Raw genomic sequence first — 72089 nt, 5'->3', positions numbered from 1 at the left:
TACGTGACAGATTTAATATATGAAAAACAATACATGTACACTTTATTGGTATGTAACGCTTATATCTTTTAATCTTGGCCATTTATATCTAAATTTGACGGTTAAGATAATTTAATCTGTGTGGACGAACGTAATGGCATGTTTGACTTCTGTTTTAATTATGTAATAGATGTTTTGTGGACTCTCGTACAAAAAACAATGCCCTTTTGTTGCGCGCCGGTCCTCGGATCTTGGCTAATCTCCATCCAAGCTTGGCAAATCAACTTGTCCTCATCTTGTGTATATGAACCCGTGCGAATGCTCTTCCTCTTCTTTTGTGCCTCCGCTCTTTGGGTGAGCTCGTCAATGAACAATGGCGCACCACTAATATCAACGTCATTGCTTTCTTCTTCTTCATCATCACCTTCGACATAGATGTCATCGTCTTCATGCCATGAGTCACCATGATCGTAGTCAGCACGGTCGTCGGCCTCTTCATCGGGGACGTACTCGGCGTGGCCATCCTGACTTTGGGTCTCCTCAGGGTCGTAGGTACGGCCATGCCCACCGTCAAAGATCACGTCCTCCATGTACCGGTTGTAGAAGGGGTCGTCGACCGCTGGCGTTGGGGTTGGCGTTCCGTCAAACAAGACGCGGGGGGGGGGGGGGGGGCGGCATGGTGCCCGTGAACGGTGGCCGTGCCTGCTTTCTTAGCATCTCGACGGACGGCCGCCCGCCGCTGCTGGACCCGGGCGTGAAGTTGAGGTCGATGACGGCCGCGGGGCGCGGCGTGGACGGCGCGAACAAGCCCACCTCCGGCGACCCCGAGAAATGGGTCTGGCTGTCGTACCTTGGCGGAGGGAAGCCGGGCGACATGGGCGTGGTGCGCGACGTCGGCGACTGGCAGTGCGTAGGCCGGGCGACCGACGAGCCGGTGCTCGCCGGGCCGACGGCCGCTGCAGGGAACCCGACAGGATGGCCCATGCCAAGCATGAGGATGGCGTGCGCTTTGTTGACGAGGTCCTCCTTCTCGTCGGCAGCGGCCTCCAGCTCCTCGCGCTGGGCGGCTCTCTTGGCCGCGGCGGCATTGACCTTGACGACCGCTCTACGTTCCCTCCTCTTCGCCGATTCCGCGTCCAACTTAGCGATCTCCTCCGGCGTGCACTCCGACCGCGGCTTCCTTGGCGCCTTCTTCTTCACCTTTGCGGGCGGGTCGACGGCAAGGCTGCCGGAACTCGGCGGGGCGTCGGCCATGGACGGGGGAGAGAGGGGGCGGCGGGAGGGACGTGGGAGGGTTTGGGGCAAATGGCGCCAAATGGGCGTGGGGGGGGGGGGTTGGTTTCTCCCACCGACAGGCGGGCCAGGGGAGGACAAGCGCGCGCATCCCGCCCGTTGGCGCGCTGTCCGTTTTACCCCAAAACCGGCGCAAGTTTGGGCCGGGGATGGGTCGAAAGCGGACACAAAGCGGACAAAAATCCATTTGCGCCCGCGTGTTGGGCCGTCTCGTTTGTTCCTTTTACCCCAAACGGACGAGGGCGGACAGGATAGGGTCGCGCGGTGGACTTGGCCTTATGAGAGGGAGAAGGAGTAAGTTGATGGACTGGTTGTGGTGGCTGCGAGGGGCATGATGTATTTATAGGGGAGCCCGAGCAGACTGCATGCGCATGCGGGGAAAAGAGGAGTACGTCTCTGTATGTTCCCGGATTCGGCGGTCCCACAGGTGATGGCGTCATGCATGTTTTTTTTTTGAGCATCAGTACAGACACAAGCGCTCATATACACGCGCATACACTCATCCCTATGAACGCACACACGCACACTCTACCCCTATGAGCACCTCCGAGAGACTGAGCCGGCATATCATCTTGAGATTTACGAAGCCACCATAGGCGCCTCGTCGTCGACGGGAACGTCTCCTCCCACTGAAAGCGCATCGCCGGAAATCCTGAAATAAATCCAGGAATAATGCGAGCACCAGGATTTGAACCCTGGTGGGTTGGGGACCCCACTGTCCACCTAACCAACTCAACCACAGGTTGATTCGTGATGATGGCGTCATGCATGTAGTCAAAGACTCAAAGGATGGGCCGAGGTTGGGATGTCGGCCGGTGTCGTAATATGGGACTGGGAGGCAGGGCATGGATCGGCAGCGGGTGATGTAGCCCGTGGGAAATTGGGGAGTGGGTGCACGTCGTCAAGTTGGTTTGTGCATGCGGGCGTAGCGGGCATGGCTGGCATGGAGATGTGGCCCCCGGATGCAGGGACATCATCACCCTGTGTCGGGTCTGCGGGAGGAAAGGTTAGTGGGCAGGTGGGATGTAGTGCATGGGAGCGGGGCGTCACGGGGCAAAATTTCGTGTTTTGACCTTTTTGTGAAACAAAATCGAGATCTGACCTCAGTCTAAAAATGTTTTGAAATCTGACCCTTTTGCTACCGCCAGAATCTCAGGCGGTAGCGTTGCACAGCCTACTGCCGCAGGTTCCGGCGGTAGGTGTGCCTGACGGCCGTCAATCCGTTAACGGCTGCTGACGTACCTACCGTCCAAGACCACGGCGGTAGCCCGCACAAACCTACCGCCGAGTTTCCTGGCGGTAGGTTGGTACTAAACTTAACTACTTTGTTTTTGTCTTCAAAATTTTTTCGCCATAAGACATAACAGAAGAAACATAACATAGACAAAAGAAACATAACATAAGCACAATTTTATAGACATAACATAGTTTGATCACATCCACAAAATTTTTCCATTACGCACTAAGAAACAAGTACCAAATAACATAGTTTGATCACATAACATAGCACGAAGGCAACATAAGAAGTTTAACGAGTTCAACGGTCATCGACCACATAAAAGGTTTCATCCATTGAACATATAAACCCTTCTAGACTCGTAGTCACGACCGCGCCCTCCACGTCGCCCCATATAATCGCTATGCCACCGCTTGTAAATTCTGCATCCCACCAAGGGCATTTTAGTCTTTTCAATGGGCCAAGGGCATTTTACTCTTTTCAGCGGGCCAAAAAGGCAGGCAGCGCGGGCAGGAGCGAGACCGCGCAGACTGCGTCTTCCCCATGAACCCTAGCCGCGTCCTTGCCTCCTCCTCCATCCGTGCCGCCTCCTCCATCCGCGCGCCGCGTCCTCTTCTCCTCCTCCATCCGCGCGCCTTGGCGGCGACGCCATGGAGGGCGGCCGGGTCGGAGCGGTCCCCCGCGTCCCTCCTTCCCCGCTCGGCGCTCTCTACTCCCAGCGCAGCTGTCGCCTCCCTCCACTCTTCCCATCTCGCCAGAGCCGCCGCACCCGGAGGCGACCGGTGTTGCTCCATCTCCAGCTGCCCGTTCCCTTCTCTACCTGCAACGGGCGGAGAAGATGGAGAGGAGCTCGTCCGCCCACCTTCCACCATGGTTTGCAGCGACCGGAGAAGATGGAGAGGCCGAGCTGCGGCTGCCTCGTGTGCGCTCTCCTGCATCTCGCGCGGGAGCGACTGGTGGTGACTAGCATAGAAGGCGGAGGAGGTCATTGGGGCCGGCTTCCCTTCCGTTTTGGCTGCCAAGCTCCGCGCGTTGGTGAGTGCCTCTCTCTATCCCTCTACATCTCTCCCTCTCTCTGTCAGAGGGCAGCTGCCGACCCCGAGGTGCAGGCGGCCATGGAAAAGTAGAAGATGCCACACCTGGCTTTTCCCCTTGCCTCCTGCCCTTTCTCTTCAGCTCATTTATTTACATGTGCAAATTCTTTTTTATCTATGCCTGCAAGGTGTTTGATGAAAGTTCAGTAAGGCTGTGAGGGAATACCAAACAAGAGAGGATCCAGTATCTATAGCTATTGATTCAGGTATTGTATCCTCTTTTTGTACTGCAATAGGAATCTAGATTTCTATAAACTGATGTTTGATTTAGTCATTTTTGTATTAACAACTAAACAAATGATTGGCTTTTCATACTTGCATCTCATAGGGTGGAGCTAATGTGAGGGGTGCTGGTCCTTGTTATAATCCGTTGGTAACGGCTGCAGAAGGGCTTAACTGAAGCTATCAAGTGCTTGTTGGAAGCTGGTGCAAATCCAAATGTTCTTGACAAGGTCAGAATGCTCATTTTGTCACATATTCTTGTGTCTTGCTTGGCTTTGTAGTGATGTGCAACAACTATACGAGTTATGTAAGTACACCTACATGATGCTATGTATGCATGGAAGTTTTACTCATGGAGAACACACGCAGCCGCACCGTTTTGCTACCAGTAGGTGCGACGCACCTACTCTGCTTGCGGCGGCGGCGGACTATCTCTCATGTTATTGTCACTTTAAACATAAGAAATGCCATATTTCAGCTTAGATTTGGATTTCCGCACTAAGAAGATGTTCATCATTTCCGCATTTCATTTGTATCCGCAGTCTACAGTTATCGAACACTCGATTAGTCATTGAAATATTTTGGTTGAATTTGTCTTATTGATACAGTTTTGTAGGGATGGGCGTATGGATTGAATGGTACTGTCCTGAACTGAAACGAAGAACTTCAATGGAAATGTATATCCCAACTCTTTATTTTGGCATCCGATGTATACTAAATGCATATTTTTGTTGTGTTGATGGGAAAAACAGGATGAACCTCTTGATTTATTCTATCATTGTTTGGATTTATTTTTGTGTATGGCAATGTTTTTATTTTGCATATATATTAAGTGACCTCTGTTCTATACTGGATGTATATTTTTGCAGTGCTTGTTTGTAATTCATATAGTGCATCAATGATCTGCCTAGCTTGTTTTCATTTCCAGGTAATACTCCAATCAAGCAATGTGACATTAGTCAGTAATTTTGTTCTTTTTCCTAGGACGTAATTCCTTGTGCTAAGACGAATTAATGCCTTATTTTTAATTATCTGGTAGTTGTGTGCAGGTTTTCCCAACAAGTTTGTTGTAATGCCTTATTTAAGGTGAGGATTTTTCTGAATGCCTTATATTGTATTTAGTATAATTCAACACTGAAAAAATAGTAGCAAATTTTGTGTCTGTGACAAGTTACATTATTAGCATTGTCTAAAGATTTATGTATTCTCATTTCTGATTTTTTTATAAATTGGACGGCCAAGCCATTTTTAGTTCAGTACTAAACAAATTGGCCCGGGGAGACGATCATTGTGTCCTGGAAGAAGCTGGTCAAGGAGGCAGACCCGGGAACCGCCCTCTTTGCACGCCCCGGTGATACAGCCCATCGCCGCCCCCCTCGCGGGGCCCTCTGGTGTTGCGGTAGGTCTTACCAAGTAGTAGTACTAGATTTGTGCGCAAGTCTTAATTCAACCCGTGGTTGATGTAGATTTTATTTGCTTTCCCCTGTAGATGCAGGAAAAACTGCTCACCAGGAGCTTGATGGTTTGAATTTCATGGAGGATACTACTGTAGCTCTTACTAATTTGCTGGCATCTGCACTAGCAGAAATCAAGTGTGTGGCCAGCATAGTTTTTTCATCATTCAATCCTCCACCGAGTTATAGGAGGTAACTCTTATGATTGTGATTTACATCCTTGTCTCATTATTTTGGGATACCTTCAGAAGAACCATTGTTCCAAACATCAGCCCTCTGGATTCTCATATGATAGGCTGGTTAAGATACATTGCTCTTGAAGCTGGGGTGATTGATCAAGTAGGTTTGTATGTTAGAACTATGGGAATGGTCCACTTGAATTTATCATTCAAAATTTAGCATGACCACTATGGGCGCCGATCAAGCATGCAAACCAAGGGATTTCAAGTGGGAGGGATGGAGAAATTGGGATTCTATTATGTGCATAATATGTTGGGGACTAGCTAGATACAACTGTTAGTGCATTTGTGGGCTGATCAATCCTGTTGTAGCCACGTGAGGAGTAATGTTAGTCTATGTAGAGCGAGCGTAAAAGTAGTTTGCAACAGAGAAATTTAGTACAGACAACAAAAGTTAAGAGATGTAAAATAGAGATAATAAGGCATACATCAGGTGTTGTCGTGGACAGTGGAACCCTTTGCAATGAGATAGGATTATGTCTGCTTAGCTTCTTCACCAGGGCCTCAAAGCATATACACGCTTCCACCAAAAGTGCAGCAAAAACCTAAGGAAAATTCAAGAAAACTGTTCAGGGTAACTGATGAGGTGGCTACTGTAAAATGAAATTACATACTTTGCACTATACAAGACACGAGCCGTTTTCTAATTAAAATTCCCTGTTGGTAGTTCACAGTATATGTAAAATATTAATGTATTATCTATCATCCTTGATGTTCACATTGCCAGCTACTGCACTTACCCGTTCTTTGGATTAATCAGTCTATCTTGTGTTTGTTTTCACATGTGATAGATAGATTAATTAGTTTTTTGTTGTTGCAGAACAGTTGGATTATTGTTATATTTGATATTGATGTTGTCTCATCTTTTTGGAGTCAGGTACATCCAACAGAAAATGACCCAAATGATCCATCACAGTCAAATCGGTTCAATGTGGTTATTGAGATAATCGAGCGCCTTTACATGGTAATGCACATGTTGTTATCTCAAGATGCACTTTTAACATTATACACCATGTGCATAACGTCTTTGCCCCATGTCCTCATACTGCACTTTGATAGGGCAGGCATAGTAGTCACGAAGAAGATCTGGGTGATGTGCCTGATGATAATCAGTATGCCACTGAAGATTCTTTCATTGATGATGCTGAATTGGTTAGTTTTTTCATTGCTTCAGAGCACTTTCTTACCTGGATGCTAGCAATTTACTTGGATGATGCTGAATTGGTTATTAAACATAAATACTATATAGAACGCGAGGATAAGCCCGGGCATTCGGTCTTTACGGTTTTTTTGGTCCAGTCTCTTCAGTTTGGGAAGTTTTCGTTTCCTTGAGAGTGTACATTGTGTTAGTCCCACAGTTCAACAAAGAAGTTCAGGAGATGGACATATTTTTGGGTTACCGTCTATTGTAATTCTGTTAGTTGGAGGTACTGACACTAAAAATAACAGAGGACTTCTACTGGAGCATTTCTTTTACTGGTACATTCTTTTACTTTTACGAGGGCATATTTTTTCTTGGGCCTTGATGTTCTTTTTCATATATTTCAGATATCAGTGGTCCATGTCGCAATAAACAAGTGATTGAACATATAAACCCTTCTAGACTCGTAGTCACGACCGCGCCCTCCACGTCGCCCCATATAATCGCTATGCCACTGCTTGTAAATTCTGCATCCATCAAGGGCATTTTAGTCTTTTCAACGGGCCAATGGCATTTTACTCTTTTCAGCGGGCCAAAAAGGCAGGCAGCGCGGGCAGGAGCGAGACCGCGCAGACTGCGTCTTCCTCATGAACCCTAGCCGCGTCCTCGCCTCCTCCTCCATCCGCGCCACCTCCTCCATCCGCGCGCCGCGTCCTCTTCTCCTCCTCCATCCGCGCGCCTCGGCGGCGACGCCATGGAGGGCGTCCGGGTCGGAGCGGTCCCCCGCGTCCCTCCTTCCCCGCTCGGCGCTCTCTACTCCCAGCGCAGCTGCCGCCTCCCTCCACTCTTCCCATCTCGCCAGAGCCGCCGCACCCGGAGGCGACCGGTGTTGCTCCATCTCCAGCTGCCCGTTCCCTTCTCTCCCTGCAGCGGGCGGAGAAGATGGAGAGGAGCTCGTCCGCCCACCTTCCACCATGGTTTGCAGCGACCGGAGAAGATGGAGAGGCCGAGCTGCGGCTGCCTCGTGTGCGCTCTCCTGCATCTCGCGCGGGAGCGACTGGTGGTGACTAGCATAGAAGGCGGAGGAGGTCATTGGGGCCGGCTTCCCTTCCGTTTTGGCTGCCAAGCTCCGCGCGTTGGTGAGTGCCTCTCTCTATCCCTCTACATCTCTCCCTCTCTCTGTCAGAGGGCAGCTGCCGACCCCGAGGTGCAGGCGGCCATGGAAAAGTAGAAGATGCCACACCTGGCTTTTCCCCTTGCCTCCTGCCCTTTCTCTTCAGCTCATTTATTTACATGTGCAAATTCTTTTTTATCTATGCCTGCAAGGTGTTTGATGAAAGTTCAGTAAGGCTGTGAGGGAATACCAAACAAGAGAGGATCCAGTATCTGTAGCTATTGATTCAGGTATTGTATCCTCTTTTTGTACTGCAATAGGAATCTAGATTTCTATAAACTGATGTTTGATTTAGTCATTTTTGTATTAACAACTAAACAAATGATTGGCTTTTCATACTTGCATCTCATAGGGTGGAGCTAATGTGAGTGGTGCTGGTCCTTGTTATAATCCGTTGGTAACGGCTGTAGAAGGGCTTAACTGAAGCTATCAAGTGCTTGTTGGAAGCTGGTGCAAATCCAAATGTTCTTGACAAGGTCAGAATGCTCATTTTGTCACATATTCTTGTGTCTTGCTTGGCTTTGTAGTGATGTGCAACAACTATACGAGTTATGTAAGTACACCTACATGATGCTATGTATGCATGGAAGTTTTACTCATGGAGAACACACGCAGCCGCACCGTTTTGCTACCAGTAGGTGCGACGCACCTACTCTGCTTGCGGCGGCAGCGGACTATCTCTCATGTTATTGTCACTTTAAACATAAGAAATGCCATATTTCAGCTTAGATTTGGATTTCCGCACTAAGAAGATGTTCATCATTTCCGCATTTCATTTGTATCCGCAGTCTACAGTTATCGAACACTCGATTAGCCATTGAAATATTTTGGTTGAATTTGTCTTATTGATACAGTTTTGTAGGGATGGGCGTATGGATTGAATGGTACTGTCCTGAACTGAAACGAAGAACTTCAATGGAAATGTATGTCCCAACTCTTTATTTTGGCATCCGTTCTATACTAAATGCATATTTTTGTTGTGTTGATGGGAACAACAGGATGAACCTCTTGATTTATTCTATCATTGTTTGGATTTATTTTTGTGTATGGCAATGTTTTTATTTTGCATATATATTAAGTGACCTCTGTTCTATACTGGATGTATATTTTTGCAGTGCTTGTTTGTAATTCATATAGTGCATCAATGATCTGCCTAGCTTGTTTTCATTTCCAGGTAATACTCCAATCAAGCAATGTGACATTAGTCAGTAATTTTGTTCTTTTTCCTAGGACGTAATTCCTTGTGCTAAGACGAATTAATGCCTTATTTTTAATTATCTGGTAGTTGTGTGCAGGTTTTCCCAACAAGTTTGTTGTAATGCCTTATTTAAGGTGAGGATTTTTCTGAATGCCTTATATTGTATTTAGTATAATTCAACACTGAAAAATAGTAGCAAATTTTGTGTCTGTGACAAGTTACATTATTAGCATTGTCTAAAGATTTATGTATTCTCATTTCTGATTTTTTTTATAAATTGGACGGCCAAGCCATTTTTAGTTCAGTACTAAACAAATTGGCCCGGGGAGACGATCATTGTGTCCTGGAAGAAGCTGGTCAAGGAGGCAGACCCGGGAACCGCCCTCTTTGCACGCCCCGGCGATACAGCCCATCGTCGCCCCCCTCGCGGGGCCCTCTGGTGTTGCGGTAGGTCTTACCAAGTAGTAGTACTAGATTTGTGCGCAAGTCTTAATTCAACCCGTGGTTGATGTAGATCTTATTTGCTTTCCCCTGTAGATGCAGGAAAAACTGCTCACCAGGAGCTTGATGGTTTGAATTTCATGGAGGATACTACTGTAGCTCTTACTAATTTGCTGGCATCTGCACTAGCAGAAATCAAGTGTGTGGCCAGCATAGTTTTTTCATCATTCAATCCTCCACCGAGTTATAGGAGGTAACTCTTATGATTGTGATTTACATCCTTGTCTCATTATTTTGGGATACCTTCAGAAGAACCATTGTTCCAAACATCAGCCCTCTGGATTCTCATATGATAGGCTGGTTAAGATACATTGCTCTTGAAGCTGGGGTGATTGATCAAGTAGGTTTGTATGTTAGAACTATGGGAATGGTCCACTTGAATTTATCATTCAAAATTTAGCATGACCACTATGGGCGCCGATCAAGCATGCAAACCAAGGGATTTCAAGTGGGAGGGATGGAGAAATTGGGATTCTATTATGTGCATAATATGTTGGGGACTAGCTAGATACAACTGTTAGTGCATTTGTGGGCTGATCAATCCTGTTGTAGCCACGTGAGGAGTAATGTTAGTCTATGTAGAGCGAGCGTAAAAGTAGTTTGCAACAGAGAAATTTAGTACAGACAACAAAAGTTAAGAGATGTAAAATAGAGATAATAAGGCATACATCAGGTGTTGTCGTGGACAGTGGAACCCTTTGCATTGAGATAGGATTATGTCTGCTTAGCTTCTTCTCCAGGGCCTCAAAACATATACACGCTTCCACCAAAAGTGCAGCAAAAACCTGAGGAAAATTCAAGAAAACTGTTCATGGTAACTGATGAGGTGGCTACTGTAAAATGAAATTACATACTTTGCACTATACAAGACACAAGCCGTTTTCTAATTAAAATTCCCTGTTGGTAGTTCACAGTATATGGAAAATATTAATGTATTATCTATCATCCTTGATGTTCACATTGCCAGCTGCTGCACTTACCGGTTCTTTGGATTAATCAGTCTATCTTGTGTTTGTTTTCACATGTGATAGATAGATTAATTAGTTTTTTGTTGTTGCAGAACAGTTGGATTATTGTTATATTTGATATTGATGTTGTCTCATCTTTTTGGAGTCAGGTACATCCAACAGAAAATGACCCAAATGATCCATCACAGTCAAATTGGTTCAATGTGGTTATTGAGATAATCGAGCGCCTTTACATGGTAATGCACATGTTGTTATCTCAAGATGCACTTTTAACATTATACACCATGTGCATAACGTCTTTGCCCCATGTCCTCATACTGCACTTTGATAGGGCAGGCATAGTAGTCACGAAGAAGATCTGGGTGATGTGCCTGATGATAATCAGTATGCCACTGAAGATTCTTTCATTGATGATGCTGAATTGGTTAGTTTTTTCATTGCTTCAGAGCAATTTCTTACCTGGATGCTAGCAATTTACTTGGATGATGTTGAATTGGTTATTAAACATAAATACTATATAGAACGCGAGGATAAGCCCGGGCATTCGGTCTTTACGGTTTTTTTGGTCCAGTCTCTTCAGTTTGGGAAGTTTTCGTTTCCTTGAGAGTGTACATTGTGTTAGTCCCACAGTTCAACAAAGAAGTTCAGGAGATGGACATATTTTTGGGTTACCGTCTATTGTAATTCTGTTAGTTGGAGGTACTGACACTAAAAGTAACAGAGGACTTCTACTGGAGCATTTCTTTTACTGGTACATTCTTTTACTTTTACGAGGGCATATTTTTTCTTGGGCGTTGATGTTCTTTTTCATATATTTCAGATATCAGTGGTCCATGTCGCAATAAACAAGTGATTGAACATATAAACCCTTCTAGACTCGTAGTCACGACCGCGCCCTCCACGTCGCCCCATATAATCGCTATGCCACCGCTTGTAAATTCTGCATCCCATCAAGGGCATTTTAGTCTTTTCAACGGGCCAAGGGCATTTTACTCTTTTCAGTGGACCAAAAAGGCAGGCAGCGCGGGCAGGAGCGAGACCGCGCAGACTGCGTCTTCCCCATGAACCCTAGCCGCGTCCTCGCCTCCTCCTCCATCCGCGCCACCTCCTCCATCCGCGCGCCGCGTCCTCTTCTCCTCCTCCATCCGCGCGCCTCGGCGGCGACGCCATGGAGGGCGTCCGGGTCGGAGCGGTCCCCCGCGTCCCTCCTTCCCCGCTCGGCGCTCTCTACTCCCAGCGCAGCTGCCGCCTCCCTCCACTCTTCCCATCTCGCCAGAGCCGCCGCACCCGGAGGCGACCGGTGTTGCTCCATCTACAGCTGCCCGTTCCCTTCTCTCCCTGCAGCGGGTCGAGAAGATGGAGAGGAGCTCGTCCGCCCACCTTCCACCATGGTTTGCAGCGACCGGAGAAGATGGAGAGGCCGAGCTGCGGCTGCCTCGTGTGCGCTCTCCTGCATCTCGCGCGGGAGCGACTGGTGGTGACTAGCATAGAAGGCGGAGGAGGTCATTGGGGCCGGCTTCCCTTCCGTTTTGGCTGCCAAGCTCCGCGCGTTGGTGAGTGCCTCTCTCTATCCCTCTACATCTCTCCCTCTCTCTGTCAGAGGGCAGCTGCCGACCCCGAGGTGCAGGCGGCCATGGAAAAGTAGAAGATGCCACACCTGGCTTTTCCCCTTGCCTCCTGCCCTTTCTCTTCAGCTCATTTATTTACATGTGCAAATTCTTTTTTATCTATGCCTACAAGGTGTTTGATGAAAGTTCAGTAAGGCTGTGAGGGAATACCAAACAAGAGAGGATCCAGTATCTGTAGCTATTGATTCAGGTATTGTATCCTCTTTTTGTACTGCAATAGGAATCTAGATTTCTATAAACTGATGTTTGATTTAGTCATTTTTGTATTAACAACTAAACAAATGATTGGCTTTTCATACTTGCATCTCATAGGGTGGAGCTAATGTGAGTGGTGCTGGTCCTTGTTATAATCCGTTGGTAACGGCTGCAGAAGGGCTTAACTGAAGCTATCAAGTGCTTGTTGGAAGCTGGTGCAAATCCAAATGTTCTTGACAAGGTCAGAATGCTCATTTTGTCACATATTCTTGTGTCTTGCTTGGCTTTGTAGTGATGTGCAACAACTATACGAGTTATGTAAGTACACCTACATGATGCTATGTATGCATGGAAGTTTTACTCATGGAGAACACACGCAGCCGCACCGTTTTGCTACCAGTAGGTGCGACGCACCTACTCTGCTTGCGGCGGCAGCGGACTATCTCTCATGTTATTGTCACTTTAAACATAAGAAATGCCATATTTCAGCTTAGATTTGGATTTCCGCACTAAGAAGATGTTCATCATTTCCGCATTTCATTTGTATCCGCAGTCTACAGTTATCGAACACTCGATTAGCCATTGAAATATTTTGGTTGAATTTGTCTTATTGATACAGTTTTGTAGGGATGGGCGTATGGATTGAATGGTACTGTCCTGAACTGAAACGAAGAACTTCAATGGAAATGTATGTCCCAACTCTTTATTTTGGCATCCGTTCTATACTAAATGCATATTTTTGTTGTGTTGATGGGAACAACAGGATGAACCTCTTGATTTATTCTATCATTGTTTGGATTTATTTTTGTGTATGGCAATGTTTTTATTTTGCATATATATTAAGTGACCTCTGTTCTATACTGGATGTATATTTTTGCAGTGCTTGTTTGTAATTCATATAGTGCATCAATGATCTGCCTAGCTTGTTTTCATTTCCAGGTAATACTCCAATCAAGCAATGTGACATTAGTCAGTAATTTGTTCTTTTTCCTAGGACGTAATTCCTTGTGCTAAGACGAATTAATGCCTTATTTTTAATTATCTGGTAGTTGTGTGCAGGTTTTCCCAACAAGTTTGTTGTAATGCCTTATTTAAGGTGAGGATTTTTCTGAATGCCTTATATTGTATTTAGTATAATTCAACACTGAAAAATAGTAGCAAATTTTGTGTCTGTGACAAGTTACATTATTAGCATTGTTTAAAGATTTATGTATTCTCATTTCTCATTTTTTTATAAATTGGACGGCCAAGCCATTTTTAGTTCAGTACTAAACAAATTGGCCCGGGGAGACGACCATTGTGTCCTGGAAGAAGCTGGTCAAGGAGGCAGACCCGGGAAGCCGCCCTCTTTGCACGCCCCGGCGATACAGCCCATCGTCGCCCCCCTCGCGGGGCCCTCTGGTGTTGCGGTAGGTCTTACCAAGTAGTAGTACTAGATTTGTGCGCAAGTCTTAATTCAACCCGTGGTTGATGTAGATCTTATTTGCTTTCCCCTGTAGATGCAGGAAAAACTGCTCACCAGGAGCTTGATGGTTTGAATTTCATGGAGGATACTACTGTAGCTCTTACTAATTTGCTGGCATCTGCACTAGCAGAAATCAAGTGTGTGGCCAGCATAGTTTTTTCATCATTCAATCCTCCACCGAGTTATAGGAGGTAACTCTTATGATTGTGATTTACATCCTTGTCTCATTATTTTGGGATACCTTCAGAAGAACCATTGTTCCAAACATCAGCCCTCTGGATTCTCATATGATAGGCTGGTTAAGATACATTGCTCTTGAAGCTGGGGTGATTGATCAAGTAGGTTTGTATGTTAGAACTATGGGAATGGTCCACTTGAATTTATCATTCAAAATTTAGCATGACCACTATGGGCGCCGATCAAGCATGCAAACCAAGGGATTTCAAGTGGGAGGGATGGAGAAATTGGGATTCTATTATGTGCATAATATGTTGGGGACTAGCTAGATACAACTGTTAGTGCATTTGTGGGCTGATCAATCCTGTTGTAGCCACGTGAGGAGTAATGTTAGTCTATGTAGAGCGAGCGTAAAAGTAGTTTGCAACAGAGAAATTTAGTACAGACAACAAAAGTTAAGAGATGTAAAATAGAGATAATAAGGCATACATCAGGTGTTGTCATGGACAGTGGAACCCTTTGCAATGAGATAGGATTATGTCTGCTTAGCTTCTTCTCCAGGGCCTCAAAACATATACACGCTTCCACCAAAAGTGCAGCAAAAACCTGAGGAAAATTCAAGAAAACTGTTCAGGGTAACTGATGAGGTGGCTACTGTAAAATGAAATTACATACTTTGCACTATACAAGACACAAGCCGTTTTCTAATTAAAATTCCCTGTTGGTAGTTCACAGTATATGGAAAATATTAATGTATTATCTATCATCCTTGATGTTCACATTGCCAGCTGCTGCACTTACCCGTTCTTTGGATTAATCAGTCTATCTTGTGTTTGTTTTCACATGTGATAGATAGATTAATTAGTTTTTTGTTGTTGCAGAACAGTTGGATTATTGTTATATTTGATATTGATGTTGTCTCATCTTTTTGGAGTCAGGTACATCCAACAGAAAATGACCCAAATGATCCATCACAGTCAAATCGGTTCAATGTAGTTATTGAGATAATCGAGCGCCTTTACATGGTAATGCACATGTTGTTATCTCAAGATGCATTTTTAACGTTATACACCATGTGCATAACGTCTTTGCCCCATGTCCTCATACTGCACTTTGATAGGGCAGGCATAGTAGTGACGAAGAAGATCTGGGTGATGTGCCTGATGATAATCAGTATGCCACTGAAGATTCTTTCATTGATGATGCTGAATTGGTTAGTTTTTTCATTGCTTCAGAGCACTTTCTTACCTGGATGCTAGCAATTTACTTGGATGATGCTGAATTGGTTATTAAACATAAATACTATATAGAACGTGAGGATAAGCCCGGGCGTTCGGTCTTTACGGTTTTTTTGGTCCGGTCTCTTCAGTTTGGGAAGTTTTCGTTTTCTTGAGAGTGTACATTGTGTTAGTCCCACAGTTCAACAAAGAAGTTCAGGAGATGGACATATTTTTGGGTTACCGTCTATTGTAATTCTGTTAGTTGGAGGTACTGACACTAAAAATAACAGAGGACTTCTACTGGAGCATTTCTTTTACTGGTACATTCTTTTACTTTTACGAGGGCATATTTTTTCTTGGGCCCTGATGTTCTTTTTCATATATTTCAGATATCAGTGGTCCATGTCGCAATAAACAAGTGATTCATACTTAAACATGACATGAGGAAGCTTGGATACACCTTTCAGGACCAGGATATACTCGATCTGGGGGAACATGGGCTTCTTGCTTCTCTTTCTATCAATTTACCACCACAGACCATATAGACCCCCCCCCACTTCCCTTCAGAGCAAAGCGGCATACCGAAGCTAAACAAGAAAAAATTATAAGGACCATGGAGCGTCTTATATATTGTGATGTGGCACTATCTCTAAAAATTCCAAATTATGACAACTAATTTGGTCAGGGGTCTCACACTGGATTTCATTGCAAGCCCATTGGCCCTCCATCAGCGGCAGCGATGAGCGGCAGTCAGCACGAGGTCGGGGTGGAGGGTCATGAGCACCAGCAGGCGCGTCGAGGGGCACCATGGTCACTGTGGGAGCACGCCAAACCCGAAGGCCATCACCAGCCACTGCTTAGGTGAGCAAATCCATTCTCCTATCAAATTCAGATATCTTTGGGTAGTCAAGGTAAATCCTTTATGCTTGAGGGTACGATAAACAGGCTATTGATTGAATGAAACTTGTGGTTGGCTGCTATTGTGTTGTTTGATGTTTGGTTCAGAGGAAAAATTGCATTTATTTATATAGAAGGTACTTAGTAAAATTCAGTCTGATTTAATCATCACTTCAGGGTTATGTATCTCTGTACGTATAGATTTCCATGTTTAGAGAAAAAACTGTATGTTAAAACAAGATGCTACGGTGAATTAATCTACATCAAGATAGCATCATGTTCTCATCAGAAAAAGGAGTTAAAGTTTCAGCCATGATTGAGACTTGTTTAAAAAATGAAGTAATGCTAAAAGGAGCATCATGTTCTCATCAGAAAAAGGAGTTAAAGTTTCAGCCATGATTGAGACCTGTTTAAAATGAAGTAGTGCTAAAAGGAATAATTAATTGGATATATATGCAGCACACTGCGAGATCGGCGGTCAAGGCCACGTTCACGGCTTCGGGGGACCACCCACGGTCACCAAGGTGGCGGCGTCCATGTAGGAGAGAGAGAAGATGAGGAGAGAGAGAGAAGGAAGGAGAGGAGGGACAAAGAGAGGTCAGTGGAGAGGGAGGTGCAGTGTCGTGAGAAGAATACAATGGGGCACGGTCTTCTGGAGGTGCATCAGGTCCATGCCAAGGGCCTCTCGGGCAGCGATTTCCTCGGTGAGTATTCCACTGCACCCACGCCTTCTGTTAAATCCGGGGAAGAGAATTCATCACCACCACCATGTATGTTCTTGGCTTGGTTTGGGTTCATCTACTGATGGAGATATATTTGATTTTACCTGTACTTGCAGGGAAGATACACTCGTACGTGGTCGTGCAGTACCGGAGCCAGGAGCGCAAGGGCAGCACGGCCCGAGGTCAGTGCTTCCACATCTCTCTGGTTTTTTATTTCGTTACTCATGCAATTATGAAAGTTAGAGCACATACATGCTTGATTTTACTTCGTTTAATACAGGGCATTCTATAATTACTAAGAACTGATTTGTTGAAGTGTGCCTCCCTATTTTGTCCACATAACTACTTCAGGTTAGGCGGGAGAATTAAAAAGGGTAAGCATAGATATATGGTCTAGCATCACGAGGTTCAGGTTCCTGCTGTTGATCAACCATTGCTTCGGTCGAGGTGGGTTATGCTTGATTATGTTCTTTGTATTTTTGTTCATGGCCTACATTGGTGTTATCATCTATTCTGTTACAAAAATTTCAATGGCTTAGTTTCATGTCCAAGTACCACTTGAAGTACAACTAAGTACCTTATGACAGGACAATAATGTATGTATTTACCTATGGTTATTGTTTCCTATAAGAAACATGATCATCTCACCTTGGTTTCCCCTATATCTGACTAGGGACAGTTTTATGTGAGATTTGTTTTGCATTTTCTATGTGTGTGGATGCTTAAGCTTAAGCTTTTGTTATTTGGTTTAGTTAGAGATTAAAGAAGACTGCAATTATGGGCTCTCAGCGAGGATTGCTGTGTCCAACCTGCACAAGAATGCCAAGAAGTCCTTCTCGGAGACGTAAGCCACAATGCATGTTTCTGTCATGATTTTCTTCGGTTGGATTTCGTGGATTTAGGTGTTCAAAAATTATGGGCTGTGGATGCAGGATTAAGGACATGTACCAACGAGAGATCTGGGATGCTTCTTTGTGGCTTCCAAACTTGAAATGTTTGTTTGGAAGTTAGTTTAGTTTTTTGTTATGGATTCACAGCTTCTCACATGTACCATCCTATTAGACCTTTAGATTTCCAAAGAAACTAAATGAAGATATCTTGGTATGGTCTCAATGAAGAATCATTTATCTATGTTAAAGCTTTCCATGCTTTGAGGGCAGGCCTGGCGCAGTGGTGAAGTCCTCCCCACTTGTGCCAAGAGGTCCTGGGTTCGAACCAGCCTCTCTGCATTGCACTTTGCAGGGGTAAGACTAGGTTCCTATAATCCCTCCCCAGACCCCACCTTGTGTGGGAGCTTCTATGCACTGGGTCTGTCCTTTAAAGCTTTCCATGCTTTATATTTTCTCTGAAATTTGCTCTTGAAGAATCATGTATCTATGTTAGATCTGGTGAGAAAAGGCAGCTTCCAAGCAGAGGATGCGGGAGTGTTGGCCACATTTGGTTTTCGACTTGAGTGTCTAAATATTCTCACCATACTTGGCTCCCTTTCGGCCTTTGCGCCATTGGCGCAACGAGTCATCTAGTAGGTAGAAATCAAACATGAAGATCATCAGCAGCCACACACATATATAGTTTAGATGATATCGATGACGATCATCATCTTCAAGCCTTGACGGGTGGTCTTCCTGATAGTAATAAGGATGGCATGTCCAACATGAAGATTCTTGTCAACGAGGAAGCTCTTCCACCCATGTGTGCTTAAATTTGTGCGGCCGTCTGTGTCCACGCCGTACGCACAAGTAGTGACGGGGCCCGTTGCGGTAAGGCGTATTCCAACATAGCCTTCTTCATCAGCCTCGATGCCACAACTCTCAGATAGGCTCTTTGGCAATTTCTGAATAAGAAAAACATATCAATTAATAAGTATGGATTATCTAAACTATTAACAATTACTTGGATTCTACACTAAAAACATACCATCTCATGTCGATCGACCATGGTAGTTGTCAGACAGGTCATGAATGGCGCCCCGATCAATTCAGCACGTGGCAGAAAGTTGTCACATAGGTTGCACACCTCCTGTTCGCTCAGCCTCACTCTTTGAGCACAGATGGCTTCCTCAAGTGGGTCTTCATCTTCATAGTCCTCATCAAGTGGTGGTGGTGGCGCCATGTTCCTTATATAAGCATTGATTGGATAAAGTTAATTAAACATGAATATTTGTTCTAATGCAAGCAAAACAAATATCTACAATATTCACACAATAAGTCATACATATGGTGGTGGTGGTGGCTATAAGAAAGACTAAACCTAGGGTTCATCTAGGTTCTAGGGTTCATCTAGGTTCTAGGATTCATCTAGGTTCTAGGGTTCATCTAGGTTCTAGGGTTCATCTAGGTTCTAGGGTTCATCTAGGTTCTAGGGTTCTAGGATTCATCTAGGTTCTAGGGTTCATCATATCAACTAGATAGGGTTCCTCATATGGCTATAAGAAAGCGGAATGATTGACTCAAAGTAATTGGGGGATTGGAGGAGCTTGCCTTCCTCTTTCCGTAGCCATCTCGATACGCAAAATCCGTGAATCAACGAAGAAGATCAGAGTGGGGAAGTGGAGGAGATGAGAAAATGGGTGAGAGGAAGAAGAAGGCGGTTGGGTGGGTGGGGATTAGGGTTTGTGGTGGGGTGGGCGCGGGCGGCTGGCTTTATAAATTCCCAAACCTTACCGCCATAGTATTCGGCGGTAGCCGGCCACGACCTACCGCCATCCGGCCCGGTGGTAGGATGCCTCCCCCCCACGCCAATCTTCTGTGACCAAAAAATCGAGCAACGCAGCGGTAGGGCTGCGCGGCCTACCGCCAAGGGCCTGGACGGTAGGGTGCTACCGCCGAGCGCCCTGCCGGTAGGCTGAGCAACCCTACCGCTGCGGTTGTCGATTTTTTGGTCACAGAAGATCGGCGTGGGGGGGGGGGGGGGAGGAACCCTACCGCCGGGCATGTTGGCGGTAGGTCGTGGCCGGCTACCGTCGCATTCTATGGCGGTAGGGTGCCTTTGTGTGCAATTTTTTGCTCCTTCTAACTACTTTTGGCTTCAATTTTTGGCATACAACATTTAAACAGCATATGTATGACATATAAAGCACACAATGTATGATATATGATGCACACACCACAGAACTATAAATAAGGTAGGTTCGATACACCACAAATCTAAAAATAAGGTAGGTTCGGTACATAGCAAGTTAACGAAACAGTTTCACGAGCAAATTCATATGGTTCACGAAACAAATATGCAAACAATTTCACGAGCAAGTTCAACGACACGGCAGCAACTTCAGTCCTTCCTTCCTCTCTTTGACATTCGGTCCTCGTTATCCTTGGATCTCGGCCCCCGTCTTCTTGCGGGCCGTAGGACGTTCTTTCTGAAACGGGGATGGACTCTTCCAATCCTTCTTCGGCACATTCCTCTTCTCACGCTGCGTTGGCTGAGTTGCTGGAGGTCCGTCGTCATCATCATACTCCTCCTTCTCCTCCTCATCGTCCTCTTCCTCTTCCTCCTCATCATGTTCTTCTTCTGCGCCCTCTTCTTCATCTTCCTCTTCATCATAATCGTCCTCGCTCTCCTCCTCGTCATCTTGAACCTCCCTAGATGACGAGGGTGCATGGCTCGATGAAGCGAGGCTACGCATCGGTGCAGGAGGAAAAACATCCTCGGTGTTTGTAGCGCACCCAAGCAGGCCCACAAGCCGGCGTGCTTTGTTGACGTATTTCTGCAATGATAACAGAAGAATATGTTAAATTCTCCAATGTCCAATGATAACAAAAATGAACTCCGTATTACCTTCATCGTTTCTCTCAACTTGTTCTCGCTAGCTCGAGTCCCAGGGACACCACTAGGCGTATCAGAGGCATGAAAATGCTTTTTTTCAGCTCCGAAGACTGCAAAGTAATAAAATGAGTCAATAGCACGAAAAGCTGATTTCATCCAACCGTCGGTTCGAAAGAGGTAAAAACAGCATACCACTCTGTTCATGAGGGGTCCGTACTCCCTAAACCCGCCTTGAAGCTGTCTGATGCTCTCGTTGTAGGCTTCATTCTCTGAGGCGTCATCGAACAGGTCTTCTGCATCTGCTGTCGTCCACTGGGGCCTCGGACACAGACGGTGCTTGATGCCATCATCGAACATGTCATCGAACAGGTTTATATATGTCCACACCCTACCGCCGGAGACTCTGGCGGTAGGTTCAGACAACCTACCGCCGGGCGGGTCGGCGGTAGGTGTGACGGAGGGGGAACGGCGGCAGTTATCGACGCTGACGTGGAAAAGTTTGCTACCGTCGCAGTGCTCGGCGGTAGGCTATACGATCCTACCGCCGGGCCTCTTGGCGGTAGGCAAAAGGGTAAAATCCCAAAATGTTTTCAGACTGGGGTCAGATCTCGATTTTGTTTCACAAAAGGGTTAAAACACGAAATTTTGCCGCGTCACGGGAGGCAGCAAGCGCAGGTATGGGCATGCTTTGTCCAAATCGGGTGCATGCAGATGGCCCGTGTCCCCATCTTCAGCCCCGGTCAAAGGTACGGAGGCATTTTTGTTTGAGCTAGATGGGTGGTAGAGATTTGAATGTGACTGTTGGGAGTTGGGGTGTGCGTCTATGCTAGGGCCGATGGGTAGAGCAGCGGTGTTGTGTTTGGACTTGTTGGTCGTGGCTGCGTGTCTCGTGGTCAGGTTGGACGGGTGTAGCCCTAGTATCGAACAAGCGGAAATATGATTTTGTGTTGGACTTTTTGTGTTCGTGGACGGTGGGAACTGCAATATGAACGACTGTTCGCATGCAGTCGCTGTTGCCAGTTGGTCAAAAAAGTGTTAGGAGAAGCAGTTGAGTACTAGGGGCGATCTCCTTAGAATTTCAAATCGAACCTCTTTGGACAACACGGAGGAGCGGAACACGTAGCGGATAGCTTAGTTGCCTAAAAATCTTGTTTAACCGAAAAATGGTTATCTAGAGCAAGGGAAATGAGCATGGTGTTTGGTTTAACATCTTTTGAAATGCAAACTACCCAGAAGTTAACCATTGGTTTATGTCGGGAAGTGAAAATAGGTTGAGTGATCTCAGTGTGGTACATGTTAAGAACACGGTTGAAGAATTTAAATCCATGGCAGAAAGGCCTAACCTCTTTTGCGGCGTTGAGCAGCGATGATGTCGTCTCCGGCAAGGCTTCCGGGAGTGGTTGGAGCAGAGGAGAGGCTACCCTTGCCTGGTGAGGAGAGGCATGGAGAGAAATGGAGTCAGGTCGGCCAGGGGAAACCTCCCTGACCGACGTAGCATCCGGCGAGGCTTGTGGTGGGGCGGTGATGATCGTTGCATAGAAGAACGGCATGGAGAGAGGGGAGCATGCAACGACCGCAGCTTGCGCATCCGGCGAGGCCAGGCGAAAGTGGTAGGCGGATGGTGACGTTTGCATAACATCGAAGTTTTTTGCCCTGCCTCCGAACCTTGTTTGCAGAAGAGCTGTGACAAGGTAGCAGTCTAGTGGAGGGTGGCAGGAGTGGAAGAAGATGAGCGTGCTACGAGGCGGTGCAGTTGCATGGCGAGGTGGAGAGACCATTGAGCGTTTTTCCCGCCATAGGGTAGTTTGAAATGCAAGGCGATCGAGGAGTCAAGGTTGAGGGATAGACGGATGAATCGAAAGGCGTGTTCCACGCGGTCACCAATGTCGATCGGCCAAACGACATCGGTAGCCGGCTTTTGGCGCGGATCAGCGAGCGGCGACGACTGTGGTTGATGGCGCGGGGACAGAAGAAGGCGAGGAGCAATGGGGATCAGGGAGTCTTTTGCGGCGTCGTCCGGTGAGCAAGTGGAGAAGGAGATATGAGGAGCAGGTGCCTTGGATGCGAAGGGAAACGATATTGACCTCACAAAGTATGGCTCTGGCGGCCGGAGCAAATGAGACCGTGAAGCGGAAGAGCGATGGAGCGAGCTGTAAGACCATGAACATGTTGGATTGACCTCCCAGGCAGCCTTGGAGGTAACATGCCAGCATAAGGCTATCAATCTCCATAACAACGAACATGATTGTTGCAGTGAGATGGATCCCCGAGCTTTTGTGGCGGAAGGGTGTTATTGGCTGGAGAATGGCTGACCAAACTTGGTCCTCGAAGTCGGCTCCCATGGCATTTCCGACCCCAAGCGCGGCGCGGATGGCGCCCTGGACTGGAGAGTCATCTAGGCGGTGGTCTGGGGGTAGAGGAGGGGAGGTGAACGTGGACACCAGCAGGCTATCGGTGGTGAGGCCCAGGGCCGACCGGCGGCCGGGGATTGACGGTGGCAGGGGAGCAGGAGGAGGGAGCGGGGGGAGAGACGTCATCCTCTCAGAGTCGACAACGATTGGGTGTTAGCCTGCCTAAGTAGCAGTTGAGCGAGGATGACTCAAGCTCGTCGAAATTGACGCTGTCTCCGCTATCGGCATCCATGGAGGTGATGAGCTTTCTTACATCATGTGCAAGTCTGAGGTTCCTGAGGGCATTTTTTTTTTGAAAGGATGTTAGAGCAACTCCAATGGGGCGACCCAAAAGGATGGCGATTTCGTTCGCTTTTTGTTCGTTTGGGTCGGTCGCCCGCCCGGTGTCCGTCCTGTTTTAGATATGGGTCGGCAACGCGCCCAACGCGCCGACCCATATGTGCTGGCGTGGCCGGCTGGCCGCCCTATTTTGCATTGATGAATTTGCATTTAAACATATAGTCAAATAACATAGTTTGAACCGAATAAAATAGCATAGTTTTATAAGCCGAATAAAAATAAAAATGTCTCACATAGTTCTCACATAGTTTTGCAAACAAATAAAAGAAGATACATCTATTGGTTGCCAACATGAGCCAAATATGCTCAACCAAATCATTTTGCAGCTGCACGTGAGTTTCCCAATCACGTATGTCTTGATGAACTATGGGTTCTATGGGTTCTATGGGTTTCCCAATCATTTTGCAACTTTAATCGTGCGGACCCTATGGGTTCGAGAACTATGTAGACATGACCGAGACACGTCTCCGGTCAATAACCAATATTGAAACCTGGATGTTCATATTGGCTCCCACATATTCTACGAAGATCTTTATCGGTCAAATCGCATAACAACATGTTCCCTTTGTCATTGGTATGTTACTTGCCCGAGATTCGACCGTCGGTATCTCAATACCTAGTTCAATCTCGTTATCGGCAAGTCTCTTTACTCGTTCCGTAATACATCATCCTGTAACTAACTCATTAGTTACAATGCTTGCAAGGCTTATAGTGATGTGCATTACCGAGTGGGCCCAGAGATACCTCTCCGACAATCGGAGTGACAAATCCTAATCTCGAAATACGCCAACCCAACAAGTACCTTCGGAGACACCTGTAGAGCACCTTTATAATCACCTAGTTACGTTGTGACGTTTGGTAGCACACAAAGTGTTCCTCCGATAATCGGGAGTTGCATAATCTTATAGTTATAGGAACATGTATAAGTCATGAAGAAAGCAATAGCAACATACTAAACGATCAAGTGCTAAGCTAATGGAATGAGTCAAGTCAATCACATCATTCTCCTAGTTATGTGATCCCTTTAATCAAATGACAACTCATGTCTATGGTTAGGAAACTTAACCATCTTTGATAAACGAGCTAGTCAAGTAGAGGCATACTAGTGACACTATGTTTGTCTATGTATTCACATCTGTATTATGTTTCCGGTTAATACAATTCTAGCATGAATAATAAACATTTGTCATGAAATAAGGAAATAAATAATAACTTTATTATTGCCTCTAGGGCATATTTCCTTCAGTCTCCCACTTGCACTAGAGTCAATAATCTAGTTCACATTGCCATGTGATTTAACACCAATATTCATATTTGTATATGATTAACACCCATAGTTCACATCGTCATGTGACCAGCACCCAAAGGGTTTACTAGAGTCAATAATCTAGTTCACATTGCTATCTGATTAACACCCAAAGAGTACTAAAGTGTGCTCATGTTTTGCTCGTGAGAGAAGTTTAGTCAATGGGTCTGTCACATTCAGAGCCGTATGTATTTTGCAAAAATATTCTATGTCTACAATGCTATGTACGGAGCTACTCTAGCTAATTGCTCCCACTTTCAATATGTATCCAGATTGAGACTTAGAGTCATCTGGATCAGTGTCAAATCTTGCATCGACGTAACCCTTTACGACGAACCTTTTTGTCACCTCCATAATCGAGAAACATATCCTTATTCCACTAAGTATAATTTTGACCGCTGTTCAGTGATCTACTCCTAGATCAAAATTGTACTCCCTTGCCAAACTCAAAGCAAGGTATACAATAGGTATGGTTCACAACATAGCATAATTTATAGAACCTATGGCTGAGGCATAGGGAATGACTTTCATTCTCTTTCTATCTTCTGTCGTGGTCGGGCTTTGAGTCTCACTCAATTTCACACCTTGTAACACAGGCAAGAACTCTTTCTTTGACCGTCCCATTTTGAACTAATTCAAAATCTTGTCAAGGTATGTACTTATTAAAAAACCTTATCAAGCGTCTTGATCTATCTCTATAGATCTTGATGCTCAATATGTAAGCAGCTTCACCGAGGTCTTTCTTTGAAAAACTCCTTTCAAACACTCCTTTATGCTTTGCAGAATAGTTCTACATTATTTTCGATCAATAATATGTCATTTACATATACTTATCAGAAATATTGTAGTGCTCCCACTCACTTTCTTGTAAATACAGGCTTCATCGCAAGTCTGTATTAAAACTATATGCTTTGATCAACTTATCAAAGCGTATATTCCAACTCCGAGATGCTTGCACCAGTCCATAGATGGATCGCTGGAGCTTGCATATTTTGTTAGCACCTTTAGGATTGAAAAAACCTTCTGGTTGTATCATATACAACTCTTCTTTAATAAATCCATTAAGGAATGCGGTTTTGTTTATCCATTTGCCAGATTTCATAAAATGTGGCAATTTGCTAACATGATTCGGATAGACTTAAGCATTGCTACGAGTGAGGAAATCTCATCGTAGTTAACACCTTGAACTTGTCGAAAACCTTTTTGCGACAATACGAGCTTTGTATATAGTAACACTACTATCAGCGTTCGTCTTCCTCTTGAAGATCCATTTATTCTCAATGGCTTGCCGTTCATCGGGAAAGTCAACCAAAGTCCACACTTTGTTCTCATACATGGATTCCATCTCAGATTTCATGGCCTCAAGCTATTTCATGGAATCTGGGCTCATCATCGCTTCCTCATAGTTCGTAGGTTCACCATGGTCAAGTAACATGACCTCCAGAACAGGATTACAGTACCACTCTGGTGCGGATCTTACTCTAGTTGACCTACGAGGTTCAGTAGTAACTTGATCTGAAGTTACATGATCATCATCATTAGCTTCCTCACTAATTGGTGTAGGAATCGCAGGAACAGATTTCTGTGATAAACTACTTTCCAATAAGGGAGTAGGTACAGTTACCTCATCAAGTTCTACTTTCCTCCCACTCACTTCTTTTGAGAGAAACTTTTTCTCTAGAAAGGATCCATTCTTGGCAAGAAATGTCTTGCCTTCGGATCTGTGATAGAAGGTATACCCAACAGTCTCCTTTGGGTATCCTATGAAGACACATTTCTCCGATTTGGTTCGAGCTTATCAGGTTGAAACTTTTTCACATAAGCATCGCAACTCCAAACTTTAAGAAACGACATCTTAGGTTTATTGCTAAACCATAGTTAATACGGTGTTGTGTCAATGGATTTAGATGGTGCCCTATTTAACATGAATGCAGCTATCTCTAATGCATAACCCCAAAACAATATTGGTAAATCGGTAATAGACATCATTGATCGCACCATATCCAATAAAGTGCGGTTATGACGTTCGGACACACCGTTACGCTGTGGTGTTCCAGGTGGCATGAGTTTGTGAAACTATTCCACATTATTTTAACTGAAGGCCAAACTGGTAACTCAAATATTCATCTCCATGATCAGATCGTAGAAACTTTATTTTCTTGTTACGATGATTTTCTACTTCACTCTAAAATTCTTTGAACCTTTCAACTATTTCAGACTTATGTTTCATCAAGTAGATATACCCATATATGCTCAAATCATCTGTGAAGGTCAGAAAATAACGATACCCGTCACGAGCCTTAATACTCATTGGTCTGCATATATCAGTATGTATTATTTCCAACAAGTCAGTAGCTCGTTCCATTGTTCTGGAGAACGGATTTTTAGTCATCTTGCTCAAAAGGCACGGTTCTCAAGCATCAAATGATTCATAACCAAGTGATTCCGAAAATCCATCTTTATGGAGTATCTTCATGCGCTTTACACCGATATGACCCAAAAGGCAGTGCCACAAATAAGTTGCACTATCATTATTAACTTTGCATCTTTTGGCATCAATATTATGAATATGTGTATCACTACGATCGAGATCCAACAAACTATTTTCATTGGGTGTATGACCATTGAAGGTTTTATTCATGTAAACAGAACTACAATTATTCTCTGACTTTAAGTGAATAACCTTGCAATAAACATGATCAAATCATATTCATGCTCAACGCAAATGCCAAATAACATTTATTTAGGTTTAACACTAATCCCGAAAGTATAGGGAGAGTGTGATGATGATCATATTAATCTTGGAACTTCTTCCAACACTCATCGTCACTTCCTCTCAACTAGTCTCTGTTTATTATGTAACTGCTCTTTCGAGTTACTAATCTTAGCAACCGAACAAGTATCAAATACTCAGGGGCTACTATAAACACTAGTAAGGCACACATCAATAACCTGTATATCAAATATACCGTTGTTCACTTTGCCATCCTTCTTATCCACCAAATATTCAGGGCATTTCCGTTTCCAGTGACCATTTTCTTTGCAGTGTAAGCACTCAGTTTCAGGCTTTGGTCCAGCTTTGGGCTTCTTCACAGGAGAGACAACTTGCTTGTCATTCTACTTGAAGTTCCCTTCCTTTCCCTTTGCCCTTTTCTTGAAACTAGTGGTCTTGTCAATCATCAACACTTGATGCTCTTTCTTGATTTCTACCTTCGCTGATTTCAACATCGCAAAGAGCTCGGGAATCGTTTTCGTCATCCTTTGCATACTATAGTTCATCACGAAGTTCTACTAACTTGGTGATGGTGACTAGAGAACTCTGTCAATCACTATCTTATCTGGAAGATTAACTCCCACTTGATTCAAGCGATTGTAGTACCCAGACAATCTGAGCACATGCTCACTAGTTGAGCAATTCTCTTCCATCTTTTAGCTATAGAACTTGTTGGAGACTTCATATCTCTCAACTCGGGTATTTGCTAGAAATATTAACTTCAACTCCTGGAACATCTCATATGGCCCATGACGTTCAAAACGTCTTTGAAGTCCCGATTCTAAGCCGTTAAGCATGGTGCACTAAACTATAAAGTAGTCATCATATTAAGCTAGCCAAATGTTCATAACGTCTGCATCTGCTCCTGCAATAGGTCCGTCACCTAGCGGTGCATCAAGGACATAATTCTTCTTTGTAGCAATGAGGACAATCCTCGGATCATGGATCCAATCTGCATCATTGCTACTAACATCTTTGAACATAGTTTTCTCTAGGAACATATTAAAATAAACATATGAAAGCAACAACGCGAGCTATTGATCTACAACATAATTTGCAAAAATACTACCAGGACTAAGTTCATGATAAATTTAAGTTCAATTAATCATATTACTTAAGAACTCCCACTTAGATAGACATCTCTCTAATCATCTAAGTGATCACGTGATCCAAATCAACTAAACTATAACCGATCATCACGTGAAATGGAGTAGTTTTCAATGGTGAACATCACTATGTTGATCATATCTACTATATGATTCACGCTCGACCTTTCGGTCTCAGTGTTCCGAGGCCATATTTGCATATGCTAGGCTCGTCAAGTTTAACCTGAGTATTCTGCGTGTGCCAAACTGGCTTGCATCTATTGTAGATGGATGTAGAGCTTATCACACCCGATCATCACGTGGTGTCTGGGCACGACGAACTTTGGCAACGGTGCATACTCAGGGAGAACACTTTTATCTTGAAATTTAGTGAGAGATCATCTTATAATGCTACCGTCAATCAAAGCAAGATAAGATGCATAAAAGATAAACATCACATGCAATCAATATAAGTTATATGATATGGCCATCATCATCTTGTGCTTGTGATCTCCGTCTCTGAAGCACCGTCATGATCACCATCATCACCGGCGCGACACCTTGATCTCCATCGTAGCATCGTTCTCATCCCGCCAACTATTGCTTCTACAACTATCACTACCACTTAGTGATAAAGTAAAGCAAATCCAGGGCGATTGCATTGCATACAATAAAGCGACAACTAAATGGCTCATGCCAGTTGCCGATAACTCGGTTACAAAACATGATCATCTCATACAATAAAATATAGCATCATGCCTTGACCATATCACATCACACCATTCCCTGCAAAAACAAGTTAGACGTCCTCTACTTTGTTGTTGCAAGTTTTACGTGGCTGCTACGGGCTGAGCAAGAACCGTTCTTACCTACACATCAAAACCACGACGATAGTTCGTCAAGTTAGTGTTGTTTTAACCTTCTCAAGGACCGGGTGTAGCCACACTCGGTTCAATTAAAATTGGAGAAACTGACACCGGCCAGCCACCTGTGTGCAAAGCACGTCGGTAGAACTAGTCTCGCGTAAGTGTACGCGTAATGTCGGTCCGGGCCGCTTCATCCAACAATACCGCCGAACCAAAGTATGACATGCTGGTAAGCAGTATGACTTGTATCGCCCACAACTCACTTGTGTTCTACTCGTGTATATAATAGCAACGCATAAAACCTGGATCGGATGCCACTGTTGGGGAACATAGTAATTTCAAATAAATTCCTATGCACACACAAGATCATGGTGATGCATAGCAATGAGAGGGGAGAGTGTGTCCACGTACCCTCGTAGACCGAAAGCGGAAGCGTTAGCACAACGCGGTGGGTGTAGTCGTACGTCTTCATGATCCGACCGATCAAGTACCGAACGCACGGCACCTCCGAGTTCTTGCACACATTCAGCTCGATGACGTCCCTCGAACTCCAATCTAGCCGAGCTTTGAGGGAGAGTTCTGTTAGCACGATGGCATGGTGACAATGATGATGTTCTACCGACGCAGGGCTTCGCCTAAGCACCGCTATGATATTATCGAGGTGAACTATGGTGGAGGGGGGCACCGCGCACGGCTAAGAGATGTCAAGGATCAATTGTTGTGTCTAGAGGTGTCCCCCTGCCCCTGTATATAAAGGAGCAAGGGGGGAGGCTGGCCAGCCTTGGGGCGCACCAAGGAGGGGAGGAGTCCTCCTCCTAGTAGGAGTAGGACTCCCCTCTTTCCTAGTCCAACTAGGAATACGAAGGGGGAAGGAAGGAGAGGGAAAGGAGAAGGAAAGGGGGCTCACGCCCCCCTCCCTAGTCCAATTCGGACCCCCTATAGGGAGGGGGCGCAGCTGCCCTTTGTGGGCTGCCTTCCCTCTTCCCTATGGCCCATGTAGGCCCAATAGTCCCCCAGGGGTTTCCGATAACCCCCCGGCACTCCGATAAATACCCGAATCACTCGAAACCTTTCTGATGTCCGAATATAGTCGTCCAATATATTGATCTTTACGCCTCGACCATTTCGACACTCCTCGTCATGTCCCCAATCTCATACGGGACTCTGAACTACCTTCGGTACATCAAAACACATATACTCATAATATAACCGTCATCTAACTTTAAGCGTGCGGACCATACGGGTTCGATAACTATGTAGACATGACCGAGACACGTCTCCGGTCAATAACCAATAGCGAAACCTGGATGCTCATATTGGTTCCCACATATTCTACTAAGATCTTTATCGGTCAAACCGCATAACAACATACGTTGTTCCCTTTGTCATCGGTATGTTACTTGCCCGAGATTCGACCGTCGGTATCTCAATACCTAGTTCAATCTCGTTACCAGCAAGTCTCTTTACTCGTTCCGTAATACATCATCCTGTAACTAACTCATTAGTTACAATACTTGCAAGGCTTATAGTGATGTGCATTACCGAGTGGGCCTAGAGATACCTCTCCGACAATCGGAGTGACAAATCCTAATCTCGAAATACGCCAACCCAACAAGTACCTTCGGAGACACCTGTAGAGTACCTTTATAATCACCCAGTTATGTTGTGACATTTGGTAGCACACAAAGTGTTCCTCCGGTAAACGGGAGTTGCATAATCTCATAATTATTGGAACATGTGTAAGTCATGAAGAAAGCAATATCAACATACTAAACGATCAAGTGCTAAGCTAACGGAATAGGTCAAGTCAATCACATCATTCTCCTAATGATGTGATCCCGTTAATCAAATGATAACTGATGTCTATGGTTAGGAACTTAACCATCTTCGATAAATGAGCTAGTCAAGTAGAGGCATACTAGTGACACTATGTTTGTCTATGTACTCACACATGTATTATGTTTCCGATTAATACAATTCTAGCATGAATAATAAACATTTATTATGAAATAAGGAAATAAATAATAACTTTATTATTGCCTCTAGGGCATATTTCCTTCAAGTAGTCCTTCCAAAGAAGGAAATGGCCGTTCTCTCGGTTGCGATTCAATGCTAGAAGGTGGTCCGGAACAACGGCCGCTGGCTGTTGAGGTGGTGATGGACCAACATGGCAGCCAATATCTCCTCCTCGTCATCGGACGATGAATCATCGGAGTCGCAAAGGAAATTGTGAAAAATAACTCGTTGGCGGAGTCCATTTTGTACCTTGGCAAACTGTCGAACAGCCTACGGGCATCGACGAAGGAGAGGGCCGGCGAAGGGAGTCGCGGCACGCATGGACCAGCTAGCTGCCCTGCCAGCGTTCCACGAGTGGGCCGGCGTCCGACAAGCGTGCCGGTGAGGATCTGGAGGCGACTTCTTGGTCGAGGGCGGCTGTGTGGTGGTGGTGGTGGTGGGGGGGGGAAGCAGTCGGCTCCTCGGCGGCAATATGGTGGTGGCGGGCGACGTGGGAGTGGGCAGCTTTGCTGGGCGGATGTGGAGGCGCCGCCAGCTGGCAGAGTCTCTGGCAAAAATGGGCGGAGACATCGGCGACAAAGAAGGCGGGGAGGGTTGCTGTTCGATGGGGGGAGGCCAATGTGCCACCGACGAACGGGCCCAGGGGAGGAGAAGGTGAGCGTGCGCGCGTCCGTCGCGTATCCGCGCCGACGCAAATCTGGCTCAAAAATGGGCCGAGAATGGGTCGCCCATGAACGAAAAGCGGACGTGCGTCCGTTTGGGTCGGCGCATTGGGCCGCCTTTTGTGTCTGTGCCGACCCAAACGGACGGCGTCAAACGAAATGGGTCGCCCCATTGGAGTTGCTCTTAATCCCCCGGTCTCTGCATCAATCAATGCATACAGTCATTTTTTTTAAATATTCCACAAAGGTCTGACAAAAAAATACATCAAGCCACCTGAAGCCATTACTCACACCTACAAACTCGATAATGTGGAGTACTCTCGCCCCCATATCTAAACCAGTGTCATCGTCGATCCATCCACATAACTTATCGGAACCAACAGCCGGTGCAGCAAACATAAAGCGCGCACCACATTCACACGTTTTAGAAGCCAGAAGCCGCCATCATCCTCGGACCGCTGACCCATTTTCAAGATAGAGATCCGCATCATCCTTGTCAGTCCGGACATCCGCCGACGCCACCACAACGCCCAATGGCGCCACCACCCTGCGCGCGTTCATCCAGACGTGAAGACTCTAGAAGATCTATCGTGCGTAGCACCTGCCGACTAGGCATGACACATCGTAGCAGTTGTCGGCCCGGCATGACTTGACATCTTCACCGAAGCTTCGTGCAAGACTTAGCTGCTCCACCTCCTGCCTTTATCTTCTAGCGCTGCTCCACAAACGATGCCCCTAAGATAGGAATGACACCGCAGTACCGCCATCATCCAATCTAGATGACCAAATCCTAGGGTTTCCCCCGAAGCAACACGGGAGGGTCGGCAGAAGTTACACGACGATGCCTTCACTAAGGTCAAGATGCAAAATGCAGACATCGCCTGCCATCGGCTCAGTTTTCATCGGCAACTCTGTCTTCCCCAACTCACAGCTGGGACTAGATGACGGATCTGGAGATCCGACCACCCAGCCTCAAGCTGACCATCTCCGGCGAAGAAGGTGGCCACCACCGCCACGCGCGGGGCCGAGCCCCCAATGTCCTCGTGATGTGGGTCGATCCCAGGTGCAGCATGTCGTTGATGGGACAGTACATGCATCAGCAAGTGCGGCCCGCCGAAGCCCATCTGGACCCAGATCGGGTGCCCAAGCCGCTGGACATGTCGCCGGCCGCCGCCGGCCCGCACCACTGCCATAGATCCGGCCATCAGGGACCGCCGCCATCCTGACCGAATCATTGGCCCATGAGAAACGCCGCCGCCGCCGCTGCAGCACACAGGCTTTGCCTGCGACGCCCCCGGCTACGGCTGGGAGAGGGAATGTGCTGGAGGGAATGGGAGGCAGCCGACGGGGGCGCTCTAGTGCAGCGCGACGACGCCGCACGAGAACGGGTATGGTTAGGAACAGGAACAGGAACAGACAAGCAGCAAGATCTCCTGGGGGCATTGTGGTCACCAAGTTCCAACCTGGACACTTTGCATGGGCAGCACCTCAATATTTATTTACTATTTTAAAATATATTGGTGATCTATCTGTAAATAATAGGTGTAGTTATGACTCATTATAAATTATGTACCAACTAAGTCTTTTAGCTTATCAAATAGTTGATGCATTTGTTTCAAGTGAATATAAAGCTAAAACAAAACTTGAGCCTGTTTGTTTTACTGAAAAGAGTACAATGCAAGGACGGTCTTAAATAATTCACCGAAGTGTCAACCGAGTCCCTATTCTTTTGAAAATGCACATTCAAGTCCTAAGTTTTTAAAGTGATACACCCGAGGTCCTAAATCTTTTTGACCCTAGTTGACTCACCGACATGGTGCATTGACCGCATCCACATCTGATAGGGGCCCAAGAGGCGTAACAACCAAACATGCATATTTGCAAAAAGCCCCCTAACCCCAATTCCTTCCAAATCACAGTCTCGTTCCTCTACCCGCCACTCTTTGCAATTCACAAGGAAATTGATAGCGGAGGTGTTGCTCTAGTGAGAAGCAGAGGTGATCGGTGAATGTGCTGCTCCGGAAGTGTCCGAGCCCATGTAGATCGACATTCATCATCCTCCGTTTGCCGTCGCCATGGTGCGAACCATGATTGTGTGGTACAAGAAGCTAACGCCCGATGCGTTGCACCGAAATTGCAGCAGAGGTCCTGGTCGTGGACGCCCAGCACTGGGCGCACACTAAGGTGGGCCAACCTTCGAGCTCTTTAGAGCCAAGATTGAAGAAAAAACGAGATGGAGAAGGAAGAGAAGGAGGATGGAGGCAACCCCTTGGCCCTGACAGAGGTCGTTGAGGACGAGGTGCCGCTGAGAAGGAGGAGGAGGCAATGAATGTTGACGCCCGCAACTCCAGTCGGCAACCTCTTCTCCATGGTGCGGGTGGAGGAAGAAAAACCAGGTCGTCCTACTGGCGGTCGGGTGTGCCTATCATGGGCTTCCATTATTGCAGCGGCAACGTGCACCACGCGTGCAACGCTAATCGACCATTACGCAAACTCTGACAACCTCAGGAGGGAACCGCGCATTCATGTTGTATCGGAGGGCAGCGGGCGGCTGGGTGGCGTGAGCTCCGATGGTGGGTTCGATTGCCTCAATCTCAGGTACAAGAGAGAGGAGAGAGGGGGAAGTTGGCTGGGTGGTTTAAGGTGAGGCCTAAATGGGTTCGGTGATATTTGGCCTGACATAGGGGACATGTCGGAGGATTTTTCATATCCGTCCTTATATAGGCTCAGTTTGAAGGATGCCGGATAGTCCGGATATATATAGGGGAGAAGTGGAGGATGGACTTTTTTTTCTTCTTCTCTCTCCAGGTCTGTTTTGGCCAGACATATATGGGGGGAGGATGGGGTCCGATTTTAGATGCTTTGAAGAGCAACTCCAATAGTTTCCCTATCTCTAAATTAACCCTCGTTTACGGAATGTTGAGGAAAAAAAACACTCCAACATATCCCATAAACTGGCCTTAACTTTAAAGGATCCTCTAAAAGTGGCATTTTCTCTGTGCAGGATTATAGGAAGATGATCTTCCCGTATCTTTTTGACAGTATTGTAATTGCCTGAAACTTCCACACACGGCATGCCGGAACACCGCCGCCCTACCATAACCTCTCCGGAACACCGCCGCCACATAAGCTAAAATGTTGCCGGCATGCTGCCGGTCGCGCCACCACCCGCCGCTAATGTCGCCGCCGCCGTGCCGGTGGCCGTAATGCGTGTCAATGACTCGCTGGCCCTAGGCCATTTAGCTAGTTATGTCTAATGACAAATGGAAGAGAAATAGATTTAAAGAAAAAAGTTTACGGGCCTCTAAAAGTTCCGGAAAACCAAAAAAACTGATTTTATGGGAAGATTTTTAGGGGGAGTTGCTCTAAGTCCTTTGCATTTGCACATAAGTGAATAGCCCTCGCAAGTTCAAGGATCCTCCTCCTCAAATTATCATGTAGGCAAGCAAGTCAACTCAACGAGAATTAGCCCCCATACAGCAATATTGGCTGACATTTTTGCTCGAGCTAGGATGATCTCTTTTGCTCACTGTCCAAGGGAATCTAATAGGGGTAGTGCACCATCTTGCAAAAATTGCGTATGAGCCAAACACTGAAGTATTTTGGGACGGTAATCCCCCAGTATTATTTTGCCTTTTGTAATAGCAGATGGGCTGGATTAACGAGCTGCTCGGCTCGTTAGGCTCATTATCATTAAGCTCATTATCGTTAAGCTTGCTATAATTAAGCTCGTTAATATTAACAAACTAAAACCTCTATTCAGCTCGGTTTTTCATGGGCTCGTTATGCTCGCGAGTGTTCACGAGTGCTCGTTAAGGTTATAAACAACACGGGAGAATCCCATGATCCAATAAAAAATTCACAATAGAATAAAGTAAACAAGGATGTTCAGATAATAAACAACACAGAAGAATCCTAAGATCCCATCAAAAATTTACAACGGCATAAATTAAACAAGAACATTTTATTCATGGCGGCTGGCTCCGGGTTGACTCCTCTAGGGTCTCCTGGCGGCTAGCTGCTAGGTCTAGAGAAGTGCCTATGTGGGATGGGGCGCCCTAGGTTGGGCTACCTAGCAACTCTTTTGTTAGTGGGCTGATTTGAACTAGGGTTTCATGTTAAACTTTTGAAAATTAGCGAGCTAAACGAGTTTGCTCGTGAAACTCGTTTGCTCGCTCGTTAAGCTCGTTAATCTTAATGAGCAAAAAACATTGTTCGGCTCGGTTCATTAACTAACGAGCATGAGCCGAACTATCAAGCGCTCATTATGCTCGCGAGCTTCGAGCTTTTCGTCCGGCCCTATCTATTGGATAAGAAATAAACACGGAAAGGCTTTCCCTTCAAAAGAAAAACTCAACGAGAAAAAAAAAGCAAGCAAGGATTTTTGTGGTTGATCCAACAAGTTGCCTGATCCAAACCGGGAAACCCTTGTTACAACCAACAAAACTACACCGTGACAGTCAGTACCGTTGTGCAACCTCCTCCTAGTCATGGCGTGGCGATCTCCGTCGGATGTGCTTGGCGGTGTGGTGCAGCGAAGTCCCGGCGGCGGCTCGGCGTGGTGGCTGTGATGGTGGCGCGGCCCCGTCCGGTGGTGCTGCCTGTGGCAGCGGTGGCCGGGGGCCTCGGCTCCGTCCTTTTCGACTCGTCCAGGTTCTGAATCTGGCTGGTCGGGATTTGGTCGCTGCTTCCTTCAGGCGTGGCGTCGCCGGGCCTCCTTGGCCGCTGGGCACAATGGTGGTGCTGGCGGCTGGTGGCGCTGGGTCGATGGTGCAGGCGAGCAGCGGCCGGAGCGCTGATCAGGGGATATCGATCCGGATCTGGTGCGTCTTCGGCGCTGGCCGGCGTCCTTGGGGTGCTCACAGCAGGGAGTGCGGCGGTTGTCTCTGGATCCTTGCGTGGAGCGTAGCAGGATGGAGGGTGTAGGTGGTGCACCGGCACTGGCGGTGGCGGCGGTGCGAGCGCAGCCAAGGCGGCGGCGGTGCTGCGAGGCCCTGCCAGGAAGGGTCTTGGCAGGCAGCGGGCGTTCTGTTGCTGTTGTGTGAGGCGTACAACGATGCCTCGGCGGTGTGGGTGTCGGAGGTGCGGGTAAGATCCATTCTGGTGGCAGTCCCCTGGCGCGGGTGAAGGCCACCGTGGAGGAACGGGCTTTGCACCGCTCGGTGGTTGCTGCGGCTCCTAGTCGAGGTTGAAGGTGATGGCTTTAGGCGTGCTCCCTCGGCAGTGAGGGGGGCTTCGATGGCAAGTTGTTGCGGTGACAGCGGTGCGAGACATCTGTTCGGGACTGGCCGGGATCTTGGAGACGTGGAGATGTGCAGCGCTACTGATGAAAATCCTATTCGGTTGTGGCCGGACCGGCGTTGATGGCACCTGCGGGTGTCGTTCCCCTTCTTGGAGCTTCGCCGAGTGCAAAGCCATCTCCCTCGCGACCTTGTATCGGCAGCTGTCTCCGGGGCGAAAGCCTTGATTCTTAGGATCGGCACGATGGCAACGTCTTTGAGGTTGTTACTCTTTGGGGAGCATTGTGCTGGGAGACTCGAGGTCCCATGATGCGCTTCTCCGGTGTTCACCGCTGCCCGGATCTCTCTCCTCCGGCGCCATGTACTGTCGTCGCTGTCTATTCCAAGGAAGCTGGAGCTGCTATTCTTCGGAGGTCTTCAGTGTCGGCCGAGACGCGGCGAGGGGCTCGGTGTTGGGTAGGCTTTTTATGTCGTAGCGGTGTTGTTGTGTTTGGTTGTTCTTGTACGAGCTAGGTGTGGAGTTGGCCGCCTTTGTTGTTCGCAGCGAGTGGTAGACGCTGTTGTATGTCTTATTTCTCTTCTTTTACAAAACTAAAGCTAAGGTACGCAATTTGCGTATCCTCGAAAAAGAAAAAACAGTCAGTACCGTTGTTGGGTTCATCCAACACGTCATGGACGATGACACCTGGTTATAGCAGCCACATATCCAATATTTTTCTGAACTATCAGTGTACTACAACTCCAGGAATTCTGAGAAAGAAAGATTTGTTGACAAGATTAGGAAGTAGGGACATGCAGCTCACCAACATGCCCAGCTAATTTCACCTTCCCCAACAAACACAACTCCTATAAAATCACGCTAACCCCAATTTCGAAATCACAAACAGCCGGCCTGATCAGCTCGAGCAAGCAGCATCGAGCCCAAAAAAGAAAAAGCCTCGTGAGTGGCTAGTTGTCAATCGATTGAAAATATAATTCGGGTCAGTCGACTGACAAAAAACTGTTTCAGTCGGTCGATCCAATTAAATTTGAGCGTAAAGAGGACGCCCAGCTGCTTAGAGCATCTCCAGCCGCGTCCCCAACACGGTCTCCCCAGGCGATTTTTTCGCGCCGGCGCCGAAAAAACGGCCCAGTCGCGTCCCCAGGAGCCCGTTTTTTTTTACCAATTTGGGCCGAAATCAGCGCCGACGGACTCAGTTCGAACCCGACACGCTGGGGGGTGCCGGGGCGAGTGTTTTGGCGCGAAACAGCCGCGGGCCCGCCGAGTCAGCGAGACGGCCGCTTCATCACCCTCATCGCCTCGGTTCCCGCGGGAATCAATGTCAAGGCTGCCGCGCCAGTCAGCCTTCATTGATGCCTCACGGGCAGCGCAGTGAAGACGCCGCCGACGCGTGTCCCGCCCGCTCCCTCCTCCCGCATGCCGCCTCCCCGCCGCCCCGCATCGGCTATAAAAGACGCCCACTCCCCGCCGGTGAGCGCCACAGCTTCCCCCTCTCCCTCTTGCAAAAGCCTTCACCCCGGCGGCGGCTAGGCTTTAGTTTCTTTTTTAAGTTAGGCGTGTTTTTACATTTTTGTACAAATTTCGATGAAGTATGTTCGAGTTCCTGCAAAAATCGCCGAATTTGGAAAAAAATGAAACGAACTTCGCCGAAACCCGCGGCGACTGCGGGTCTATGACTGGGAGCGAACCGAACCCCAAAGGACAATCTAGCGCCGATCCGCCCCCAAGTCGCTCTTTTTCGACGTCCTGGAGGGCCGAACGGCTGGAGATGCTCTTAGCAAGCCCATAAGCAAACATTCTATATGTTTTTTTTGAACAGAACAAGGCACCAAGTGGTGCCCAATATCATTAACAGCTCATAACAACAGTACAAGAGAGAGTACATATGGCTTGAAAAGAGAAAGGGAAAGGGGAAACAGCCAAAGAAAAGGAGCTGTTAAATGCTAGCAAAGATAGGTTGACCAAATGTCAACCAGATGAACTACATCTAGAAAAGATCAGATACACATAGACTGAGAAGCAAACAATAGAAGCAGCACCAGCCTAGCTTATCAGAAAACATGACTGATGCCCAGCAGCAAGCTAAGCTCAACTTAGAATTCAGTTATTGACGACTGTCTGATGTTGAGATGCAGGGCCTGAGCTAGTAGTAGAGAGGATAGAAGAACTGCCTGAACAAGAATCCATCCTGCTGCTAGAAACAATATACCTTGTGCACCTGGAAACCTGAAAAATTAAACTCACCCAAAATGGGAGACACTGGACAGTCATCAGATGCATGAGAGTGAGAGGAGCAATCCAGGATAGGACCACCAACAGACTGATAAACCTGCTGAGCAAGGTTGTGAGCAACTCCATTCAGGTTCCTGTAAATATGAAACACTTGAGAGTTAAGATGAGCAGTAGATTTAACAAAGGAAGCCAGTTCTTTTCTGATGTTCCAAGGGGTAGCCGAATGGGTTATATTCCTAGAAGCCACAGCTGAAGCTAGAGAGAGACAATCAGTTAAAATGTGGGTTGTCGCACACTAAGACTGGCTGCCAAATGAGCTGCATATGCAAGAGCAACCGCTTCTGCTTGGATAGGAGTAGAAATGGGAGGCGCTGAAGCTTGAACCTGAATGTTAATTTCTCTCCGAGGAGAAGGAATGCAAAAATAAACTCCTACACCTGTCTTTACTTCCCCTTGGCTAAGACCTGGAATTTTTGAAGATCTAAAGGCTGCATCTGAAAAGATTTTAGTACCATTAATCAACATATCAGATTTAAGAGTCTGCCCTTGATTAGGAACAACCTGTGCATCAAGATGGTTATTAGCACAAATCTGATTATTAGAAGGGATAATTAGATTTATGCCCCTAGTTGAGTCCCACTCATCTGTTTTACCCCTAATTCCCAAAAGTCACCGGTTCTGTCGAAGTCGCTTTGCTGCTCTTATGCTTTTGCCCTTTGACCGTTTGACCGTCAGTTTGAAAACTTCATAACTAATTCATACTAAATCAGAAAAATACAAATAAGATACCAAAATGTTCAGAAAAACATCACCTATATATCAGTGTCATTTGCATTCATGAAAAAAGTGTTGGAAAGTGCACATCCGAGTTTTAGCTCTTTTGATACCACCATGAATAGTAAACTCTAGAAAAATTCAAAAAAATTCAAAAAAATATGGTGGCAAAGAATGACAAATGTTCTAAGTGCTTGCCAAGTTTCATTAGGGAACGACATTCGTGGAAGTCATGGCAAAAAAATAATCTATTTTGGAGTGTTGATTGTTTTTTTTGCCGCGACACCCACGAATGTTATTCCCTGATGAAACTTGGGAGGCACTTAAAACATTTGTCATTCTTTGCCACCAATTTTTTTGAATTTTTTTGAACTTTTTTAGATTTTACTATTCATGGTGGTAGCATAAGAGCTAAAACTCGGATGGGCACTTTCCAACACTTTTTTCATGGATGCAAATGACACTGACATATATGTGATGTTTTTTTGAACATTTTGGTATCTTATTTGCATTTTTCTGATTTAGTATGAATTAGTTATGAAGTTTTCAAACTGACGGTCAAACGGTCAAAGGGCAAAAGCATAATAGGAGCAAAGTGACTTGGACAGAACCGGTGACTTTTGGGAATTAGGGGTAAAACAGACGATTGGGACACAACTAGGGGCATAAATCTAATTATCCCTTATTAGAAGGGAGGAAAGATTCTTCATGGAAAGTAAAGTCCATATTAGCAGCAGCAATATGCACTTGGTAAGGAAGACATCTCTTTCTTTCAAACAAGAAATCATTTCTAGCTTTCAAATACACCATAAAAAATTCAAAACATTTTGCAAAGAAGCACAAGGATGCCCCATAGAAACCAGATGAATAAGAATAGAGTGCATTGAGTTATGACCCTGAACAAGAGTATCAGATCTGAGAAACCAAGGAGCAGAAAACCAGGCAGCTCTAGCAAAATCACAAAGAAAGAAGAGATGAAATTCATCCTCTTGCTGGGCACACCTACAACAAGTCTGAGAAATATGAATGAAAAAACGGCCTGCTCTCATACCTGTAGGCAAAGCTTTACTAAGAAGCCTCCAAGCAAAAGTTTGGACTTTAGGAAACACATTTTTCTGCTTCCAAATGATTTTGAGAAAATTCTTTAACTCAAGAGAAACCTCAAGAGGAGCAGTTCTAGGATGAGAGTGAATGGCTTGCAAACATAGCTTGTAGGCAGCTTTAGAAGAACAAATCCCATTAGGTGCCAAGGGCCAACAGAGCAAATCTTCATTGTCATCCTCAATAATATCAGTGTTAATGATTTGAGAAGCAAGGGGCTGTTGAAATAAAGAGAAAATAAGTTGATGATTCCATTTTTTTTGCCCAGGCAGCCAAAAATCTCTAACCAAAGAAGGATAAATAAATCCTGCTTGTTGAGGAATAAGAAAATCATGAATGGAATTCCAAAGAGGACACCAAGGCATACTCCATAAAGAAACGTTTCCTTTTGTGAGCTGATAGAAAGCATGGTCTTTCAGTTTGGGAAGCATTTTTAAAACAGAAGCCCAAAAAGCTGACTTAGGAGTGGCAACAGAGGCCTTCCAAATAGTAGTAGTAGGAAAGTATTTAGCCTGAAGAACACGATATAAATGAGAAGAAGGGTGTTTAGCTAACCTCCAAGCCGCAGCAAGAATTAGGCTTTCATTGATTGCTTTTAAGTTTCTGATGCCTAGGCCACCTTCTGCCTTAGAACTGGTGATATCCTTCCAAGCTTTGAGACAAAGACTCCTCTTTGAATCTGTTTCTCGTACACCTGTCCATCAGAAATTCCTAATGATAGCAGTAAGTTTGGCAATGAACTTCTTGGAGAACAAAATATTAGCCATGTAGTAAACCGGGATAGCTGAGAAGACAGAGCGGATAAGTTCAAGACGAGCAGCATGAAAAAGCATGTTAGCCTTATAAGAAGGAAGCTTATTTAAAAATTTATCTAAGACAAAGTTGTAAGCTACACCTCTATTTTTAGCAGGCAAAATAAGAGGGTGACCCAGATGAGTGAAATTAGCATCAAGATTAGCCACTGGAAAAATAAGCTTAATGTCATTGATAATAGCCTGATTACATTCTATATGTAACAGGCCCGTTAACAAGAGTCTCCAAACAATGCTTGCTTGGGCCATGTGCCCGTGTCTTGTAGCGTCATGTGCTCTGCATGGTACGTACTTTAAAAAATGTCTAACAAGCAAGCAAAACATCAACTGCCTGGTTCCGCGCATGAGGTACATTATCTATAAAAGCGTGCTACTGTACATATAACTTACTAACCCAGTACAACAATAAAATGCCCAAAACTCTCAAGATGAGAAAATATTAAATTAGTTTTGGCTTGGGTAATAATGCACACCTCCTCGTGCAATTCTAATACTTGTGGTGGTGTTGCGTTAAAGAATAAATGAACTGAAAAAAGATTTATCAGGAGGAATAAATTAGTGGCATTTCTATTACCTTCAAGAAGAAAGAACATATAAACAAATTAAGAAATAATGATTTTTTTCCTACAATCTACACTGAAATGTGCTTTTTCTTTAATCGGAAAAAATACACATAATAATTTAAAGAAATAAAATTAAATAAACAAAATCAAAATAATGTATATTTTTCTAGGAAAGAATGAATTAGTGACATTAATAAGAAAGAAGATGACACAACTTTAAAAACCATGCACATAATCTTGCACTGAAATTGCACCTTTTGTAATATGCAAAGAATAAGCATATAATATAGTGAGATTTCCGCAAAAAAGTGTTTTCTAAAAAGTAATGGATTAGTGAAATTGGCATTATCCATAAAAAAAAGAAAAGAAAAGAAAAAATGAAATAAAAATAATGAAGTTTTCTATAGAAGAACGAATTCGTGGCATTGGTATAATCCTTTCGTAACAACCAAAACAAAATCAAAATAATGAAAACTGATAGAAAATTACAAAACAATTTAAGAAGAAAGAAAATGAAAAAGAAAAAAACTTGCACACAATTTGCACTGAGATTGCACTTTTGGAAATATGCGAAGATAAGCATATAATAGTGCATTTTTCGCATTCTACTATAATTCACACAAAGTGTAACTTAAATAATCTATTTATTTAAAAAGAAAGAAAATAAAAAAACTTGCGCACAACTTTGCTCTCAAATTGTACTTTATTTTAATATGCAAAAATAATCATATAATCATGAAATCTTGGCACACACTATATATTATTTCTATGTATGTAATTACACTAGCCAAAACCCAACAAAAACAAAAAGTAACCAATAAAAGAAAAAACTATCGAAACTCGCACACAATTTGCACTGATATTGCACTTTTTGAAGTATGCAAAGAATGAGCATAAAATAGTGCATTTTTCGCATTCTACTATAATTTAGACGAAGTGTACCTGAAATAACCTATTTCTTTAAGAAGAAAGAAAATAAAATAAAAACATGTGCACAAGTTTGCACTCAAATTGCACTTTATCGTAAATTTTTATTATGCAAAAATAATCATATAATCATGAAATTTGGGCACATATTATATATTATTTGTATGCATAGGATTACACTCAGCCAAAAACCCACAAAAGCAAAAGAAAAAAGGAAAGAAAAAAGAAAAAAAATTCGAAACTTGTGCACAATTTACACTGATATTGCACTTTTTGAAATATGCAAAAAATAAGCATACAATAGTGCATTTTTTGCATTCTACTATAATTTACACATAGTGTAATTGAAACCCACAAAAAACAAAAAATAACCAAATAAAGAAAAGAAAAGAAGAAAAAGAAAAATGCATTGAAACAGAAAACAAAAATGGAAAAAAGAGAAATTTACACACAATTTATGTAAAAATTGCACCTTTTTATAATATGCCAGAATAAGTATATAATAGTAGAATTATCACAAAAATGAAAGTTTCCTAAGAAGGAATGAATTAGTGACATTGGTATTATCATTAAAAATGAAAGAAAATAAAACAAACACTAAATCAAAAACATAATAATGAAGTTTTGTAAGAAAAAATGAATTAGTGGTTTTGATATTACCCTTCAGAACAAATATGAAGTAACTACTACAACAAAATCAAAATAATAAAGTTTTCTAAGTAAGAATGAGTTAGTTGCATTCATATTACCCATTAAGAAGGAAGAAATTATAAAATAATCAACCAATAACAAAATTTACACACAATATATACAAACAATTGCGCTTTCAATAATATGCAATAATATGCATATGGTAGTGGAAATTTCACAGAAAATACAAGTATAATGAAACCGTTTTGTTTTAATAGTATGTAAGAAATAAGCACATAATAGGGCATTTTCACAGAATTACAATTTATACACATATTATAAATTACTTACGTGTATATATTTTGTATTCATCCAACATCCAAAATATACCCATAGAAACCGACAAAAAACAGAAGCAAATACACACACAAACAGTCTAATTAGAAAACATGTAACGGGCTTCAGCCCAACAAAAAATCGACTGACTCAAAATAGGTGTCAATCAAAAAACATGCAGCTCTGATTCTCAAAAAAAAAAACATGCAGCTCGATACAGAACAGCACACACAACAGAAAAAAAAACTGTTACTAAAAAAAAAGAAAAAAAAACTAGCATGCATCTTGGAGCAGCAATCAACGGTTAAAAAATTGACTGACCCAAAATATAAAACTCAGTCAGCTGACATGTAGGTAAAGTGAAAAGCCTCTCGCTCAAAAAATATCAATCCGAGGGGAAGAGAAATCAATGGCGGCGAGAGCCATGTCCGGCAGCAGCATCCTCCTGGCCACTGCGGTGGCAGCGGCCCTGCTGGTGGCGTCGGCGTCGGCGCAGTCCGGGTGCACGACGGCGCTCGTCGGCCTGTACCTGTGCTGCTGTGCATGAACTACATCAACGGCAACGACGCGGCGCCCAACAAGTCCTGCTGCTCCCAGCTCGGCTCCGTGGTGCAGTCAGCCCCAGTGCCTCTGCAGCGCGCTTGGCGGCGACTCATCGTCGCTCGGCGGAATGACCATCAACAAGACGCGCGCGCTCGAGCTCCCCAAGGCGTGCAACGTGCAGACCCCGCCAGCGAGCAAGTGCAACGGTGGTGGCCGTGCTGCTGGCGCCGCCACGCCGGAGGTGCAGACACCGGCCGGCTCGGGGTCAAAGGCGACGCTGTCGGTGTACCTGCAGGGAGAACGGTGGCTCGTCGCTCCCGGGCACAGTGGGCCTGGTGTTCGCGCTGGCGGCTGCTGTGGTCTGCGCGTTTAGTGACCAGTAAGAGCATCTCCAGTAGACTTCTTAAAACGATAATTCTACACCTACAAAAAGATCCTACGTAATCTTACTTACCCCTCCATAAATACTCTTCTCCCCCCATTTTAACCGAGGTGGGCCCCAGCCACTAATCCTAAACCAATTAATTACGTCCAAATCAGCCATTACGTAAAAACCCCACGTAACTGTATGTGGGCCAAACCTGTAAAATTCCAACGGTTTTATGATTTCAGATATTTTTTTATTAAGAACAGACACAATAAAAGTCCGCGGACCCTTATACATTTTAAGGGGCACCCAAAACGCGAGCCTCCGACCCATACTTCTACAAGCCCGAGGACGGTTTACATACCGCAAACTAAAAGATTCTGCCGCCCTCTCCCCGCACGCCGCTGTGTAACACCTGTCTCTAGCCGTCGATTTCTCTCAGCTCCAACAAAATTCTACACTGCAAAAAGATTGAGCGTGTGCGTGTGGCCATGGTTGTCCCCGTTCATGCTCGACGCGAGGAAGAGGAACGGGGTGCAGGCCTGGGGCCGGGCTCGCGTGTCCGTGCGACCATGGTGGGCGGGCGGATGCGGTCCTGGGGCCGGGCTCGCGCACTCGGGGAGCAGCCCTGAACTCCTCCCGACGTAGTATTAAAATAAACTCAAATGATAAGTGCCACACATGTGGCACGAAGCTCTCCCGCCCTGACATTTTTACAACGAAAGTTGTCAATTGAAAAGAAAAGGCTGGCGAGCTGGGAGGAGTAGGAGTGGTTCTGCGGAATCAAGAAGGTGCTTTCCTGGGTGGCGCATGTCAGGTGTTTCCTCAATGCACAGAGCCGGCAAGGATCGAACTGTATGCATGCAAAAGGGCAGTCCAACTAGCGGACGAACTAGACATACAAAATCTACATGTTGAAATGGACTGCCGTGAGATCGTTTGCAAGTTACAGAGGCAAGAAAAGGATCTGTAGCTGCTGGGACCGATCATTGAAGAGGTAAAGCAACTGTTGGCGTCAAGGGATAGGTGGAAAGTGACCTGGGTGAGAAGATCTGCGAATAATGCAGCTCATAGGTTAGCTAGGGAATGTGTGGCGAATAATCTCTGTAATGTGTGGCTGTCTGAACCACCTGACTGCATTTTGCAGATTGTAGCGGACGAAATTCCCAGTTGGGATGTTTAAATAAAGGTCGTAGTGAGTTCAAAAAAAAAGAAAGAAAATAAACAAACCCCCGAAAAAACTGAAACATGCCATCGAAAAAGAAAGTTGCTGTCCTCGTGTGATTAAACTTGCCGTAAAAACTGCTCGGAGTTGGCATGTGTTCATGCCACACGCGCGGCACTTATTAGGGTCCAAAATAAAAGATCTTGCGGCCTACATCATGCAAAATAGAAGATCCTGCGGCCTACATCGTGGAAAATAAAAGATCCTGCAGCCTACATCTTGGAAAATAAAAGATCATGCGGCCTACATCTTGGAAAATGAAAGATCATGTGACCTAAATAAGTCTATACGTGAGGGGGAGAAAAAGTATCAGGTGATACCAGTTTATACATTCTACCATGATACCAATTTGTAAAATTCAAAACATGTCAAAAAATTCTGAAAATAATCATGGTTGTTCACGACATATATGTCAACAACTCCTAAAAAATTCAGATCAAAATTCGGAATACACAAGGAGAAATAGAAAAGACAAATTCAGATGTGAATAGTGTCATTTTTGTTTTTGTCTTCTTTTGACACTATTCATGATGGATTTGTCCTTTTCTTTTTGTTTCTCTTTGTGTATGTCGAATTTTGATCTGAATTTTTTAGGGGTTATTGACATATGTGTTGTGAACATTCATGATTATTTTCAGAATTTTTTGACATGCTCAAATTTGAATTTTGCAAGTTGGTATCATGGTATCATGTAAGGATTGGTATCACCTTATACTTTCCCCTGAGTGTTTTTAGAGAAAAAAAAAGTTGAGGCAGTATAGAAATACTGTTACATCGATCATCCTTAAGTCTACTCAATAGGGAGCTTTGTTTAGTTTTTCATGGTACTCTCTCCGTAAACTAGTACTTCCTCCGTCCAAAAATTTTTGTCGGAGGAATCGATGTATCTAGATGCAATTTAGTTCTAGATACATCTATTTTCATTCATTTCTCCGACAAGTATTTCCGGACAGAGAGAGTAGTATAAATTAATATAAGAGCGTTTAGATCATCCTATCTATCCGTGTGACATCCCCTTCAAAAAATAATAATAATCGCATGACACCCCAGCTTATGGCGACGGGACGCGTCACTTGAATTTCAGTCCTCCTTACGTCTGACGACGACGAAGAAGCCTCCACTAGCACCGTGCCGGGGCTTCCACGTTCATGGCCATGTCCGGCAGCCACGACGGTCACAGATAATTTATTTTTTAGGCTACGGGTTGGAAGGTGTCAAGCCGTATCTATAAATTTATGGTAGAAGAACGCACAACGCAAGCAACGATAGCTAACAAACACGAACAGCGGCTATGTCAGGGTCGGATCACAGAATTCACGTGCTCCTCGTCTCATACCCAGCCCAAGGCCACATCAACCCGCTTCTCCAGTTGGCGAAGCGGCTCGCCGGCCACCGCGGCATCCGCTGCACCCTCGCCGTGACCCGGTCCGTGCTCGGCAACTCCGGCGGACCATCTCAGGCCGGCGCGGTCCATATCGCCGCCTTCTCGGATGGGTGCGACCGGCAGGGCTACGATGAGGTCGGCGATGTGCAGACCTTCCTGGCACGGCTCGAGTCGGTCGGGTCGTCCACGCTGGACGAGCTCCTCCGCTCCGAATCGGAGCATGGCCGGCCGGTGCACGCCGTCGTGTACGACGCGTTCCTCCTCTGGGCGCCGCGTGTGGCACGGCGGCACGGCGCCAAGTGCGCGGCCTTCTTCACGCAGGCGTGCGCGGTGAACGTGGTGTACGCCCACGCGTGGGCAGGCCTTGTGAAACTCCCGGTGGACAAGCAGAACGCGCCGGCGCAGCTTCCTGGCCTGCCCACGATGCTGTCGCCGGCCGACTTCCCATCCTTCCTCACGGATCCGGGCAGCAGCCCCGCTTACCTGCACCTGCTGCTGCAGCAGTGCGAAGGGCTTGAGGTGGCAGACTACAGTCTCATCAACTCATTTCACGAGCTGCAGCCCAAGGAAGCAGAGTATTTGTCGTCGAGATGGGGGGCCAAGGCGGTTGGCCCGAGCATCCCGTCGGCGTACCTCGACAACCGCATGGCCGACGACACGTCCTACGGCTTCCACCTCCACACTCCGATGGCGGCGGAAAGTATGGCTTGGCTAGACGACAGACCGGCGCGCTCTGTGGCGTACGTTTCCTTCGGCAGCCTCGCCAACGCCACGCCCGACCCGGCGCAGGTGGCCGAGGTCGCCGAGGGGCTGTACAGCAGCGGCCAACCCTTCGTGTGGGTCGTCAGGGCGTCCGAGACCTGGAAGCTGCCTGAGGGCTTCATCGGCAAGGCCATGGGGCGGGGGCTCTTCGTGACATGGAGCCCGCAGTTGGAGGTGCTGGCGCACCCGGCCGTCGGGTGCTTCGTCACCCACTGCGGGTGGAACTCGACGATAGAGGCCCTGAGCATCGGCGTGCCCATGGTCGCGGTGCCGCAGTGGTCAGACCAGCCGACCAACGCCAAATACGTCGAGGACGTCTGGCACGTGGGTGTGCAGGTGAAAGGGGTGGTGACCAAGGAGGAGCTCGCGAGGTGCATCAGAGAGGCCATGGATGATGCCAAGGGCTACAGGACGAATGCTGCAAGCTGGAGCCACAAGGCGAAGAAGGCCATGAGTGAAGATGGCAGCTCAGACCGCAACATCGCCGACTTCCTTTCCAAACTTGGACCGAGCACATAAACACATTTCATGAATAATCTAGCCTTTTCTTTTTGAAGGATCATGAATAATCTAGCTAGTTTCCCTTGTCTCTTGTATTTGTGTCTTATTCTTTTGTATGTCATCATGCATTTTGTGCCTTTCTGCCTGGCTTGTTAGTATCATACCATTCTGGAATTTAAGGTCATATGTTTCTTATTTTAAGTTAACTACTATATCGTGGGCATAGTTGTTTCTTATTCTTGTATTTAAGCTTTCCCTCCGTTGAAAACCAAGATATCACTTCGCCAAGTCTTGATTTGCTACCAATGATCGGTACTTGCACACAACTAAGAGCATCTCCAACGGGCGTCGAACGTAAAAAACTGATTTACCGCGCGCCCATCGCATGGTTTGGCGCAGCGCTGGCTCCAGCAGCTGCGCTAAAGTGCAGCGCGCGTGCGCCGCTCCAGCAACGCGTAAAAAATGCAACGCGCACACAACATTTTTTTTATTTTTAGAATCGGAAGTATAGATAAATAAAAACTAGATATATTGCATAAATAAAAAATGATACAAAGATATTTTACATCGATGCAACTAGATAGATAGTTCGAAAGCATAGATAAACTACGGCGTAACTAGATAGAAACTACTCCAAGTCGCTATCATCATCACCATCATCGTACTCGTCGGTGTCATCCGAGGTATCGAGCCATATGTCCAACCAACGATCATCGTTTTCCGTGAAGAACGATTTCCCACCAGCTGCAACGATATCCGACTGCGCATTCGCCAATGCCTTCCGCCGACGCCTCTCCAACCGCGAATTGCGGCGCCTTCGCGTGTCCTTCTCGTGGCGCCTTGCCCAGTAGGATTGCTCGTAGGCGACGTCCTCCGGATGGTGCCGGCGCCACTCCCCCATGACCCGCTCGTCCTCCTGGGCGACGAGGAGGCGGCGCTGCCGCTCAGCGTGCTCCGCACGGTCTTCTGCCGTGTTAAGACGAGGCGGCGGGGCGACGTCCAGCGCCTGCTGGAGCGTGTAGACGTCCTGGAAATTCATCTGCCCGCGCGGCCTGCCTAGGCGCCACGCCGCCGCGTCGTACGCACGGGCGCCCTCGTGCGCTGTTCCGTAGGTGCCGAGGCCGAGCCGGAGATCGCCGGAGCGTATCTCGGAGTAGTACCCGCCGTTGGGGTGCAGGCGGATGCCGCGGAACCCCGACGCTCCTCGGCGGCGCGGCGGCATGATGGCGCTGGAGCGGTGGAGGCACGCGTGGCAGAGGAGGAGGAAGAGGCGCGTGGCAGAGGAAGTGGGATCGGAGTCGTGGGGAAGGCGCGTGGCGAGCGCCGCATTTTATAGGCGAGCCGGAAGCGGTGCGCCAAAAATGGCGCGTGAGCTGCCGCCTTTTCGCGCGCGCGCAAGCGGTTCCCGCGCGCGCGAGTTTCCCGCCACCGCTGGAGCGCGGCAAAACGTTCCGCGCGCGCTAAAATCTGGGTTTACCGCGTGCGCGTGTCTTTTGGCGCGCCTGTTGGAGATGCTCTAAGACACTTCACTCTGCTAGTTACAAGTACTCCCTCCGGTCCTTTTTTGTCTTCATATAAGTTTTGTCCTAAGTCAACGTATCTCTATTTTGACCAAACTTATAGAAAAAATGATCAACATCCACAATGCCAAATCAACATTGTTAGATTCATTATGAAATGTAGTTTTATAGTATATATATTGGGTATTGTAGATGTTGATATTTTTTAATATAAATTTGGTCAAACTTTGTAAAGTTTGAGTTGATACAAATCTAATACGCGGAGTAAAAAGGACCGGAGGGAGTATAATGTATTTTATTTATGGTTGGAAGTGATGATTGCAAGCAAGTAAATGAAATGATTCAGATCGTAAAGAATATAAAAAAGTATTATCAAGATTGCAATTGTGACGAACAAATGATCGGAATCCATAACTTCACACGTGGCACCTCTCTAGAAGAAGGACGAAATCACTGTTTTGACCTTGTCAGAAAACTATAGCACAAGATGAACTCTCCATGAAAGTATTTCAAAATCTGACCCTTTTAGCAACGCCACAGACCGTGGCGTTTCTGCTCCATATAAAACCGCCGAGCTAGCTAGCGTTGCTGTTCCTTGTAGAAACGCCGAACTAGCTAGCGTTGCTGCCCATATGAAAACGCCAGGGGCCATGGTGTTTCTTCCCTAAAAATGATTTTAATAGATATCTTGCTAGTGCTCAGTGGACTTGATTGATGAGTACATTAAAAGAACGAATAAACAAAACCTTTTCTCATGCCTTTTCACTGTGTTGTTAGTTGCTAGCTGCTCCTCTGCATGTGCTGCAGGTTTACATGTGCAGGACATGGGAATCCAGTGCATACGAACATGATGTACAGGCATCTGCATGCTCATGGCCTAGGAGCAATGCAACATAGGTTGGGTAGCAGTTGTTTGTCCGACGGGTCAACAAGCATTTCGAGCTGCATGCATGCATGGGCTAGATGGGGTGATGGGTTTCAGGCCTTTGCGTCAGATCGGCATAACAGCGGCTGAAATCATTGTCAGAACAATTAAATATCCGGGGAAGCAACGCCAACGGTCCTGGCGTTTTCATATGGGCAGCAACGCCAACGCCCTGGTGTTTTCATATGGGCAGCAACGCTAGCCAGCTTGACGTTTCCACAAGGAGCAGCAACGCTAGCTAGCACGGCGTTTTTGTATGGAGCAGAAACGCCACGGTCTGTGGCGTTGCCAAAAGGATCAGATTGTGAAATAATTTCATGAAGAGTTCATTTTGTGCTATAATTTTCTGACAAGGTCAAAACAGTGATTTTGTCCCCAGAAGAACACATGCGCCAAGTTTTGGAAGATGTGGCATATAGAGCTTGAGGTTTTGACTTAATGGATTATGCCCAAGCACTGCCTGTAGAGAATTATACATATCCTCTTGTTGAATTATATAATAGTTGGTTCTATTTACGAAGATATTGAATACATATATACTCTTGGAGTTAGGATGTGAGCAACAGGTGGCAGGTCGTAATTAGTTACTGATTTAACTGAGCTTTGGATCTCGAACCTTTTCTTTACAAGTTGAATGCACCTAACAGTTCCACATCAGTCTAAACTGCGAGAAAGGGTCAGACACTATAACCCAACACGTGTCATTAGACTTCATCTATCACATATATATTATGAGGTGACCTCTATATCTGAAAAAGGAATACTATCCAAATAAGGAAAACATTTTATTAAAAAATGGTGGTACAAAAGGTGATCACATTTTACTGGTCACAGTGTAACTTAAGTATGTGAATGTCTGAGTTCTTCAATGGTGACGACACTTGGTGGTACAAAAGATGAACACCTTTTACCGGTCACAATGTAATTTAGGTATGTGAATGTCTGAGTTCTCCAATGGTGATGACACTACCCATACTAGTACTTACTCCGCCTTGGTTTATTACTCCCTCGTATTTTAGGTCAAACTTTGATCATAAACTTGACTTACAAAATACTAGATCATGGATGGCGCGCATTGCCGTGCCCGTCCCTTCTGGCAATATAATGATAAGATGTTTCATAATATAAATATACTTATCACTGAATTGGAAGGTAATGCTGGGAGTAAAGGATTGCAATATTCTTCACTCTCATTTTTGTTGCACAAGATGAGATCTTTACTTCTTTTTCTTGTTCCTAGCTTATACGACATGTCAATTATAGTGGCATTTTCCCTCTTGTTCCGGTTGTTGACATCCAATAAGTGATGAAGGATACAAAAAAAATGGCAGATTAACAATAAGTAAAACAACAACAACTCAAATTATAACGTGGACCGGGTGTATTTGTTTTACAAATTTGAACATTTTAACAGTACAGTTATACTCCCTCTGTAAACTAATATAAGAGCGTTTAGATCACTAAAGTAGTGATCTAAACGCTCTTATATTAGTTTACAGAGGGAGTAGCATAATAAGTAGTTGTTACAATAAAGGACATTAATGCCAGCGCAAACTGAGTAACATGTCAAATACAACTTTAAAGACCAACATCGTGAAAGAATGCTTCACATTATCAACTTTTGATCATTCTGAATGGTGCATTTTGTGGCAATGCCTCAAAATTGCAAAACAAAAGGAAATGAGAGGAAATGAAACAACAAGATTGGTAAAGTATGAGATATCGGATCAAAAGTAGACCCAGATGCGAGAGGAGAAAAGCTTTGTTGCCACTCTAGCTGAGCATCTAAGCAGAAGAAAATTTTCCCCAAACATGTAATCAGATGTATATAAAGAATTTCTGAGGACAACTGTACAAGCAGAAATCTGAGGCTCTTATGAGGACCCTCAATTTCTTGTGCTAGGCCCATGAGATAATTTCCTAAATGAACCACAATATAAAGAATACATCACAAGCACTAAACCCAGTAGAATTGATCTATATATTCCCATAAAGAACATAAACAACTATGCAGACAAACATACATACTAAATGGGCATTTTAATTGTCACCATTAATTAACTCTTTTATAGCTCATATATGAAGCAAAGGAACCTTAACCACGGCAACACAAGCAAGATCATTAACTAAACAACTCACTACCACCCCCTGTACATCCAACCCTAGGTTAATAAATAATACATTTATCTTTTATGTACACAAATATCCATCCAGCACTAGCCTCTCATGGCAACTGTTTATATCTGAAATATTTGGACTAACTTCACATTTATGCATTCGTGATCGGAGCTTATAATGTCAGTCTACATATACAGTGCATGGATGAAAACAGGGGAGCATACCTCAATATCGTATCAAGTATTTTAACAGAAAATAGGCCCATTGTATTATTATTCATTTACGGTGGATAAATTGAATTTGTTATTAATTTTAATATGACAAATAGAAATGCAAAATATTTGAAGTCACCAGGTTGTTTCTTGACTAACAGACTACCATTCTTCTCATATAGATTATCATTTTCTTGGTGTGAATTCCATTCAACAACAAAAATATAGAAGGCTTACCTATGTTGGATGTGCACTACTCAGTTTATTTCAAAAGGGGAAAAAGAATTGTGCTTGCATGGTGGATTCCATAATCAAATAGATAATGTCAATGGTCTCCATCTATCAATGCAATGATACACAATCTTTGCGTATTTGCAAAAAAAAATATTGGCAGGAAAGGCACTAATCAGTCCAGTAGCCATCGATGAACTTCGGGTAGGGACACTGCAATCAAAGTGAATTGCTGTACATGTAGAATATCTCCCCTCTCAATAAAAAGGATGGTAAGTGAACTAACATTGAGATCCCATCTTCCGAAGTAATCATACCCTCCATCGGTTAATCTCTTATGTCCAATGCATCATATTCCTACACTGAATGATCCAACCATTAAGAAGTGAACATTTATGGTAAGCTTCACATGAAGCTTAATTACAACGCTATGGCATGAAGATTGATGTCATCTGCTATAGTGAGTACATGATGTCCTCACACATAGAAAATAAAGACCATCGATTGCATGATTGTGAGTTCCATGGCCAAGGAAATCAAAGCCTGAATAGTTTAAAGGAATCAAGTAAAGTGTAGATTTAATCAGGAAGATTTCCACCAATGCCCTACTTGCCATCGGGAGCCTAAACAGTTTAAAGGAAAAAACAAATGGCAGATTTAACGAGGAAGATTTTTCGCCAATGCCTACTTGCCAGCGGGGAAGTCCTTTTTGTCACTTGTCTTTGTCGCCCGTCGGGCACATGGAACACCAATTAAAGATTTCCATGCAAAGAGTTATGTGCCAAGGCTTGTTCTTGCAAACCAAAAACAAATAATATTCAACAAGCCATTGAAATGCTTAAAGAAGGAACCACAAAACAAAGAGGAGATTGAATCTCAAAATTGAATCCATGAAATATTCGTGGTACACAATTGACTGATGATATCCTCACGGTGGACAGGTTGGAACCTCGCCATAGTCACCCTGCCATTGGCAAAGACAAAATCAAGCATGACACCCACATATTTTTCTTCCTCTCCATGCCACCTCTTTGAGTCACCATGAAGAGCTTCTTAAAATGTGGATCCACAATAACTAGCAGCGATGTGGTCAGGGAGGCTATCGCCATGCTCAGGACACACAATACAGTGATGTGCTAGTACTTGAATCGTAAAACATAAGCTACAAAAAACTTGCATTTAAACCCAAAAGGAACTTGCTAGATGGGACAGATCAAATGCATCAAAAGTGCACTAAGTAGCTTATGATTATCCAGAAGAAGCTGCAAACACCAAATCCCCTTTTGGTTAGAAAGCATTCAGCACCAGCCCTCTTGAAAAGTAAGTGTAGCCGTATAGACCGAAACATGATTGCACTCTGAAAAAACAAACAAAAAATCTTCCATGTATCGATGACGGAGCACCTGATCTAACCCAAATTTATTTTTGCAAATAAGCAAGAATGACAGAAAGTTTGATCAAAATACACTATAAAAGAGCTTGGTATCTACTACAGCTTGGCAAACAACCACAACTACCAAAGAAAACCTGGCGTTGTGCGCTCAACGAGATCTCAAGCACAACTGATAGGAGCAAAATTTAGTTTTTTCACAAATAATAAAGAAATGTTCTCCCTTGTGAAAAAAAACTGTTGATGTAGATACTATGTCGACTAACCCCCAACTGCAATTTGACATATGAATCTATGATGCTACAACTAACAATCAGCACAAATAAATAATTTAATAGTAACCCTAGATAAACAAAAAGGAAAATGTTTGAATGATGATTTGGGGATCGGTCTAATCCAGAGAAAACTACATCATACCAATAGAGATGAGAAATGTAAATTTAAGATCTAAAAGTATCACCTATTTATCGAGTCACTGCCGTGATCGTTTGAAAAACTTAATCTGCAAGGACTACTACTACTGGACGACCATTTTTCCTTTCAACCAAGTTATCTAACTTCACATGCAAAATACCTACTCCCTCCGTTCCAAAATAATTGTCGCTGGGAGAAATCTCCGACCAGGTGAAAACGAACGAAAGTACAGGAGTACCCCTAAGTTGAAATCAGATCGTTGTCTTCCTCGTTATCTTCCTCCAGGGCAGCGCATCCAGGCCAGCAGCAGGCCCCTCCTCCTCCTCCAGCTGCTCGTCCAGACCAGCAGCAAGCCCATCCTCCTCCTCCTCCGCCCTCCACCAGCAGGAGCCTCCGCCAGGCTCCTCCCTGTTATCCAGCTGCTCGTCCCCGTCGTCAGCAGCAGGCCCCTCCTCCTCCGCCCTCCACCAGCAGGACCCTCCACCAGGCTCCTCCCTGTTGTCCAGTTGCTCATCCCCGTCGCTAGCAGCAGGCCCAACCTCCTCCGCCCCACTGCCCCAGTCTTGCCGCCGCCGCCCTAGTGTCCTCGCCCTGCTGCCCAGACAGATCGTCGCTATGCCCCCGCCTGGTCATCGCAACACACACCACTCCAGGAAGGTACTCCTCACCTCAAATTATAGAAATTAACAACACAAGATTGATTCAGTTAAACAGTACATCAGAATTTGAGGAATCACTAGAATTTCAAATTCAGGACTCAACTGAATAAAAAAGACAAATAAAGGAGGCAAGTGTAGCCTGCAGCCCACATTTTCCATCAGTCATCCAAATATGGCTAATTAAACATGGCTTGCTTTGGTTGTGTGTTAAGCTTATATTTATTCTTTAAACATGGCTAGCTTTGGTTAGTTAGCAATGGCACTTTCAATTTACAGTCATAGCCAAGAAAAGAAAATGTAGGGTAAAGCAAAGAAAAGAGCAGCTGGCAAGGTGCACTATCTGCTTCTTACTGTAGACATGAATACAAGGAGTACATCACTCTCTATCTATAGGAGTAATATGAACATCATTCTACATGGGTCTCTGAACATCTTCTTACAAAGTTGGAGCACAATCACTTCATTTATCGATCTGTATATCATGGAAGAGGAACCGAAGAATGTGCATGTACTTACAGTAGTCTTTTGTCTTTGTACTCCAAATCTGGAAGCAGGCAAAGATTTTCTTTACTACCAAAAAGACACTTAAAATTGGAGTCTACAACAGTCTTTTGTCTACAGGAGTGAATATGCACTGGTGTACTCAAATTCTGGAAGCACTAGCACTAGTACTGTACATTTATTTGCTTCAGTAGATGTATGCACAAATCTGGAAGCAGGCAAAGGTTTTCTTTACCTACCAAAATCTGCTTCTGCTTTCTAGTAAATGGCTTGCATCGTCCTTGGATGAAGTGCATTGAAGTACTCCTATTAAAAGATGAACAAAAAAATGTTACTCCTACACTGTACTGAAAAAGTTGCACAAATCTCTACTGCCAAGCCTTGCATTCACAGGAAGTACTCCACACTCCATACTGTACATCCTTCCATAAGCAAAGAAGATGCCAACAAAGAAGATGCACATAAATCTCTACTCCATGCTTTAGTGGATTTAGTGAATCAAGTCTGTAGAAGCTACAGAAGCTACAGGAGATCACTACAAATCTCTACTCCATGCTTTAGCACATTCAATTACACACAGGAGATCACAGAAGAAGATGTGGAGATCCCATAAATCTGTGAGACGAGCCAAATTTCATTGCTTGATGGCCATTTAGACAATTTTAATAGTGATAAACCTTATTTTATTTTAGTCAAAGCATCACAGTGACAATGCTTATTTTATTTGAGTTTTTACAGTGGATACAGTTTTGGCAGTAAAATCTGCAGTACTCCAATTTTACAAACTGAAAACTATGACAGTACAAGCAGATCTCAGTTTTCACATGGAAAATACAATTCTCAGCTTTACAAACTGAAAATTATTGTATGATAGTACAAGAGGATCTCAGTTTCAAAATGGAAAATACACTTCTCAGTTTTACAAACTGAAAATTATGACAGTACAAGCAGATCTCAGTTTCCACATGGAAAATACATTTCTCAGCTTTACAAACTCAAAATTACTGTATGATAGTGCAAGCAGATCTCAGTTTCAAAATGGAAAATACACTTCTCAGTTTTACAGACTGATAATTATGACAGTACAAGCAGTTTCAAAATCTCCAAGAAGTCACCTGCAAATGCAAAGTCTCCAGGGGAAAGCACTCAAGTAAGCTCATCACCTTGAGAACTTCACAATAATAGCCATGATCTTCAAGCTATGTTTACAAGCAGATCTCGGTTTTTCTGTTTCACAAGCAGATCTCAATTTTTCAGTTTTGACAGTCAAGCATCCTCGCCTTTGCTCTACCGCGGGAGGCGATAGTGGTGGCTGCCCTATCCCCATGAGCTCAACGTGACGACTCTCCTCTCTCCAGGCCCCGACGACCTGCACCAGAACACCAACGCTGAGCGTCCTCCCCAACCTTGTACAGGTATATACGACGGTCCATTTTCAGCAATCATATTGTACATACAAATTTGTTGCATTTGTTCAGACATCACGGACAACAACTTATAAATTGCCCATTTTTTGTTGGCTTTACTACTATTACCCCTAACATTGACCAGGACCATGATCCTAGATTATATTGTGCAAACTTCTGGGAAGAAAATTACTCCTGCTTTTAAGTTTGTGACATAACATGAAGGAGAAAGAGTTCATTATCGACCAACAGGTTTAGTTTTTTACCTCATTTTCCATTCCCACATTATCTCAATGGATTTTCAGCTTGTTCAGTCCTCCTCCATTGTCGTCATCAGTCCTCCTCGTCAATCTGCTGCGGCCGCACGGCTGGCTGCAGGCAGGTTGATGAGGGCATCTACTGTACACAAGGCCCGCAAATCAAATCAAATCCAATTCACAAAAGAAACATCAAATCACACGGCCGGAAGAGGGGAAGGGAACCTGCTCTACTCCATGGAAGAGTTGGAGGAAGAAGAGACATCATGAAGAGGAGGACTGCGCATTAGGGACGAGTTCGGAGTGGGGCTGGTAAAGCTCGGAGATCTGCACCTACTTGAATCGCCAAGTTCAATCCTTGTACCGCATGAAGAGAGTAGATGAGCACCAGCGAGGGAGCTAGGAGGGGGTGACGTACCGAAGGGCGTTGGAGTGGAGGAAGGCCATTGCAGATCGTGCTGCCGCACTCGGGATCAGCCGCCAGAGAATAAAAATGAGATCTTTGCGACGGTGGAGGCGACGCGGGCGAGGGAGAGGAAGCGGTGACACGGGCGAGGGAGAGGCGCCGAGGACAAGAGCTAGGGAGAGGTGCCGGCGACGTGAGCTAGGGAGAGGTGCTGACGACGTGAGCTAGGGATTCGGCTGAGCGAGACAGAGAGTGCGTGAGTGAGCGAGAGAGTGGACGAGGTAGGTCGTAGGAGGGTACTTTAGAAAACAACAAAAAAGATTGTACGTGCCGAACTTTGTACTAGAAACTCCCGGTGACAATTATTTCAAAACAGAGGGGAGTAGGGGTCTGTTTGGCTGGAGACTAGTGTGACCAAGCCAAAGTGTGGCTGAGAAATTGGACGCCAAACTTTGGCAAAAGTTGGCAAAAAATTATCTCTATAACAAGTAGGCCATAGGGGCAATAAAGTGTGGCAAGCCAAAGTATGGCAAAAACCAAACACATGCCAACTAAACTGTGGCTGCCAAATTTTGGCTTGGCAAACTATGACTAGGAACCAAACGGCCCCTAGATCATCAAAGGAAACAACGTGAGCACCAACCATGTAATGGAAAAAATCTAATATGAGGCCAGAAAGCTGACTACAAGCCACTGAAATCAGATCAAGGCAATACCTGGTAGTCGAGTCTCCTCGACGGGCTTGTCGTGGTGTGCCTGCATGTGGTCAGGTAGGCAGGCGTTGATGGTGCTGAAGAACACCATGACGGCCGATGGATTTGCCTCTTCATCGCAGGCGGTTCGCCCGGGCCGGCTGGATCGACCGGTGTCTGATCCACTTGCATCCCGCACCAAAAGGGTAAATCCCCTCGAGTGCTGCGTCCCTCGCGCGACTCACGTCGACTGGATCACCTGGACCGCCAGTTCCCTCGTGCACGTCACGTGGCTCTCGCCCGCTGGATCCCCTCGACTGCCGGCTCCCTCATGTGCGTCGGGTCGACTTCATCCCCTCCCGCTCCGGATCTAGCGTCGCCTCGGCTCCTCACCTGCGCCATGAATTTTTCTTTTGGCACAAACATCGCCTGGATTGGAGCAGACCAATCGCCAAAATCACTAGCTGAGGAGCGCTCCCCGCAACAGTTAGTTGGGGAACGCTCCGGGCTCGATGAGTGTCACGCACGGGGCGGTGCTGAGACTTTTCCGGGGCGCTCCGCAGGCACTCCCGTGATTTTCGGTTTTCAAGTTTCCTTTCTGGTTTTTCCTTTTTTTTTCACGTTAGTCCATATATTTTTAGTGTTTTGTAATACACTTTCGATCTGTTTTGAGATTTGTTTCTCTCTGGTGTCGTCGAACCGTCGCCGCCGACTGTCCTTTCATTGCCATCGTCCCCGTCCGTCGCGCCCGCCGCTCTTGTGGCCTACTCATTGCGGCCCTTCTTTACCGTGGACGGCGCTTTCCCGTTCGCATGATCATCGTTCCCTACTGTTTGCATTCGTCGGTTCCCTATTTCCTTTGTTTCCCCTATTTGTTCCCATTATATTTCTGGGATATGGAGTTTTATGGGGTAGTTACAGGAGTTTTTCTATGATCTAAGATATTACTTATGGGATGACCCACACCTCTATAAAGAAGTAGATGGTGTTATTAGAAGTTGTGTACCTGAGCATGAACAGGAACAGATCCTACGTAAGTGTCACTCCGAGGCCTACGGAGGACACCATGCTGGAGATAGAACTGCACACAAGATATTATAATCTGATTTTTGTTGGCCTACTCTCTTCAAGGATACTCGTAAGTATGTCTTGTCTTGTGATGAATGACAAGAAATTGGTAATATTAGTAGACGTCAGAAAATGCCTATGAACTATTCACTTGTTATTGATCCATTTAATATTTGGGGATTTGATTATATGGGATCTTTTTCTTCCTCCAATGGATATACACATATTTTGGTTGTTGTTGATTGTGTTACTAAGTGGGTAGAAGGTATTCCAACTAGTAGTGCTGATCATAACACTTCCATTAAAATGCTTAAAAAAATTATTTTTCTGAGGTTTGGAGTTCCTAGATATTTAATGACTGATGGTGGTTCACACTTTATTCATGGTGCTTTCCGTAAATTGCTTGCTAAGTATGATGTCAACCATAGAGTTGCATCTCCGTATCATCCCCAGTCTAGTGGTCAAGTAGAATTGAGCAATAGAGAAATTAAATTGATCTTGCAAAAGACTGTTAACAGATCTATAAAGAATTGGTCTAAGAAACTTGATGATGCATTATGGGCTTATAAAACCGCATATAAAAACCCTATGGGTATGTCTCTGTATAAAATGGTTTATGGAAAAGCATGTCACTTACCTCTACAAGTAGAACATAGAGCTTATTGGGGAATTAAAGAGCTCAACTATGATTTCAAACTTGTTGGTGAGAAAAGGTTATTTGACATTAGCTCACTTGATGAATGGAGAACCCAGGCCTATGAGAATGTCAAGTTGTTTAAAGAAAAAGTTAAAACATGGCATGACAAAAGGATACAAAAAACATGAATTTAATGTAGGTGACCATGTCTTGCTAACTCTTGTTTAAGATTTTTTTGCAAGAAAGCTTCTCTCCATATGGGAAGGGCCTTACATTGTCGGGGAAGTTTATCGTTCTGGTGCCATCAAGATTAACAACGCTGAAGGCAATAACCCGAAGGTGGTAAACTGGCAGAGAATCAAACATTATATCTCAGGTACTCCCGTAAATGTTGAGACCAATTTAATTAATACCACAACACCATAGGAGTACATAAGGGAGACCTATCAGAATGTTTCAGACTCCGAAAAGGAATAGGTATGTGGTACGGTAAGTAAACAGACTCCAAAACTTTTTCAATAGCAATTTTACTTTCTTTTGGAATATTTAAAAAATTAGGAAAATTAAAAGTAGCCGAAAAGTGCACGAGGAGGCGGCAAGCCTGAGGACGCACCCTACCCCCCTGGGCGCACCCCTGTGGCTTGTGGCCACATCATGTGCCCTCCAGACTCCGTTTTCTTGTAATACACTCTTTTTCGTCGGTAAAAATCCATTATATAGTGTCCCGAAAGTTTTGACCACTGTACCATGACAAAATCCTCTGTTCTTGTTTCAGGTTGTTTTTCTAATAGATCTGAAGGCAGGTCGTCCCAAGATTCGGAGGGAAAGAGCTATGTAGCTGACTGCATTGCAGACCCAAAGGTCTACGGGAATGTAGACCTTCTTCAAGCCAATCAACATGTGTTCAAAAAACAAAAAATGTCAAAATTACAAAACATAGACCTCGATATTAACTAGATGGATGGGTCACTGCAAATGTTTATTATAAACCTTTGCAGTAACCCACCCATCTAGTTAATATTGAGTCCACTTCCCATCCGTTCACCCATCTCATGAGTACTCCAGCCTTAGCATAGTTAACTTGGGAGTTCTGTTAGATGAGCTATCGATAGGGAAGCTGGTCCTTGCTGCTATAGGATCCCTCTTTGCATCCTTTATTGCGCACCCGGATGATCGATTGCTGCCGCCCAATGGTCAATGCCACGTCCCCCGCGAATGTTCCCTCCATTGGATGAGTGGCAAATGGTTAATCCAGAAGAACTATTTGCGATGATGCAGAACAACAGAAACGGGCAGAGAGATGAGGGTGTGTGCAATATACGACATACAGTTCACTAGGATGAACTGTGTGTGTGATTAGGCAACACACTAGAAACGGTTCAACTGAACAAGATGTATGTGATATGTGGCAAACATGTCCGTAATCAGAAATGTGTGTGAAGACCAATAATAACATAGACGATTGCTGCTACTAAGCCGTGTGATTTGCTCTGTCTACAGAAGAATAACATGTGTGTGTGTGTAACTGAAATAAACATCCAATTACATAAGTGACTATACAGATCATTCGCACACACCTCAATAAACAATTGCACGCATTCTAAACTAGGAGAAACAATCATCTAGTCATCTACTTCTTGTGACGCTCCCGCCACTGCTCTGTGGTTCGATCCCTCGTCTGGGGAAGGAACAAGACACTTCCTCATGTCAACAATCCGCATGTACATCTTTTAGCTTGTGTACGCGTCCTTGGCCGCTTACTTGACGTGTTGTTCATCCAGTCTCTCATGCCAAACACGATGCCAGGCGTTCTTGTCCTTCTTGCTCTCATCCTTCATCTTCATGTAGTAGGGGTTGATGATGGCCGAGGCGAGGTCAACTAGGGAGTTCAGTTTGTTGTTATCGTTGCCCCAGACCTTGTAGTGGTCCTGGATGTTGACAAGATTCCTGCATTTCAAGCCCGAAACCTTAAGCTCTTTTAGATCGTTGGTGGTGTTCACCATAGCGAAACCGTAGTCAAAGCTATTAATAAACCTGGAGAAATGCTCGCAAGGCCTTGTGGCCAGGTGGTAGTGATAGACACGGACGTCATGTCGCACGCACAATTGGGCGACGACAACTTTCTGATTATGCCCCGCACGATCGATGGTGTACTCGAGCTCGAAGCCGACCACTTGGTACTTGTCCTTGGCAAGAAATTGCTCCATAGTTTGGATGTAACTTTCCACAGACACCGGATCATTCGTGTACACTACCGAGAGGGCCTTCCCCCTCACATGGGTGTCCACTACGTGATGCATGGTGAACTGCCCGCCGTTGTCGTTGTCGGCTGCTGGGAGCGCCATTGGAACTGCTGGATGTCCTCTCTGTATGTGTCGTCATGGGTGTGCTTATTGTGTCGTGTGACGGGAGAGATGAAGGTAAATGGCCGCAGGAATAAATGGGGCCGGGTGGCCTGGATTGTTGGCGCGTCCGCATGGCAGTTTTTGCAGCGGGTAACTGCATTGTCGCGGCGCGCCCGGCACAACCGCATGCACACGAACGTGCGTGATCGTGCACCAGCCCCAAACACTGGCAGCGCGCGTGGTGGGACGAGGGCAGAGCACCCATAGGGACGCGAGAGCAGAGCGCGCGCGGCCGGGCACGAGTAGAGCGCGTCGCGGCTGCCTCAACCGCAAGCAACCACACAGATAGAGCAGTTGAACACGCAAGAAATGGTCGCCTACGTATTTTGGTCTATAGTACCCTTTATATTCTATGCCATACTTTGCCCTCAAATTTAACCAAGAAAATGTTAATGCATGTTATAAAAATCATATAATTGGAAACAATGTTCAAATACGAATCCAACGTATTTTATTAGTTAAATCCTACTTATAAACCAGGATGGGGGTATAGTAAGTAATTACATCACCAACATTTTTTTATTAACTGTATGTGTACATGGCCTTTCGTCCTCCTCTCGCACGTCTTGTCACCCCACTGCCACAGACGGCTTACAGCGCAAGCTTGCGCAGCGCGCGGGGGCGTTCTTTGGCCAAATGGTGGCGCTAATGAATCATCGATGAGCCTGTTCCCGCACAACCTTGCAGGTTCCCGCGCAAGCTTCCCGCCCGACTCGGTGAAATCCCCCAAAATCCCAGTGCTTACCGGCCTACTATATAAACCCTCACGGCCAGCGAGTCCTGCGTTGCATATTCCCCTCCCTCCCTGTAGCTTATCTCGTATGCTTCTCCCACAATCGCCAATGGCACCGGTCCGTCGTCGTCGCTCAACCACTCCGCCGTCATATGACGACAGCTCCAGCTGGGAAGCTACACCACGGCGGCGGCGCAGTCCCCGGTGCAGTGTACTGCGCGTGGCATCCCTATTGGGTGTGCGCAGAACACCCACCACACGCTCCGCCGCTGCTACCCGTCAGCTGCTGTTGCCGGCCGCCATTGCCGCCACAACACCGTCGAAAGCCAGGGCCATTGCCCGCTCCACCGCCGCGGCCCGAAGGCGGGAGGTGGCCGTCGTGGCTGCCACCCCACTGCCCATAGTGGCCATCACCTGCTCCGCCACCGCGACCCGAAGGCGGGAGGTGGTGGTCGTGGCCGCAACCCCATCGTCGGCCACCGTGGCCGCCAGCCCACCGTCGATCGCCGGGGTCATCACTTGCTCCGCCACCACCGCCCGAAGGCAGGAGGCGGAGGTGGATGCCCGCACGTGCGTCAGCGACCTTGCGCGCTACACCGAGTTCTTGCAGGAGGAGGAGGAGCGCCTCGTCGAGCATGCAAAGAGCCTTACCACCGCCGTGGCCGCATCACACGCCGCCTCAGAGGCAAGGAATCAGGAGATCTACGAGGAGAACCACTGATTCGAGAGGCATCATCTGGAGCGGCAGAGGGCGTTCGAGGTGACAAACGGCAATGTTACTAGATCAACAAATGTCAATCTTTCCAGTTTGACAAATGGCAACATACCCAATATGACAGATGCAAATCTTACCAAATTGTTTGTAAGTGGTTGCACACGGGTCATCCAAAACAACCATTTGCGTTGAAGGGATGCAGAAATCCTGCTCGACACATTTTCTCTTGGCTTAGCACCGAAGTCTGGATTTGCATACCGTATTCAATCTAAACCATTTGCGTTGAAGTGATGCACAAATCCTGCACTTCAAATTTTTCCTTGACTTAAGGGGGAAGACCATAGGTCTCACTTTGCATACGGGTTTTATATCTAAAACGTTTGTGATCAAGAGCTGCACAAGTCCTGCTAGGCACATTTTCCCTTCGCTTCTAGGGGAAGCTGTCGGTTTGTGATATTTGCTTGAACTGCATCGGTATTTCCCCAAAGAGGAAGAGATGATGCAACACAACAATGGTAGGTATTTCCCTCAATGATGAGACCAAGGTTATCAAACTAGTAGGAGAACCACGCAACACTATGTAAACGACTCCTGCACACAAAGAACAAATACTTGCAACCCGATGTAAGAGAGGGGTTGTCAATCCCTCACGAGTAAAAAGATAGGTAAAATTGTAGTAGATTGGATAAATAGATCTCGCGGGAACGTGAGATAAAATAAATTACTAAAAATTGCAGCAAGGTATTTTTGTATATTTGGTTTAATAGATCTGAAAATAAAAGCAAATAAAAATAGACCGCGAAGGTAAATATATTAAAGAAGAGACCCAGGGGCCGTAGGTTTCACTAGTGGCTTCTCTCGAGAAAAATAACAAACGGTGGAATAACAAATTATTGTTGGGCAATTGATAGAACTTCAAATACTCATGACGGTATCCAGGCAATGATCATTATATAGGCATCATGTCCAAGATTAGTAGACCGACTCCTGCCTGCATGTACTACTATTACTCCACACATCGACAGCTATCAAACATGCATCTAGTGTATTAAGTTTATGGAAAAACGGAGTAATGCAATAAGAGTGATGACATGATGTAGACAAGATCTATTTATGTAGAAATAGACCCCATCTTGTTATCCTTAATAGCAATGATACATACGTGTCGGTTCCCCTTCTGTCACTAGGATCAAGCACCGTAAGTTCAAACCCAATACAACACAACTATTCCCATTGCAAGATAAATAGATCAAGTTGGCCAAACAAAACCCAAATATCGGAGAAGAAATACGAGGCTATAAGCAATCATGCATATAAGAGATCAAAGGAAGACTCAAATAACTTTCATGGATAAAAACATAGATCTGATCATAAACCCAAAGTTCATCGGATCCCAACAAACACACCGCAAAAAGAGTTACATCATATGGATCTCCAAGAGACCATTGTATTGAGAATCAAGAGAGAGAGAGAGAGAGAGAGAGAGAGAGAGAGAGGAAGCCACCTAGCTACTAACTATGGACCCGCAGGTCTACAATGAACTACTCGCGCATAATTGGGGAGGCACCAATGAGGATGATGAACCCCTCCGTGATGGTGTTTAGATTGGATCTGGTGCTTCTGGAACTTGCGGCGGATGGAATTGATTTTCGTCGACTCCCCTTGGGTTTCTGGAATATTGGGGTATTTATAGAGCAAAGAGGTGGTGCGGGAGGCCATCGAGGTGGGCATAACACACCTGGGCGCGCCTAGGCCCCCAGGCGTGCCCTCATGAGTTGTGACCCCCTCAGGGCACCCTCTAGGACTTCTTCGGCCCATATTGGGTGTTCTGGTCCAGAAAAAATCGACAAAAAGTTTCTTTGCGTTTGGACTCCGTTTGGTATTGATTTCCTGCAATGTAAAACACAAGCAGAAAACAACAACTGGCACTGGGCAATATGTCAATAGGTTAGTACCAAAAATGATATAAAATGATTATAAAATGATTGTAAAACATCCAAGAATGATAATATAATAGCATGGAACAATCAAAAATTATAGATATGTTGGAGACGTATCAACATCCCCAAGCTTAATTCCAGCTCGTCCTCGAGTAGGTAAATGATAAAAATAGAATTTTTGATGTGGAATGCTGCCTAACATGTTCATCACATATTCTTTTCATTGTAGCATGGACATTTGGACTTTTATGTGGTTCAAGGCAATAGTCTAGTTTTGATATGAATACTTTACTACTCAAGCATATCAACAAGCAACCATGTCTTTAAAATATCAATGCTAAAGCAAGTTATCCCTAGCCCATTATGCTCAATCATTGATCCATTCATGAAACACACTCGAATATTAGCTATACCAGTGCTCAAGTACGATCATAGTGCCCCTTAGTTCATGCTTTATAAAAGAAGATGGAGACTCAAAAATTAAAATTGCATAGAGTAAAAGAAAGGCCCTTTGTGGAGGGAAGTAGGGATTTGTAGAGGTGCCAGAGCTCAAAGTGAAAATTGAGAGATAAAAACATTTTAGGAGGTATACTTTTCCCACCAACGAAAATGACTTAGAGTTCCCAACACTTTCCATGCTAGATGTATCATAGGCGGTTCCCAAACAGAAAATAAAGTTTATTCCTTTTTCCACTATATTTTCACTTTCCGTGGCTAACCGTATCCACGGGTGCCCTCCATACCAACACTTTCCAAGGAATTTATTATTTGACAACACAAAGTAAATTCATTTTTCATTTCAGGGCTGGGCATCCTTAATACCTTTGCCGTACTCTCATGCAATGACAAGTGAATAAACACTCGTCGTGAGAATAACACATTTAGCATGGAAGACATCGGCCACCCCTCACCGCCTCGCGAGCAGTACGAGCACACAAAAGAGAAATTTATTTTGAAAATTAGAGATGACACGTACAAATTTGCTTAGAACGGCACGGAAATACTGCATATAGGTAGGTATAGTGGACTCTTATGGCAAAACTGGTTTAAAGGGTTTTGGATGCACAAGTAGTGATCATACTTAGTGCAAATGAAGGCTAGCAAAAAGATTGGGAAGCATCCAACCAAGAAACAAAAAATCTCATAAGCGAGCATTAAGCATAACTATCACCAAATAATGCACCACAAGTAGGATGTAGTTTTCATTGCATAACTATTGACTTTCGTGCTTGCATAGGGAATCACAAACCTTAACACCAATATTCTTACTAAAGCATAATTACTCATCAACATGACTCACATATCATATCATCATATCTCAAAACCAATACAAAGAACCAAGTTTATTTTGTCCAATGATCTTCATGATTTTTTTATTATATCCTCCTTGGATAACTATCACTTCGGGACTAATTTCATATGTTGCTTTCAATAAGCTCAAACAAATATAAGTGAAGAACATGAGCATAATATTTCTTTCTCTCAAAATAGTTTAAGTGAAGCAAGAGACAATTTCTAAAAAAAATTACTAACCCCCAAATAAATCTAAGTGAAGCATGTGAGCATTTCTTCAAAAATAACAAAGCTCACCGTGCTCAAAAAGATATAAGTGAAGCACTAGAGCAATTCGATGGCTTTAAAATTTAAGTGAAGCATAGGAGCAAGCATAACATAATTTTTGGCTCTCTCAAAAAGGTGTGTCCAGCAAGGATTCAAGACATAAAACACAAAGCAAAACAAACAAAGACTCATAATCATACAAGACGCTCGAAACAAAACTCATAATATGTGACGAATAAAAATATAGCTCCAAGTAAAATACCGATGGTTGTTAAAAGAAAGAGGGGATACCACTCGGGGGCATCCCCAAGCTTAGTTGCTTGCTACTTCTTGAATATTATCTTGGGGTGCCTCGGGCATCCCCAAGGTTAGCATTTTGCTAATCCTTATTCTTTCATCCATCGTAATATCACCCAAAACTTGAAAACTTCAATCACACAAAACTCAAGAAAACCTTCGTGATATCCGTTAGTATAAGAAAGCAAACCACTACTATAAGTACAGTTACAAACCCATTCATATTTTATTTTTACATTATATCTACTGTATTCCAAGTTTTCTATGGCAAAAACTCTTTAAAGAAAACCATAGAATCATCAAAACAAGCACACAACACAAAGAAAACAGAAATGTCAAAAACAGAACAGTCTATAGCAATCTGGAAACTTCGAATACTTCTATAACTCCAAAAATTCTAAAATATTTGGAAAACATGGACAATGTGTTTATTAATCTTCTACAAAAATAATCAACTCAAAAGCACTCTTCTATTTAAAAATGGGAATTATTTTCGTCAGTGCAAAAGTTTCTGTTTTTCAGCAAGATCAAATAAACTCTGGCCCAAATCATCCCAATGGCCTTGCTTGGCACAAACACTAATTTAAACCACAAAACACATCTAATCAGAGGCAAAATTGGGTATTTTGATGAAAATAGCAAGAAAACCAAAAAGCAAAAAGATACAAGTTGGGTTGCCTCCCAACGAGCGCTATCATTTTATGCCCCTAGCTAGGCATAATGCTAAGGATCTAAGTGTTGTCGTCTTTAGTTCTAGATCCATATGATGCCCTCATGATTGGTTCATATGGTGGTCCGGGAGGCCACCGAGGTGGGCATAACCCACCTGGGCGCGCTTGGGCCCCCAGGCACGCCCTATGGGTTGTGCCCCCTTGAGGCACCCCTCTAGTACTTCTTCGGCCCATCTTGTGTGTTCTAGTCCAGAAAAAATCCCCAAAAAGTTTTGCTGCATTTGGACTTCGTTTGGTATTGATTTCCTGCAATGTAAAAAAAGCAGAAAACATCAACTGGCACTGGGCAGTGGGCACTATGTCAATAGGTTAGTACCAAAAGATGATATAAAATGATTGTAAAACATCCAAGAATGATAATATAACAACATGGAACAATAAAAAATTATAGATACGTTGGAGACGTATCAGTTTGCATACGGGTGTTCTAACTAAAACGTTTGCGATGAGTGTTTTATATTTAAAAACGATTGGCGTTTTTTTCAAAAGAAAATCATCTGATAAGTCTGTACATTAAGAGAGAAAAACGCACGTTCGTTCAAACCATATATTCCATTCAGTCACACTATGAATTTATATTCATATGATCGAGATACATTATTAAACCCAAAAAAAAATATTTCCGGCGACGGCGGAGGCGGCGTGCCGCGCCGTCGTTGTCGTCCTCTGGGACGTCATTGTTGAAGTCTTCAAGGCAGCACAGAATGTTCTTCACATGTAAATAAAACATCATGTCGTCGCGCGATTGACGGGCGGGGCGTGGGAGGGCGGCAATTGGCGGCGTTGAGAGGTAGCGGTCGACGGCGACATCCCATGCCACTGAGGGGGGCACGCGCACGGGCACGGGCGTGGCGGGTGCAGCCAAACGCACGAGGACCGATGCACGGTGGGTGGAGGAGCGCACACGGGCACGGGCATGGGCGCTGGTGCTCGCATGTACACGAGCTCGCGCGGGTCCGCGGAGACCTCGATGATGCCCACGGCTTCCAGCTCTGCGGTAGTGCTCGGCGAACAGCCCGCCAATGCTATGGGGATGGTCGCTGGCGCGGGCGCGGGGATGGGAGCTGGGACGGGAGCGGGGGGCAGCAACCGGCGCGACAGCTCGTTCAGGGCCATGTCCATGGGGCCCAATTCCTCCTCATTTTCTATCTCCTCCAGCTCGGAGTCGACTTCACCAAACTTGAAGACTAGTGACAAATGATCCTTCTACACCATGGCATTGGTGGAAGTTTGTGGGAGGGAGGGGAATGGGAGGCGAACAGTAAGGCCGCCCGTATTAAGCAGCGGCTGGGCACCATTAAGGGAGAGGAAGGCGGGCGGCCATGGAAGTCAAAGGGCTCGCTTCCCAGTGAGCCTGTGCATCGTACAGCTCACACGCCTCTCGGTGAGCCTGCACATTGGAGGACATCTTCCATGCCTCTCGGTCAGCCTGCGCACCGGAGTGCGCTCGCACGCCTCTCGTTTAGTCAAGCAGCTGGCCGCACGGCACCTCCTATAGCCATTAAAACCAAGGCATGTGGCGTCACGTGAATGGTTAACATAATACACAGGATTTGAATTATACAAACGTTTGAGATATTAAAGTGGCAACTATATTTTCAAAATGCCTTTGTTGGCTATTGTTCGAGTGCGCATTCTCTCAAAATGGGCACTAAAAATACCACAGCATGTCGGGTGCCATTCCATGATAGCATGCCAAGTTTCATGAATTTCAGATGAGTTTTGGATTTACTAGAAATTAAAAACAAAGTATCTCAACGTTTTGCCGGCAATCAATAGTGCCCTGGTGTTTGAAATTCATTCCCATTTCTTGCATGGGACCTAAGCATGCACCCAAGGACACAGAT

At 45.1% G+C, this 72089-nt stretch overlaps 2 protein-coding genes and 1 pseudogene across 2 annotated transcripts; all 3 read left to right on the top strand.

Annotated features, from left to right (window-relative positions):
- Positions 1 to 45052: 45052 nt before the first annotated feature.
- On the top strand, positions 45053 to 45569 carry LOC123115106 (non-specific lipid transfer protein GPI-anchored 5-like; annotated as a pseudogene).
- Positions 45570 to 48057: 2488 nt separating this feature from the next.
- On the top strand, positions 48058 to 49665 carry LOC123117154 (UDP-glucosyltransferase UGT13248-like). Its single transcript, XM_044537978.1, has one exon. The coding sequence runs from the start codon at positions 48070 to 48072 to the stop codon at positions 49441 to 49443; it is 1374 nt and encodes a 457-aa protein (XP_044393913.1). The 5' UTR covers positions 48058 to 48069; the 3' UTR covers positions 49444 to 49665.
- Positions 49666 to 50648: 983 nt separating this feature from the next.
- On the top strand, positions 50649 to 59051 carry LOC123115105 (putative protein TPRXL). The gene is made up of 4 exons (XM_044536370.1): positions 50649 to 50711; positions 56491 to 56892; positions 58479 to 58545; positions 58653 to 59051. The coding sequence occupies exons 1-4, from the start codon at positions 50649 to 50651 to the stop codon at positions 58733 to 58735; spliced, it is 615 nt and encodes a 204-aa protein (XP_044392305.1). The 3' UTR covers positions 58736 to 59051.
- Positions 59052 to 72089: the final 13038 nt, after the last annotated feature.

The sequence above is a fragment of the Triticum aestivum genome, chromosome 5B (genome assembly GCF_018294505.1).
Source record: "Triticum aestivum cultivar Chinese Spring chromosome 5B, IWGSC CS RefSeq v2.1, whole genome shotgun sequence".
NCBI lineage: Eukaryota > Viridiplantae > Streptophyta > Magnoliopsida > Poales > Poaceae > Triticum > Triticum aestivum.
This window is presented reverse-complemented; position numbering and strand designations above follow the sequence as displayed.

Coding starts and splice junctions, on each gene's coding strand:
- LOC123117154 (XM_044537978.1), top strand. CDS start 48,070: ATGTCAGGGTCGGATCACAGAATTCACGTGCTCCTCGTCTCATACCCA.
- LOC123115105 (XM_044536370.1), top strand. CDS start 50,649: ATGGCGCTGGAGCGGTGGAGGCACGCGTGGCAGAGGAGGAGGAAGAGG. Junction 56,893..58,478: donor ACACACACCACTCCAGGAAG/GTACTCCTCACC, acceptor TAATTATGACAG/TACAAGCAGTTTCAAAATCT. Junction 58,546..58,652: donor CTCCAGGGGAAAGCACTCAA/GTAAGCTCATCA, acceptor TCAATTTTTCAG/TTTTGACAGTCAAGCATCCT.